General features: G+C 41.1%; 2 protein-coding genes across 8 annotated transcripts; one reads left to right on the top strand and one right to left on the bottom strand.

Annotated features, from left to right (window-relative positions):
• Window positions 1–22611: 22611 nt before the first annotated feature.
• On the bottom strand, window positions 22612–50830 carry poc1b (POC1 centriolar protein B). 5 transcript variants are annotated; one of them, XM_053884906.1, is made up of 14 exons: window positions 50702–50830; window positions 50386–50505; window positions 47631–47715; window positions 47090–47261; window positions 46817–46996; window positions 46145–46252; window positions 44251–44366; window positions 44048–44181; window positions 43054–43122; window positions 42560–42712; window positions 42390–42467; window positions 23665–23922; window positions 23181–23267; window positions 22612–23023 (listed from the first exon to the last, which is right to left on the bottom strand). In XM_053884906.1, exons 4-14 carry the CDS (start codon window positions 47233–47235, stop codon window positions 22961–22963), a joined length of 1392 nt encoding a protein of 463 aa, XP_053740881.1. In that variant the 5' UTR covers window positions 47236–47261; window positions 47631–47715; window positions 50386–50505; window positions 50702–50830; the 3' UTR covers window positions 22612–22960. The 5 variants fall into 5 exon arrangements, with proteins under 5 accessions (XP_053740881.1, XP_053740882.1, XP_053740878.1 ...); XM_053884907.1 differs by lacking the exon at window positions 50386–50505 and having other exon boundaries at window positions 50702–50812; XM_053884903.1 differs by lacking the exons at window positions 50386–50505; window positions 50702–50830 and adding an exon at window positions 48232–50307.
• LOC128770447 (centrosomal protein of 41 kDa-like) lies at window positions 48944–57860 on the top strand. 3 transcript variants are annotated; one of them, XM_053884909.1, is made up of 13 exons: window positions 48944–49018; window positions 49759–49822; window positions 50068–50115; window positions 51501–51564; window positions 51664–51711; window positions 52477–52538; window positions 52617–52668; window positions 52815–52917; window positions 53334–53488; window positions 54610–54677; window positions 54751–54865; window positions 55202–55411; window positions 57310–57860. In XM_053884909.1, the coding sequence occupies exons 1-13, from the start codon at window positions 49011–49013 to the stop codon at window positions 57426–57428; spliced, it is 1116 nt and encodes a 371-aa protein (XP_053740884.1). In that variant the 5' UTR covers window positions 48944–49010; the 3' UTR covers window positions 57429–57860. The 3 variants fall into 3 exon arrangements, with proteins under 3 accessions (XP_053740884.1, XP_053740886.1, XP_053740885.1); XM_053884911.1 differs by lacking the exons at window positions 51501–51564; window positions 51664–51711 and having other exon boundaries at window positions 48986–49018; XM_053884910.1 differs by lacking the exons at window positions 48944–49018; window positions 49759–49822; window positions 50068–50115 and adding an exon at window positions 51053–51372.
• Window positions 57861–62523: the final 4663 nt, after the last annotated feature.

Raw genomic sequence — 62523 nt, 5'->3', positions numbered from 1 at the left:
TCTTGCAAGACTGAACCCGCTGAGTGAAGCGAGCACAAACCGAGTGTGTTGGCGTGATGACTCCACATCTCTCAGCAGGAAGCCCAGTATTTCCACTGACAGTCAGCCATTCTCCTCCTCCTCATCCCCCCCGATTGTTCCCCCTCCTCCTGTTAATGGCCCCCAAATGCGGCGTCAGGGTGAACACAAGAAACATTTCCATGTGTGGTTCTATCACCGTCTACTGCTCACGTTTGTCTGTTAACACAAACACAAAAGCCTCTAATTGATGCCCTGATTCAATATCCCCCCTCCCAACAGCTGTCACTTACCTTAGACTGGAAGAATAAATCTGACTTGGTGTTTCACAATAATACTGTTGACTTACTTTGAGGTAACACAGGGATCCCAAGTGAAGACTGACAATATTTCTAGCAATCAATGTTACTAAATACGTAGTAAGGTGATGTACTGCTGCAAATTTTCTTTATATATATATATGGTCCAGTGAATGGTTGTGATCTTAGAGAAGTCTTACATCTATTTATGTATATGAATATATTTCCTCGCGATTTCCAACAAACGTCTTGGTGCTGATGTCAAAATAAGAAAGAATGGATAGATGGCCATAAATGGTAGTCGGATGTGTAAACGGAAAAGGAGCTTCTGGACCACACACTTCTTACTCGATTTATCATTCGTTGTTTAAGATAAACAGATCATTTCCTCTCACACTGACAGGTAACTTTTTATTCCTAAATATTGCCTTATATGGCATCCTCAACTGCTGGCGTTTGCTCGAGGGCTTTCCGTGCAAGCCATTTCATCTGTCGAGCCAACGTGTGGTCTCAAAGTGTCCTTATCAGATCTCTGTGTGGTGTCGGCCTCACACCTCGGCCATGTGACACCCCAACCAGAAGCAAGACAACGTCCGTGCATTGACGTCTCTGAGCACTTCATAAAAAAAAGAATAGATTTTGGTCCAATTGTATTTTGGTGACGACCCCACTCCTTCTCAACAGGAAGAGAGTCATGTCCCACTCACACCTCTTACAGCCGCAGGAGTCCTTCTGAAATGCTGTTTCTATTCACTGTTTCATCCTAGTGTTTTGTCTTCACCTGTGCTCATGACCCAGTCGTGGACCCCATGAGTGGTAAGTACAACATTAAACTGCAAAAGCACAAGTTTGCAGAGCTGTTTGCTCCGCAAACTAACTTACACTGCACTGAAACAAACCAAACCAAAATGCTGCTGAGTCGGAATCGACCTCCATCACCATCTGACGTGGTGCTGCAACAGTGTGTTTTAAGGAGTGCTCAATCTACCAGCTCAAGGACAGCCAGAACAACACACCTGTCTCTTACAAAGATAGTATCCTTCAGCCAGTGGTGACCAAGGAATAGTCATGCGACAAAGCTTTCAGGACAACAGCTCTGTGAGTGTGAAACATCCTTTGCTACTTTATTGTCAGTTCTTCTACTCTGATTGACAAAGATGATACCACTATTATTGACAGTAGTACATGTGACAACAGAGTGATGATGATAATGATCCTGATAAAGATGATGACGATGAAGATCAAACAATACTAACACTGGACTTGTTGATTCTCAGGCGCAAAAACGCAAGAAAGAGTTGGTGATGATGATGACAACGAAGTCTAAAGTCGAAAGCATTGTCTCGAAGAAAAGAGAAAATTCATTCACTGCCATTGTTCTGCTGAGCTGTGGTGCGCTTGTGTGACTGCAAACAGGAAGTGAATACTGGTCATTCTTCCTCAATAAAACATTGGTGTTCTGGAGCTTTTACCTGCTGCTGACAACCAGGTTTATTCAGGAGACCATAGAGCACTGTGGGTGTGTGATAATCCAAGCCAGAGCCAGCGGGCAAATGTGTGTTCTTGTTTGTGTGTGTCTGCTATAGCTCGACTGGATCCACTAAAGGTAAAATACACCTCAACGCACAGGTGGTTTAATTACTCTCTCTGTTCCTCAGAATAGTTCCAAACTTCTCAGACTTCTACTTGAGTTCCTAACAAGACTTGAATATAATGCTGCACTTTTGGACTATTTGTGAGAGAGACTGTTGTCGCTTCACATTCGACAGCATTTTCAGATAATAAGAGACCATATTCCTGTTATACTGCAGCATGTTCTGATGTTTCTTTGAGAAAAAAATAAAAGCATAGTTTGTGAGCAGAAAATTAATGAGTGCTTGAACGTTTAGTGAGCACCAGTATCATTTCTGTGTTCTTGATCATGAGTTTTTGCTCTCTGTTTTCACAATTATGTTGGACCTGGTGACGTGACACGTTCCTACGTCATTGTATTGTAAGCAACCTTTAAAGCTTATTCTATTCTAATATGTGTTGCTAATATTGTAGCAATAGCAAAATGCCACTATTTGCTTTGCCTCTTATTATAATATGTCTGAAGCTCCTATTGTATCTGTGATATGTCCCTTTAACATCAGTGGTGATCTGGAATTGCATCCTTTATCCATTCCATTTCGATTTCAAACATCAATGCTTTTAAACACCTGCTGGTGTCCACACTCAGGATGAATCTCCAGCACCGCTGGAAGAATGAGCTTCATGGCGCAATGTGAATTGGTCTCCGAAGACCACTTTCATTTGGATTTTGGTGACAGCTGTTCAAATACGTTGCTGCATTATCATTATAGCAACTTTTGGTGGTGAATGATTTTGTATCGCTACATTCTCCAGTGAGGCCTCAGCTGTCGTGCCTCTCGCCCCTCCGCCTCTTCACTGTATCCCGCCCTCCTTTGTCTTCCAGAAGCTAATCTTCATCACCGTCTTGCCCACAGCTGCTCGACTCAGACGGGAGAAACCCTTTGTCCTCAAACAAAAAGCCTCACCGCATGCTCTAATCAGGTATGGAGCAGGACATGTCTGGGTCTGGCTGCTCTCACCACGAAGACGGTGTTAACGCGATTGTTCAACACAGGAAGTGAGTCCAGCTCATCGCCGGATTTATCATATGAGAACGGCAGGCGATGACACAGCGTCTGGGTGTATTTCGAAAGAATAAAGTCTCTGTCTGGTTCTGAAAAAAAGGGAAGTGTGTTCCTTGGTTATTTTTATAGATGACAGCAAAACAAAAAAAAGTGGTGTGACGAACATTAAGTGAGGTCAGCAAACAACCCAAGCTGAACTTGCACTGATACACAAAGTGCCAATATATGCTGTTTTCTGCCCATCTTGGGTGGAGCAACTTGACAGGGCTTATTTCTGGCTGCTGCTAACAATGACTGGAATAGTCATTTTCATATAATCATCAGAAAGAAGAGAAGGAGGGTTCTGCACACTATGTTTCGCAGCAGGGGTCTCAGCTCACTTGTCAGTCAGTTTTGAAGTAGAGACGGCATTCTATTCAATTGGTAAATGATCTACCATCTGTTCATCCCATGTGTATGAGGTCATTCAGTTTCACAAAACAGTGGAAGACGCGGTGTTATTCAGTGTCTGCCATTGTTGCAATTTTATCCCTTGTGCAACTTGGCAGGTGAGTGTTTTGGGTCGGAAAGTGACTAGTGATATGAGGATGAAATAGGTGTGGACATCCATGCTTTAACACTAAGTACATCATGATACAACTATACTGACAAATGCATGTTTGCATGCAGATCTACTCGTGTTGTAATGTTGTCTCTGCGTATTACTCATCTACTATGATGAAACCAAAAAAAAGGGAATGTAGGTCAAAAGAGAAGAAAAAAAACCCTCCTAATAACTACTGTTTTGACTTCAGCCCCGTTGGAAACATTTTAACCGCACAAATGAGTCATGAATGACAGTAATTCTGGGAGGGTTGTGTAACATTGCATTTCCTTCCAACACGTGGGGGAAATGAGAACAAACTGACTTGTCTACTATGCAAATATCATAAAAGTAAAGATTAAAAGAGCAGGGTTATCTATTCAGAGAATATCGACTGGACGTTGGTAACAATGTGCCTCGATTCCCTTCTGCGACTGGATCACTTTTTTATCTTAACAGTCTCACACTGCACACTGCAGAGGCCTGTATTTCTAGGCTGGTGAGCATGATCTGTCAGTACTCGCAGCAGCTTCTACCAAATATATTTTTATCAGGGGTCTCGAACAAACAAGAAAAGTAACCATTATTTGGATCCACACACGGGTGAATCTGGTATAAAATTATTGCGGTTAACAAATGGATGGCAAAGCAAGCGATGCGCTGCTCTTGAACTGCTTCGGCTCTTCTAAAGTTTCATGTGTGTTGGGAATTGTTCCCACAATATTGGCACCTCTAATGTTAACACTGCTTTAGGGATACTGTTAATAGTCTAGGTAGAGTAAGTAAACAACAATTCAAGGTGGACGTCACATGTTTTTGCCTATATATAGAAATGTATGCGTCAAAATGATGCATAGAAATAATGTAGAAAGTGAAGGGGAAAAATGTTTCTACACTTGTCTTGTCTCTGAACAACACTATGTATAGACAGATACATAGTTTTGTTTCACAGAGAAGGTAACTTCGCTGCTGAAGAATTATGACAATTATTTTTGTTACAAGAGGCCGTGCAACTCTGGTGAAATCTCTTCCGATAAAACTCCTAGATGCCAAATAACTCTGGTTCATTGGATCAGTCACAATAACAGCCATCGAAGTTGTCTTTTGAAGGACAATAGTTCAGGGGCAAATCTTGTGTGTATGAGACTGTTGCTTTGGGTTTCACTGAGGATAGCAAGCTGTATGCTTTAGCAATGTTTCATATATTTGTATATATATGAAAAAAAAAAACCTCAGAAGTGAAAAAAGCACTTATATTTTTCAAAATCAGATGTTTCTATTAACAGCTTCTTATTGGTCTATGTATATGGAATGGAAACCCTGCTTCATCTTTCATATCTTACACGTCGCAGCTGCCTCAAAGTTTCCATCATATGGCATCTCAAAGTGTTGAGAGGCCCAGGCATTTCCGCCGGCCCACAGTGACGTCGGGTCTGCTCCATCAGCTGTCGTCTCCACCACCTATTGACAGCCCATTTACATGCTAATAAAAGCATCACCATAAGTTCCACAGATCACCTGGGGGTAGGGGACAAAGTGAGGAAAGTCTTTTGGTGTGGGGGTGTCATTCAGTACATGTGCAGACACAGTCACACATGCATGGACCCCAGACAAGCCGGCACAAATGTTTCCTGTGTCGTGCAAACTATGTCATTCCCCCAGTATTTCCTGTCTTTTTGACTGAGGGCCATGCAAATGTAAATAGGCAGCGTAATTCACAGGTAATTGGAATAAAAAATGGAGGCCTCCTGGTTATTTTGAACTAACTTCAAGCACTCGCCGTCAACAAACCTGATTCTTTGTGATGTTTTTTGTTATGAGGGTTTACTTTCTGTCCGCGAATGAGGGGAAACTGTCAACAATGTTTCTGTGTAAACAGAGTTAAGTCAGCACAACATGTTGGCAGTACACACACACACACACTGTGGAGTAGAACAGTGTTGAGACGATGCAGAGCAGAGACAGAGTGATCGAGCCGCTGATAACACTGGAGCCACCATTGTCTTTTAAGAGCTCAAACCAGCGTGGCTCTGGTGTGTCTGCCTGCTCGAGTGCTGTGTGTTTGTGTGTGTGTGTGTTGATGTGCTTGTGTGTGGATTTGCCTTTTCTCTGGGTGTCCACTTCCTTTGGCCTTTGACCCATTTCTGTGTTCTATTCTACATCCATATGTTCATGCGATACTTTCCATTATGCTGGACAATAGCCGACCGAGAGCTTGATGGTTTCAGTTGGAATTATTTGTATAAAGTCAGATACAAGAGGCTTTGACGAAACATAATGACCACATCATTTTGTGGTCCATTGTTCTACTACATCGCTTGGTAAATCCTAAACCAGTCAAAGTGCACAATGCTTAAAAATACAGCTTAAAAATATTGAGTTTCCTTCAGAACAGACCCAGCACTCTATATTTAGAGTGACACGTGAGTTAAAATTATGAGGTCAAAACTAGTTAAGACAACTTAGCCATTGCAGCACCAAAAACGGTAAATAGCATTGAAATGAATATGGCTTTTGTAACAATCCACTGATGTTTAATTTTTTTTTCCCAAGGCAATGTGATATATAACATATAATAATATAATATTTTTATGTAAAAAAAATATAGAACTAGTTAAGATTGTCTCAACGTCATGGAATCACACAAGCAACAAACTTCATGCTGTTTTGAGATTAAATATTCAAATGCTAATAATGGTAATTCAACTGACTGATCCTCAAACATGTTCAGAGGGAGAAAGAAGTGAAGCGACTTTTCTGCAAACAAACAACAGTCAAAACAGTGAGAAAACAGGAAACAGAAAGGGGTAAAGGAAATTGCTAAAGCAGCTGATGTTTGGCTCTATTTTTTTAGGTTTAGCTTGGTAGGAAGATGTTGAGGTTGGAACTGCCAGGCAGAAAGTGGAGAGGAAGGCCAAAGAGGAGATTGAGGGAGGTGGTGATGGAGGACATGAGGTTTGTAGGTTTGAGAGAAGAGGAAGCAGAGGACAGGGGGAGATGGAGGAGGATGATCCACTGTGGCCACACCTGAAGGGAGAAGCCGAAAGGAGAAGAAGATCCATCAACTTCAAGACTAACTGAGACTGAAAGCAAAGCACATGTCCGTGGAGAGCTGCGCTGAAGAGACAGTGGGGAAAAATAAGCCATTGTATGGAATTTCCCGCTTATGTCCAAATATGGCCGTGTTTCAGGAACCCACTGCTGACATTCCTGTGTGGAGTCTCTAGATAATAGCTCGATCATTTGATGCATAAAATAATTACTATAATTATAAACACACACCTCTATGGAAGATGGATCTAGCAGCAAGTGAAAAGAAATGAAGCGGGCGGATCAAGCAAGTCGAATGAAAATGATTTGTGAAAAACAATCTCAGCTTGTCTTCTGATCTTGTGAAGGCTAGAATGGCTAGAAATGAAATGAAATGGCTAGAAATGACCCAGATGAAGTATTGTTATCATTTATTTTCTTGACACACAACGACGCCCGACAAAACAACCCAAACATTGTATTGAAATTCTTGTTCAGCCCTGCCAACATGAGGGGAGTCACAGTCAACACAGTCACACTGTGGCTCCAGGGTGTGAGTCAATACAGCAAACACCCTGCAGTGATGTAATTGAATTTATCTCCAACTTTTCACTGAAATATGTTGTGGAAACATGCATAAAAACATCCAGGACAGGCGTGTGCGAAGCTTTGCAAAATCAGAGTTTGCCTCTCACAACACATACTCAGTCTTGCTCTCACAAAAATGCATCTCCTTCTATACAATCTTTACCCCTTTCAAAAAAGTGCGGGTAGTTTCAGGAAGAATATCATCATCACATGATATCATCTAAAATTGATGTCCAATTCCTAGGTTTGTATGTGGTGCTGTAATGCTCTTGCAAATGATGGTACGGTACATAAAAGCCTGCATGTTGTATACACCCACAAAAGTAGTACATGATGAGCGAATTGAAAACGACATTCTGTCCAATGGGTTTGAGAGTGGTGGCATAAATGACAGGCAGGAAACAAAGTCAATGTTTTCAAAAAGTTTTTATTGTACAGGAAAGTGGTACTCACTATTGTACCTAATTTTAAAATAATATGGTTTCAAAGACTGGAAACACGGATTTTGTGTAGATCAAAGGCTTTAACCAATAATAAGTCTTTGTGTGGATGACTGGTCTGATGATTCTTTTACCTTCGGGTGTGATAATACAGTACACTCAGAGACATGACACAATACAGGATTCATGTGAAGGAAACGGCATTAAAACAATGAAGGCGCCTTGTCAAATGTGTCATATGTTGCATCCATAGCTGGCTGCTGATTTCCTTTTCACAAAAAAAAACATTCAATATTTCTTTTGTCCCCCAATTTTCCACAGCACAAAACGGCCTCATATAAATCTTAAGGAAAGCTGATGTCACTTGCCGTAGATCCGGTGTTAAATCTCTCAGTGTTGCTTATTCCTTAGCCGCTTTCATCATCAGTGCAGGGGATTTTGAGTCACGTGCCTTGGTGGTTCTGGGTGTGTCTTTGCTATATGCACTGGCATTTTAGGGCACAAGTCAAAGAAAAGGCACCTGTTGCGTAGGTGATTACTAAAATTAATCTTCTTCCACAAACTTTTTGCTCGAACAATTTCTCTATTCATCTCTATGAGTTCAGTCAACATTGCTTTACAGCACTATAGCTGTGGCTAGAGCACATCGACATGTAACTAAGTGCTGCAGGTTCGCGTTCGGAATTACGCTTTGACATTAAAAGCATTTTACCATGAGCTAATTGGAAACACCAAACTTAATACAAAGCCACTTAGTGTCCTTTTAACAACCAAGTGCCTGTTTAACAAGTAAGTGTCTGATGGGGAGTGGGAGGTGCCACTGTGAGGCATGTGAGCACCTGCAGGGTGGGGAACGATTCTCTCAAGAACTAAAGTAAATACCTCTTTAAATACCAAAACACATTTGGGATGAACTAACAAGAGAGCAACATTTTTTTATCCGGAAGGGGCTGGTGCTTGAGCCCCACGACAGCACGTGTCTGTCTGCATGTCCCAGGTCTGTAGAGCCAAAATGTGTTTCCCACCTCCATTCATTCGCACAAGCATATCCCTACTTCTAACTCCACTGCGAACGGCCTCGCGGTAATCCAATCTTCTCCAGTCTCCACTGAAAGAAAGTGCTTCTCCCATTCGATCGGTCAGAACACAACGTTCCCCAAGCACCAAGGCATGTTCTTGGAAATGATTTGGCTCATCCGTTTTCAGTAGTACAGCAGACGGGGCCGAAAGTAGTCGCACCAATACAACCACGAGCGAAAACACACCCAGGAAATGAGTCAAGACGCACAAGTTCAGACAAGAACTCTTGCTACTTGACAGCTGTTGTCGAACACCTAATATATACACACACATGCAGAGCAAACACTTCCCATGTAAGAGAAGACTGAGGTATTAGAAGAATGTGGCAAACACAGGGAAAGGAACGAGGCCCTCAAGCACCCGGGATAATGACCCCCATGTCCCCGACAATGATGATGGGATGGCGGACAGGATGAGGGTCATTATATGGCTGTTTGTTATTTGCTGTTTGTTTTGTGACCCTTAGTGACCTATAAACAGCTGTTCACTGAGACACACATATAAAGGGGTTTGTCTCAAGAAGGCAGGAGTCTGGACTTTGTGCAACAGCAGTTAACCCTTTAATACAGTCTCCAAATTCAGCATCAGTTTGTTTCCATGGTAATGGATAAGACAGTCAAGGTGGTGCCCCCAATGATGCTATTGACGTGTTTGTTATGATATGTTGAGTAGACCTCAGACGCCAAAGTCGAGGCTGAGGACACTGTCAACGTTGAAGCACTTGTTTGTTGTTAAGTTGGAGTACGATAACAATGTTTCTGTCTCTCATATTTTGAGATGTGCTATGAGTGAAGTATGTTTGATGTGGTATTGAAATAAACCGATTGATGATATGGAGCTGCTGTTGTAGTGACTGTCAGTATAGAAATGAATGGTCATGGTCATTTATTTGATCACTTCCGATACATCCCACATAGTGGAGTGTAGTGTCGCTCTAACATTTCACAGAGTTTCAAAAGAACCAGTGCCTGTAATTTCTGAGCCTTATTCCCATTTTCACCAACAGTGGTTATGTTTAACTGCGCAGGTGTGTGTCATGTCCTGTATGTTGAGTCAGTTCCTCCTGATCTTTGAAGTCTCTTCACCAGAGATACATTTTCTTGAACACCCTCATGCTGTTCAGCTTTTTAACATCCTTTACCAGTGAGTTCCACATTAACAACAAAAGAAATTGCTTTCTTTGACCAAATTATCCAATATAACAGATAATAAGACGCACAAAGATTCTTTTTTTAATCTATATTTGAATATAAATTGAGGCGTTAAATGCAAACAGACCAATGATCATTTGGAAAAAAAGCGATTTCCCTTTTTTCAAATGAAATGTTACACTGAGTAACATTATCTGAACATGCTTGCTTCATTCGCTGGCTAGTACTCATACTTGTACTCATAAAATGACCACTGATACTATGTCACAGATCCCACTTTACGGCAGGGTGCAATTTCTGAAAGTCAGTTTATGACAATTCTGTTATCTTTATTTATTTATGATGTACTGCAGCGAAACTTGTGACTGTCACCCATGTACAAGAAGAGCATGCTGAGAAATGTTCTTAAAATAATGGACAACATACAAACCCTCAAAGTAACTTTATGTGTTATGGGGTAAGTACTCTGTATCGGTATCAATGAGTACTCCAATGCAAGTACCTGTTCACTCCTAGAGTTGAAAAGAAGTGGTATCAGTGCAACCATGTGCAAAGTGAAATGTAATCCTGTAGAATTGAAGGTACATGAAGATCACTTCATAAAGCTTTCTCCTAAATAGATCTGAAATTAAGGACATCAACCAGAACTTCTACTACAAAGGGGGTTGTGAAATCCGAACTACAATGGACAATGCTATATGGCAAAACATGAAATATCATTTCATGTTTTCTAATACTATAGATAGTATTAGAATACTATCATCAAACTGCGCCGCTCTTTTGGCTGTGTCTCGTAATCTTGTAATCAATAAGAAGTTTGACTTGGACTTGGTGACTGAAGAGGAATCTCAGGAATGCATGTCCAATGTATATTTGGCCAAAGCAACGGCCCCCTCCTCTAAAACTCCTCGTACTATATCAGGCAGTGATCGACTAACCCTCAATAGAATTCCCTGGTGGGTTTCAGGTCCTCCGCAAATGTTAGCAAAAGGTTCAAGAGGAACTTCTTAACTTGACCCCACCACCTCTATCTGGTGGCGGACCACCCAAGTGTGGCGCGCGCACTCTAAGCTGCTATTGTTCCAAAGTCTGGAATCGACCCATCAGAGCAGGACCTGCTTCTCTCCATCTTTCCTGGAACAAAAGCGTGACCTTTGACCGAGTGTAGCAGCGGGAACAAATACGCTTCTAGAAAAGTGAAACGGCATGATTAAAGACATCTTACACTCTTCTGAAGGTCTTTTAATGCACTTAAGTACAACAAGAAGACCAAGGAGATTGTGAAGTCATTTGTGTCTGCTTTTCAAAGCAGAAAGAAGAGTGAAGTTTTAGAGGGAGGAACAGTGGAGGTGAAAGGAAGATTTAGAAGCCATCCAGTGAAACCTCCATCCACGACTTCTGTTCTCTAAACAAACTTTGTTTCAAGTGACAAACCACCCTCAGTTTATGAGCGATCACTCCATCCACAGTGATACTTTGGCTGAGCTTTCTCCCACACAGCACACATCTTTCACTCAATATTGAAAGTAATCCCACCCTCCTTATCAACAACCAATCTCTTCTCCATCATAAATTTATGTTTGTGGCCAAATAACCCCACCAGTTAAATGATGAAGACCCAGAGACCCTGACACCTCTCGGTGAAAGGGTGATTCTGAAAGAGCAATGTGAATGCCAGTTTTCATCAGATCTTATGTGCGGTAATGTGTCTCAGTTTGGCCCACAATGCCATGCTCCCTCCACACAAACCATTTAATTCTGTATTTATTCATTTTTATCTATGCTACGAACATGCTTGACTATTTGCTGGGAGTATGTGTAATGTTCTATGAGGTATAAAAGTTGAAACCCTCCATTCTAAATCCTCCCATGGCATATTTCCTTCCAGATTCTGAGCAGTCGTGACTCACAAATGCGTCCCACCAAGAGTCAAGAGCCGACCGTCCGGCGACCAAGATGCAGTGATTACCGCTGTTGCTATGGACAACGCAGCACACCAACTGTTGCCAAGCCACTTACTGTCAGCAGACTGGACGGCACGTGAATGCAGACAGACGATTGAACACGACACTATTGAGCAGTGTAGCAGTGTAGCTTTCACACACTGTGAACATGTCCATCCACATGACCCTCTTTTATGTTTTATTACACACAATGCCAATAGATTTCCATTCCATTCCTCATCGACTCGCACACTTATTTCTGGTCCCACTGCAGCACCGCACTGCTAATCCTCCGCGGTGCACTTCTGAGCCCTGGCGACAGTGAAACTGGGGATTTGAGAAAGGTCCCACACCTCCATCTCGGCATATCCCCAACTGAACCAACTCCCCGGGCTCGCTCCTGCGCAGGGCCAGCTGCCCACAGGTCTCGTGTGGGTTTTGCACGTCTTAAAGGATCTCCCTGACCCTAATGCATCTTAAGCACAAAGCGCTTCAGCAGATGAAGGATCAGTGATTACGATGCCTCCCTGAAGATCAAGCGTCACTGTTCCACAGTCGGCTTGCTGGGCTTTTTGCCCACTTGGCATGCACCAGAGAACTGCCCGCTGGGGCAGGAGGGACTGTGGATGCCAGATATATACGACTGCTTGTACCAGCACAGCTTGCCAGTGAGGGAGGGAGGGCAGAGTGAATGTAGGGCTGAAGTGTGATGCAGAAAGTGTCAGCTGTCTCCCTTGAATTTGTAACAGTCTTCTGCTAGTGAAAATATAATGTATGGCTGTCGATGTATATCTGTAGGATCCCTTGGTTGAGGTAGGGACCTTTCAAAATCTAAGTTCAGAGCTGATCTAGCTAGATCTATCCATCTATCATCCATCCATCCACTAGATTGTGTCACAGGGTTGATAAATCGAGCATGCACATGTTCACTGAAAGTTGGCCTCTGCTCAGGTACCATCATGCAATGCAGATACATGTGTATTCATGATGGGTATTGTTGTGTGGCAGTAGAAAAGCAGAGCGCCAGTGGGAGGAGAAAATGAAAAGTGCAACGTGAGTTATCAAAACTGAGAGCTATTTTTCATACGCACACATTTCATCTTTGTTCATTATGTCCTGAATGCACATGTAAGCCGGGTGTTGCCGTTCTTGTGTCGTGATTTTAGAGAGGAGTCATCTGATCAATGGCGGCGGAGTGTTTTTCATCGACATCAACATCATTGCTACGTTGATACGAAAGTAAATAATTGAATTCTCAACCCTCCGACCAATAATAGGCTAGTTGTACTGGCAATGCTAACCATGCAAATGCTAACCTGACTGGGGCAAAATAGCTTGTGCTTTAATGAGAAACCGACCCCAAAAACAAACAAACAAAGCAAAAAATCAATTTGTACTGACCAGGAGGGATTCAGTTCCAATACATTGTCTACTTCTTAAGATGCAGTTTTGACATTCTTGACTCCAACATCTGCTACATCCACACATTTTCCTATCCGATCAAGTTTCCCGCTCTGTATAACCAAGCCGTTTCTGCTGTTGAAAATGAATAGAAGAAGAGGGGATGGCGCGTGCACACATGAAGCTTGCATGCTATCCTTAGCACAGGAGTAAACAAATCAATCGCTAAGATACGCTGGTATTTACAGATGGTTTCATCCAGAGTCCACACTGAACAACAAAAAGTTTCGCTCAATGATAACACTGCATGTCTGTATTGACAACTAATGTGACTGCTATTCAGAAACAAGGTTTTTGAGGACATGATGAAAAAAAAAAGGAAAATGTCATTTTGTAATGGACAGAAAAGTCAAACCAGTGAAACTGCAGCATTGTGTGCCGACATTGGGAATCCCACAGGGATCAATCACTTGACCTGCGAGGGATTCCCTCGCGTTGGTCACGGTATTGACGGCCTTTAAAAAAAAGGTGAAATCCAGTCAGTGCTATCAATCGCTGATGGATTGATGGTCCTCTGGGGCTGCTTTGATGTGCAACACCAAAGAGTTGCTATCGGGTTACACAGGTCAGGATTGATGATGCATAAAATCCAGGGCTGAGAGTGAAAAAGCAGAAGGGGACGGTGCCCTCTTTTTGTCCTCCTTTGCCTTTAGGACAGCCATTTGTCATGGCAGGCCAATCTACAAGCTGAGAAATCAAACAACCTAGGTACATTAGCGAGTCAGGGGCTCATAGACCCCTTATCTGGGATCCTTGGCTTCCCCTTGCTTTCTCTCATCTGTCAACTCCATTCTGTCTTCCATCCCTTTCTCCAGTCAGGGGATATAGATGCTGACAGATGGACACAGAACATCCGGATGCTGGGACGGAGGGGGAAGAAGAGGGAGGACTTAGTGGGAAGGAAGCCAGGGAGAACGAAAACAACAGCAGCATTGCAAAAGTGTTCCTCTTCAGCGGCAAAGAAGATTCCAGGAAGAAAGATTAGAGGAAGGAGGCAGGAGAGGCTGGCGGGAGAGTGGCCTTACACCTGGTGGGGATTAGAGGGAGACAGGAGGGTTTGGAGACTGTGCTGCTCGAGAGGTGAGACAAAGACTTTTGGCTTTCAGGAAGTCACACTTCCTCAAAAACAATCTGTTATTACAGGGAGGCAGTCAATCATAGTTTACTGCAGTATATCAGTGTTTGACTAGAAGGATGGGCACCTTGCACGGTCATTTACCTAACCATAAAAAAACTGGAGTTTGTGTCATAAAACCCGCCTTACTGGAAACCAGAATCTATAAATGTGTCAACCTGGGTCACACCATGTCATGGCCACCTCATTTGAAATAGCATAAACAAGCTAACAGACAACACGCTAACACGAAAGTTATTTCATTTGTAGATATGCCTACCCTCGGTTTAGAACTTACACTCATCATTATTACATCCCATTTTTTTTATTTGGCTTTCTATTTCTCCATGATTATTTATTATTTATCACCTGCTTCTAAAGCATATAATATACTTTCCCACATGAACAAGTTACCTTTGGACAATTTGTTTTCCATGCATACATTTGTACAAGATCCGCATCAGTGTTAAACTTTTTTTTTTTTTCAAACAATACTGTATTTATTGTTTAAACGTACTATATACACATTGCACATAGCTTCACCACCGACAAATCTCTGGTCAAAAATAGTTTTACTTCATATTCACATTAGAAAGTAGTTGAGTATTGCAGTCGTGTTTATGCATGTAAACTAGAGGACAAAGAAGGAATTTTTTTTACACTTTTTAAAGAAGCTAAATGAATCCAGGCCTGTTCTAGGCTTAGACCAGGAAAAGACAAGATACCAGCAAATGAGCCGTTGCACCGAATCCCTGATGACTTGCGTCTTTCATGAAAGCGTTTTGAGTACGGTCACAGAGAAGGTGATCATCTGACCGATCAGACAGGGAATGCATTGTTTGATTTAACTGACCAGATGTAGTAAATGTCTTATCAGCTATTCACACAATTATGTAAGAAATATTCAGGACAGGCAGACTCAGTCACATGACCTCTGACATGGCCTCTCACAAATGCCCCAACAGGGTATTTCTGTTTTCGCTGGAAATGCCCCATGAGCCAAGCAAAAGAAGAACATTCTTGAGGGAAATGTATGAATATTTCTTGTCTGCTAGAAAGGAGGGTTCTTGATGTATAGTGGAGAGAGAGAGTATTTGTTTTGCTTCAAGTGTCAAGTGAAAGCAACCAATGCGCTCAGTTTAGAGGAGTAAAGAGGATGGAGGGATGAGCGGGATCACAGTCGGGTGACAGCAGGTCACCCTTCTGTCACGGACAAGTGGGCTGCACCAAGCAGAGGTGCATTGTGGGACATGACCCACAGACTCAAACAAGAGTGAACTCCTTCGCCCATTCACAAATCTGACTTCATTCACATGGTGGAATTAAAAAAACCCCAAAACATTTTGTTTTCGTAATTGCTGTTGTTCTGATGTGACTACTTGTGAACACCGAGCGTTTGGTACTGTGACCCGTACAATAGAATGAGGTGAGGAATGCGTGGGGATGAAGCAGGAGCTTCAGTGATCCGCTTCAGCAGGTTCAAGAGGAAAACAATTATCGGTGAGAGGATCCTCCAGTCTGGAGCCAAACACATGACCGAGCAGACACATGGAGGAGAGCCGCTCAGAGACTGGGGCCAAGGAACGTCAAGGAGAACCAAGTGACCCACTTCTTCATGTGGAGCAGGAGGGATCTGTCACGCCGTCTGTCGGCTGAGGAGTCCACAGCTCCTCTCCAGTGCAACAGCAAAAAGAACATCAATCCCAATAACAAAGCTTCAACGCTTGCCTACGTCATCAGTCACGCTGCTGAGATCATCAATGACTTGTTGTGAGAGTGTTTAGCAGAGTAAGCTGATTATCACATCTGCTCCTCTCATGGTCACGTTCTTACTGGAAGGAAACTAGCCGAAGACATCAATACAGGAAGCGTCCCAAACAGCACTGACAACACAACCACAACAAAGCGGAAACAAGACTTGATCATATATATATATATATATATATATATATATATATATATATATATATATATATATATATATATATATATATATATATATATATATATCCAGAACACCATTGCAAAGTAAACACAGAGCACATACTCCCAAAAATAAGTCAATAAAAATACAAATACAAAAGTTTAGTAAATGTTATGGCACTTTATCACAAGGACTGCTGACACATCTCGCAGCAGCATCCTGGATGTTCAAGGCTGACTGCAGTGTGAATGCACACAATGAAACTATCGAGTCACACAATGATGCACGGGAACAGTCCACCATATTCCAGTCCAAACTATGATAAGTGACTGTGATATTGGGCAGCAACTGATACTACTGCCGTATCAATTTTGGACAAAGTAACTTGGTCGTTCCGAAAACAGAAGAATATCTGATGTCAACATGACAACCTCTGCTGGAGGCTGAAACAATCTTACTGAGGTTTTGTTCTAGACCAAGACATACAAAGTCTCTAAATAATTGAATGATCATCAAGAGTCCCGCACCTCGCGTTTACAGATGGCAAAATGTCCATCATCGGAATTGGTTTATGCATCATTGTTATTGATAAATGTGGCTATTTACCTTAACTTCAGAATGTGTGGTTGTGGATGTTCACTTCAATCTGGAAACAAGTGTATTCCAGCAGTAGAACGCTCATTTTTTTGACATCCTAAATAAATCCATGCAACATTCAGACTGGCAGGAAGGACGTTGCGATCTTCTCAACCTTTGACCCACATGGCTCTGGACCGTCCAGGATGTCCGCCGCTTCCTTATCTGCGAAATGGAGACGTCCCGTTCCCATGTTTGAGTCCCTTTTGTGCTGAAAACAGATGAAAGTGAGCCATGTTGGACGCCCAGCTGCATTTACTGTAAGAGGCGGGGTCACTTGAGGTCAGTTCTGGTCATGGTTTCCTCTTCTGTGAAGACATCAGACACTTTCTCCACAAGTCTGAAGAGGAGGTACTCGGTTAATAATGCCAGATTATTGAGTGAGCTGAATGTTTCGGATCTTAAGCAGCATGCGACGAAGGCGTACATTTTGCTACAAGATCCAGATGTGAGTTCAGAAATGCTGCCAACACCAGAGATGTGGTGTTCACAAGTGTCAGAGCGCACACATCCTGTGAGAGCAGGAGAAACACAGGAAAGCCAGGAGAGAAAGACAGAGATAGAAAATGAACTTTGGGATCAAGTAACAACAAACAGATCGGCAGCGGCGGTGCTTTTGAACTCAGGCCGTGCGGAAGTCAGCTTTTTTTTTTTCCTCCCCTTCCTGCTCACTCTTTACACTTGTAGTTTTATAAAAGCACCGCTCCCTCCTTTCCACCGGAGATGAGCTTTCAACAGGCTGAGTCTTGTAAAAACACTGTTTGAGCTGAGATCAGTGTGCGATGTCCCCGCGTGCTTTGCTGCTTCAGGCTACGGCTGGTCGAGCAGCGCGTGCGAACAGCGCAAGACATCTCTGGTAGTCTTTATGCAGACCAGCAACAATAGCATTTTCCATGATGGAAGTCATGGCACCATTAAGAGCTGATGAGCTGCCACAAGGAGGAGTGTAGAATCCTGGAGTTGAAAGGGTTTGTACAAACCTGGCAGCCTAACAATAGATTTTCACAGGAAATCCAGAAGGTTACAGAATAAAATATACATATATTAAAATAGAAGTCGAATCAGAATGAGAACATTTTCCCTTTCATTAGGAGTGAAAAATAAAAATGAATCAGATGTACATTTTTGACAAAAGAATGATCAAAACACATTTTCTGCTTCTATTATGAAGTTGTTTTTTTTTTTACTTTTCCACTCAACAGTGCAATGGCATTTTGTGCGACCATTTTTTGTCTGTAATTAATTCATCAAAATGAATGTCTTTAGTTGCAGCCCTACTTTTTATGCAGTTTATATGGTTTGCTTTCAAAAGTGGTTGCATAGTAATATATATATATATATATATACATATATATAGTTTTTTTGTTTTTTTAGTTTAAAAATATAAACTAAAGCAAACTAAAAACACCCCCCACCAAAAAAAACAAACAAACAAAACAACACAGACACCACACTTTAAACAGGCCAAAATCTGCACCACCTTACGCACCTTAAAAAAACCTGCCAAACACTTCAACAGTAATTTCCTGTCATTTATTTGACTAGATCAGCGAAACGTGTTTAACAACTACTCGTGTTACAGTAAAAACCTGCTCTGAGTTTACAGCCTTTCTCATAACCTCTGCAGGTTATTGCAGGTCGAGAAAAGATCAGTTTTCGGTAAAACCTGTGGGACGATTGGACAAGGAAGGGGTGATTCAAGTTCGGTTGAATTCTGGACTTCAGTCTGGATCCAGGAATGTTTTGAAGGACTCTGCGCTGCTCTCGATGAAATCAATAAAACTACTTCCATGAGGCTGTGGTGCCAATATGTGTTGCTGTGCAGATCACATATCAATGTCAGACTGTAAGCGCTAATACACACAGGCGGAATGTCATGATGTTTTTCATCCAGTTAGATCCATGGTGAACCATGTTCATGTTCTACCACCTGCTGTCAACTGACCAACGAATGAAGCAGAGTTCTATTCACCTGTTGCAGTGTTAGAACAGGTGTCCGTGTGTGTGATCAGGTGTTTCCGTCAGGGGCACGGAGCGACGCTGCAGAGACTCACTGTAACTCTAGAGGCGTGGGTGAAGTGATCCCCTCGTCCGAAGGCTCTGTCATCTGTTCCTCCGGCCCTTTGTGGTCCTGGACTATCACCTATCGCTCCGGCTTTGACACTACTAAAGTGGGAATTCCCCGAGAAAAACCCGCCTGTTACTGAGAAATGGACAGGAAGCAGCAGAACACAGAAAAGGAACAGGGACGCAGATATTGTTCCACTCTCTCTTTTGTGGCAACAGTTTCATACACATCTGACAAAAGAGACAAAACCAAGATCATTTCTTTTTGGCGTGCCAGTTGCCCTCCGGGGCTTCAGTAGTTACCACCGCCACTGTCCGGCTTCCTTCATGCAGTGACAGTCCTAACATGGCTAGTTAACCAGACGGAGCCATTGTATTAAAAATTGGACCACAGAAAGAGTGCTGGAGTTTTATAGTCAACCTGATGATCATGATGATGATGAATAGTAGATATCAAATAGTTATTAGTCTGAACGCTTAAATCACTTCTATTAGTTTTGAAGTGAGTGTTTTTGAGTTTAAAATGTTTGGCTGTTGTTATTTCAGATTTTTTTTTTTACTTTATTTCCTATTACTTTGTATAAATGTGTTTCTATTGCAATAAAAAAAACAGTATTTGGTCCTGAAATAAGTGATAAATAATAATCAAGTCAATATACAGTTTTTAAAAAATCTGTAAAAATATTTTTTTAATGAAAAAAAATGTAGACTTTATTTTTAGGCCATATGACCTAGGCCTACAAAATTATGCAAGGTCAAGGTTCATAGAATTGGTGACCAGGGAAACTACAAATATTAAAGCCAGAGATTGCATGAGAGGCTCCAGGTTATATTACACATGTTAAGTAGCAAGAAACTACTGCAGATTTATGACTTCATAAGAATGTAGTGAGCACAAATAATAGCATCTATTAAAAAAAAAAAAAATAAAATAAAATATATATATATATATATATATATATATATATATATATATATATATATATATATATATATATATATATATATATAGATAGATAGATAGATATAGATATATAGATATAAATAGATATCAGGCTCAATCTATTTGCTTCAGGTCAGAAAAACACAAGAAATGTTGGCAACTAAATGAAAATAAAATTCACTCAGTTGCCATTTCTACAACCACAACTCTGACATGTATAGAAACACAGAGTGTAAAATATGGAATAAATGAAAAAAAAGCTGCTGCAGCTGCAAACAGGACTGTAAAAGTCACCGACGTATCAACACACACGGCCCTTCTTCCATTTTAACAAGGACCAGCCCTCCAGGAAGCTATTAACAAGTTACTGGATCATGTTCAACACATGTGCACACATGCACGGTTTTACAGCATACAAGCCAACACTGCGTTTATATGCACGTGTGCTCTGCAAAATGAAGTGAGCAGTTAATTCACTGGAGGTGGAAGTGAAGGTGGAAGCTGCTCTTTACCCTTGTCCTGCTGTTGCACACCTGGGTTTCTTTGTTTGCAGTCTTTCACTATTGAGGGGTTGGTAGGTGTCCTGTATTGGGCAACAGGTTGTCCAACAGTCAGCAGCATCCAGGTGGATGTGGTTAAATTCACCACAGTGCGAGCGCCTCTGGAGAAGGCTACGATATGAGAGACATCTCTTCTGATTTTTTTTTTTTTTTATAAGTCGATATAGGTCGAGCAACAACCTGGGACTGCGCCCCTCTGTGATCGTGCAGGTGCCACGACCAATGACAACTTAGCACATTGCCTTAGTAGCTGGCGATGTGAACGTAGCTTCAGATATGGGAACGATTTTTGGTCAATGTCATGTATAATGAGCAGCATCAAACTACATTTACGTAAGTCATGCTGGTTATAATATACAAAACAAAAAAGAACAAATTAAATTTCTTCATATGTGTGAGTGTGTGTTAGTAATTATGCAAACATTATAAATTAATTATTTTATATATATATATATAAATAATTGTATAATGACTTATACACACTCACATACACATCATCTACCTACCTACCTACCTACCTATCTATCTATCTATCTATCTATCTATCTATCTATCTATCTATCTATCTATCTATCTATCTATCTATCTATCTATATATATATATATATATATATATATATATATATATATATATATATATAAAACAAATATGTTAAATGAAATAAACTTTATCGTTACTACTATTATTATTACTGTTGTTATTACTATCTCAAAAAGTGAAAAGAGTCCTGAAAGTTTGTTAAAGATAGGAAAATAAAAATGTCCAAAGGGAATTCCCATTCACATCAAGATGTTTTGCTGTGCGAACCACAAACTGTTTACCAGCATATGATGCCGGTTGCCATAAAATCTTGCCTCATTCGCTCCCACAGTAGTGGGGCAGCTGGACCTACACTGTAGGTTCACAGAATGCTTTCTTTGAAGCAGCCGATGTTTCTCTGAGCTGATGACTATGACCTCCAACTCCACAAACCAAAATAAAAACAGAACATAAAAAGTGAATTCAGAATTATATCATGACTTCTCACTGAAAAAGACAGACGTGTTATCATGCCTGAGTAGAGTGGAAAGTTATCACAACAACAAAAATAAAAATAAAATACATTTACTGAAACTTTGGTTTTGGTTCAAAGCATAAATTAAAAAAAATTCTACCGACGCAGCCATGCATATAAGGCTTCATGCCCAAGTCACATCGTATTGAATCAAAGAAATGTAACACAAACCGAACTTGAAAATAAGAAGTGAATGTCATGCTACTGTCCTGTTTATTCGTGCCACCCGTCATTTGCGCTGAGCAGATGTGGGGAGCTGTTGCTGGACCGTCTCCTGTGCTCTGTGGTTGAACTTGAATCCTGATTTTTATGTAACTGGGTGACGAAACAAAGACTGCAGAAAAGCAGTAAAGCCAGAGAGGAAGCGAAGGATGTGGTGTGGAGTGCAAACTGCAGACGGCAAAGAGCTCGCCCTTTGTGTGGCTTTCTTATGTTTTTTCTTTTTTTTTTTTTTTATTGCCGCTTCCTCCCCGGCCAGCCGCACAGCTCTCCACACATCCGCCCTTGGAAAAACACACTGATAGGAGGTGAGACAAATTTCAGTCACCGAATCAGGCCGAATCATGAGTCACAGATTTTATCACTTATCTATTGCTATTGCTACAACTCACCCAGTTTTCCCATTTCATTTTTCCTGCATTATGTTCAAGAGTGTTGCCATAACAAATATCTTTCATGTGTCACCCTCATATTTAGAGAGTCACCGGCATGGCTGCATAAATATGCTGTATTGAATGATCATACTGTATATCGCTGACAAAGTTGGTTCGGTTGAATACAAATGCTAAATAAGTGTAAAACTCGATTCAAAATAAATGCAGTGTTGTACTAAGTGACAACCGCAAACTCAATGACGTCACAAGTTTCAGCTCCTGTGGACGCATGGAGGTAAAAAAGGCTTCAGAATCGGAGAAGAAATGCCGAACCACTGCGCGGAAGTGTTCTAATCGAATATAAACATTGGAGCTGGAATGCTTCTGATGTTATCTCAAGCACCTGATGATAACTCATGATCATTCTCAGGATCTTCATTAGAATAAAAGATTCAGACATGTAGCGGAAAAACTATTAGAAGAAAAACAAAAATGATTATTTATTCAAATATATTTGCTCAGGAGAGATCAGTTTCTTGTTCTGTCATACATTTGAAAACAGCACAACGGACATTTAAGGCAAGTCAGGAATGAGAATAACTGCATGTACAGGCAACTATTAAAAGACAAATGAACACAGACGCAACATTCACACACCGGTCAGACAAACACCATCTGTTTCCATGGCTGCAGCTGTTCCACTTCCATGTAAAATCCATACGAACGACTGAGAAACGGAATATCCTCCGCGACTGCACAGCTGGAAGGCCTTCAGAGGTGTGGAGAGACACGGAGGAAATCTCCAGCGCCCACAAACACACACTCCACAGTGTAACTCAAGTCTGAACAAGAGTGAAACTATGTGACACAACAGTCCGTCCAAGATTCCGGTCGGCCCCCTGAGATGGAGCAACAAAGTTGAGGTTTCAGACGTGACTCACAGCCTTCAACTCAACAGTGTGTGACTGTTGAGTTGAAGGGGCGCCAGATCCAGTGTTCTGGTTAATCATCCGGCCCGTCACTGTCGGTCCTCCGCGTCTTTTGTAATGAGTTTACCTTATTGATTATGTGGGTCTGGTGGTCCAGACATTCCTTCAGCTTGTCCTCCGTCAGAGTGAGACGCTCCTCCAGCACAGACACGGTCTGAGAGCAGGACAGAGAGGATTGACAAATGTGTGAATTGAGATTCAGGTGGAGAATCTGTGACCCAGTCCAGAATCCAATAGTTCAGGTGGTGAGATGCGTATGCTAAATCAAATAAAATCTCACTTTAGATATGTAGGAAAGTCAATCACGGAATGAGACTGCTTGAGAAAGCGCAATTGTTAGGAGGAACTTTACAATGCGTTTATCAAAACCAACAGCTAAACCATTATGGTCATTCATCATTGAGCCAAAATGATGTTTTGGTAGTTGTTCATGCCACTCTGGGTGATTCAGGAGAGCAGATGGGAACAAAGGACATCGGCAGCGTTGTGAGGGATAAAACCATTCTCCATACTGTTATCTATGACCGTAACATGAGACCTGCGACACAGACCTGCGTAAGGATATCCAGCTGTCGGACTATGTGCTGCAGAGTGGAGGTCAGACCCGACGAAGGACCAGAGGAGACTTTCTCTGCCGGCCTACTCGTGCCTTGCTCCCTTGCTGCTCTTCCTATTGGAGCGTGTCCGGTTTGATTGACAGAAGAAGAAGCATGTTCATCTGCCGTCCAGTCTGCAACATGCTGCTTCACAAAGGCTTCAGAGAGGCGGCGGTGAGCTTGCTCAGGAGAGGGCGACTGAGTGCCTGAATGCTGGAGACAAAAGCTGAAGTGAATGCCCACCTCAAGCAACAAAAACATTTGAAGATAAAATAAATAAATAAATAAAAATGGTGAGGTAAAAATAAACCACCACAACAGAGTGCAGTGGCTTATACAGCATATGGATTCAGGAAAAAGGTATTTCAGAGTAGTCAAGTTGTTGTACAAGGGAATCCTGAAAACCTCTTATACGAGAATGATGGGGCAGGAAGAAGAGAAAATACTTAGATAGAGATGAATAATTTTGTTTTTGTTCCCCAAGCGTTACTTTCCAGGCTTTATCTGGTGTCTCCTTACCCAAAGTCTGGACACAATTAAAAAAGAAAAATCTTCAATCTCAAATCTAGTGAGGCGTGAGCGCGCTGGAGCACAGATTCTGCGAGATTTCTCTGTTATAAAGAGAGGGATATTAAAAGGTCAATAATGAAGCTTCAGGAGAAACGGCATGTGCACACAGCTGCGACGCCGCACTGAGATCAGTTGATGTCGAAGTCATCTGTTGGTTGAGATGTTCACGTTTCATGAAATTAAAATATTTTAAAAAGACTCCACAAGTTCTGAGCTTTCAGTTTAAAAAAGACCACAAGTTCCCTTGAAGACTCAAACTGTCTTCAAGGGAACTTCTTGGTCTTTTTATAACTAATAATAACACAATAAAAACGTTGCTTCTTGTTTAACATCCTGCACAACACAAGTCACTAACAGCAAGCCAACATCAGTCCCGTCTCTCATTTGAGTCCCTGGCCTCGGCCTCGAGCCCATTACAACTTGGCAGTCGGAATAAAGATGAGTCATACTTGTTTACGGGGTGAACGAGGCTGTATGACCCAGTGACTAACTATCATGAGTTCACAGTGTTATCAGCACTGTCTTCTTTCACGCTTCAGATAGCAAAAAAAAAAAGCAATTTTACACTGATTCACTATTTTAAATTCAAGAACATGAATCTAAATTAGAGACAAAATGAAAATAAAAATGTCATCAGGTGCAGTTTGCTCCACACAGCAACAAGTGAATGAGGATTTAGCTCAATAGGTGGAAAGAGGCATGTGGTAAATGGAAAAGAGGAACTTTAGGGGATTATGAATGAGGGATGTCAGGAGAGTTGAGGAGGAAGAGGAAGAGGAGGAGGAGGAGGAGGAGGGAGTCACCCATTCCTGGCCTAATGCACGGTGCAATTGATTCCGTCTCACTTCCTGCACGCAGTGCTGACTTCAAAGAGGACACAGAGCGAGGCAGGGAATGGAGGAGGTACAGAAGTATGTTTGTGAGGACAAGAGGAGGGACAGGAACGCTTAACTGCTGAGTGGAGGTGAACAAAGCTGTCAGTGTGTGGATGGCCATTCCTGCTATCACTGTGATCTTCCTTTAGTTCCTCATCCACCCACATCCCCTCCCTCGCCACACACACACACACACACACTTACTTCAGGCACATCTGGTAAACATCTGCTTAGCTCATTTACGCTTAACTGATCCAGATCTCAATCCCGAATGCCCCACTATCACCCTTGAGACAGGATGTTTGGCTGCCATCAGATGTTTAACAAGCAAGATAACCCAGCTGGCTGCCGTGTCAATGGATGCTGAAACACACAATGGTGAGCAAAACTCTTGGCTGTCCAAATGGAAAGAAAATAAATACATAAGCTATATGGAGAGCCTTTCGAATTTCTTGTTCAGCAACTATAATCTTTCAGGAGGAGGAATATTTGGGGTCCTCGGGTTCATCTGGCACACAGGCTCCCCTCTGAGGGACGTGTGGGTGTTCAAGCTGGCAGCTTCGATGACAACAGGCATTTTGGTTGAGAAACACTGAATACTGAATCACACATTTTTTTGGATTAAAGCCGACTGAGTTCAGCCATCAAATTATATTATTTACAAAAGCAAAAAATTGACTGGAAAATGTTTCAACCAGCAAAAACCTCAGACGGCACCAGAAAGCAAAACTCGACCTGAACAATATATGGAGAAGATGTAAACAAACATGGCTGACCATGAGCTCCATCTCACTCTACATCCTGACACACACACACCCCACCTTTACCTCTCAGGCTCCTCTCATCCAAGTGTGAGAAGCTCCATAACAAAACAAGTGCTCACTACACTCTATCAGCCTGGAAACTTCTTACAGAACATCATCATAAAAAGTGTACTTATTTTATGTACCATTTTTATATGTAGCATGTGCATTTGTTTATGTTCTTGTGTGTGTTCTTGGCATGCATTGTTTTGAGTGTTGCAGGAGCCGTACGCAGAGGAAATTCACTTATAGTCTTCCTCCTTTCCGACATTTTGAAGTGAACAAAGCCATCGCCTGTGGCACAGCATCAACTCCAAAGCAATCCAACCAAAAGCAATTATCTCATTAGGAATTAACAAGAAAAAAAAACCCACAGCTGGCAGCGCTTTCCTGAAATTTCCGCCTCTTTACCTTGTAGGATGTGGTGACCACTGAGGACCAATTTGGAAGGGTCTGTTCAGAAAGCTCTTTATTTGCTCCACCTGCTCTCCACCCGCGAACTGCCTAATAAGATGACAGAGATCACATGGCAGAGGGAGTCAGGCAGGCCTGACCCGCTCAGGTTCAACCTGAACTTCAGAACCACCTCTGCAGCAAAACAGAAACACACACGCAGAAACAGCCCCTCTCAGCCTCTCATCCTAAACCTAACCATCCAAAACAAATGGCTAACCTTAACTGAACCAAACTTGAACCAAACTTAAACCTAATTATAATGAACTTGTTTTGAATTCTTCATCCTCACATTGAGGCTTCAGCTTGTGGGGTCCGGCAAAAGGGCCTCACAAGGAGCGATTCAGCGATACATCACAAACCGTAGTTTTACAGCATGACTCCACAAAGCAACAGCAAATAATAACCCTCTGTGGTAGGGGTGATGTTTAGATATCTAATGTGCAATTACTTTTCAATGTATTTTTTCAAAGTATTTCCAACTTTTCAAATGTATGTAAATATGTTACAAGATGTGTAAGTGTCAAATTGCTGTTTTATTACTTCATTGTGCTCAAACTTTAGTGGGATTTAAGGTTAAAAAATGAGACATTGGACGGCCTTTTATGAGTCTTACTGGCGATATATATTTTCCAGACTCAAACTCAAATAAAAGAGTAATTGAAAATTAGCAGTTGACTCTGAAATGCAGAGAGCAATGGAGTTACCTAAATTCCACAAAATTTGCTCCTCAAAATGCAGGAAATAGGGGGAGTTTCATTTCAAAATTTCCCAGGGGGATGTGCCCCTGTACTTCTGTGGAGACTTCTGCGCTCTGTGCGTTGCATCCACCGCGCCATAAATAGTCACCAAATACAACATTGGGACACCTAGTCTCAAAAGCTTCCCTAAAAGCCTGTTTGGGTGAGATGCACTTTTTTCAATACCCTCATATTAGTGAGGCTTTACCATGAACAATGCCACAATTTAAGTCCAATAATTGGATACTTTGGTCTCCAATGGACCACAGAAGTTCCCTCTTCTGGTTCAGACTTACAAAACTCAAAACAACTTTCGTCTTCCAGTACCATGACCAGATCCAAAATCTAGGATTTTTAATTGATGTTTGACAAAAACAGGCTTGTAAATGGAAACTGATGTCGATCCTTCTTCCATACTGCCCTGCAGGAAAGACTACCTTATTTGATGGTTAAGGGCTCCACAGAGTTCCACTCCTTCCTTTCTTGGTGTGGAGTCTTCGTCAGTGTGGAAAAGCTCATGAGTTACATACATACACGCAGCCAGTGAATTTAATCGGGCTCAGAGGAAACGGATAGATCCTCTTTAATTCTTAGCAATTTTTCTCTTCCCTGAATCTCTCAGCAGCCACCTACACACATTTGCACAAAAATACCCTGGTGAATCATGCTACACACTTCACATGCGCACATGCGTGCACAGACACACACTTGGAGGAAGAACAAAAACAACACAAAAAAATCCTACTTACGCGCTTATATCCCACTTATACAGAGCCTGTTAACTCCTCCCTGAACTTTGACCAACATTCTTCCTGCATTAAATTCCACCTCAATGGCACCTTTTCTTTGTGACGGACCTCTTCCTGCAGATCAATAGCCTACGCTGCCGACTAATGCTCACTCTAGGCACAACTTTAAAGTAACCCACCTCTATTAGATCTCTTCTACACATGATGGCAACTCATCCTTCTTGTGTTGCATGTCAAGGGTCGCTCTCTCTTTTAGCTAGCACCATCTGTCCCCCAGCATTTCTCCTCGACCCACACAGGCCCAAAACGTCCCAGTCTAACATCTTCCTTTCACATACATGGCCATTAAAGTTCTTTATCACCTCATGTAGTTTGTGGGAGAACCCCCTACTCCTCAAGCTGGAAGTCTGTAGCAGCTACATTCATGATAAATAAATGGATGTAAATGAATCTCTGGAAAGACTCCCTTGCTACACGATCCCAGAGAACCTGGAGAAATCCCACGCAGACACAGGGAGAACATGAAAACTCCACCCAGAAAGGTCCTGAGCTGGATTCAAACCCTGAAACTTCTCGCTGAGAGGCAGCAGCGCTAACCATTGGCCCACAATGCTTCTATGCGAAGCATTCCTCCACATATTTGTCTCAAATTTGGAAGGGCATGGCGGGTTTATTAGAGCTGGGATCAGTGATTCAGTCCAGTATAAATCAAACTATTTAACCAAGGTTTTAGTTTCTTTCAACGTCTATACAGTAATTAAACAAATAGCTACACTCCATGTAAATATGTGAAATTCCAAACAAATCAAATCAGTAACATGAAATATAACCACTTCACAATTACGTTTCAGTTCAAACAAGACAAGTTTTCAATCATTCAAGACTGACACGTTCCTGTGATCTATTTCAAAGCTGTCTTTGGTCACTTGAACTTGAAGCCAAGTGATTTTTTTTTTACATTCAGCTATAAAAGTTACATTTCGATAGTGAGGTTTTCGGTGGAAAGTCTCTCTGAGAAATCCTTTTTTCCTATTTTCTTTCCCAGGAAAGTCTCAAGCGGAGACCAATCCATTTACACAGAGGAAGTGAATGAGCGTCATTGTGGCTTTGAATGGGATTAGCCCATTTTAAAGCTCCTTAGTAAGATTTACCCACATTATTCACATTTTAAGGGACATTCCCACCCACATGTACACATGAAGGCTAAAATCACAATCCATGGCAATGTAATGAGGCAGCAGGAGGCTTACTGGGTTGAAAAAAAGAAAACCCTCAAGGTTCATTGCCCTCATTAAATCAGTTTTGTGTACGTACAATGGGGGCATTGAACATAGACACATATTGACCAGACACCTGGTTTTCTGTGAAGTCAAAAAAAAAACGTTTGTATATAGTTTTGACTAACTGGCTGCCATATTTATTTGCTTTATTAACTATTTCACCACTTTGCTTAGGAGCATTACGTGTCCCATCAACAACTCTGTAATTCAATTTGCAGGCAGCACAGTTCACGTTAGGGCAATTCAGCGTTGAAACTAGTAGAAAGGCCTTGAATGGTGCGATCAAACCAGCCAATATCTGTAACTAACCAGCCAGGAGTCAGTATTTCATCTTCAGACATGGACAATGTGACACCACACACTGGTGGCCACATCTAAGCTGCCCATGAGACAAGTCATTGGTATGGTATGGAAACAGAGACTGGCAATATATAGCACAAATAAAATGTGATGAAAAGACTCAGAAACAAAACAAAAAAAAAACACTCAGGGTGTTGAGGATCATGAGACTGAAAGGCATCATGGGGGGGATGCAACACGATGTGACGGACAGGTGGGGCAGTGGGTGGTGAGAGGTCATGCTGCGTCTCTGCCCTTCATATCACAGGCAGGTGGCAGCTGACAGAGGCGCTCCAAGGTCTCGCAGCTACATGTGGGCTTTGTGGTCTGTCATCAACAGTCAGTAAAACAACAGTGTTTTTGTCCCTTTGTGATGTGCGATAAATGTTCGACACTGGTGCCTTTATACAAATATGAAACCCCACCAACAGGCACTCACATCATTTGAGCAACAATTCAGCATTTTAAACATATAAATATGTAAGCCTGAAAAGTGAGAAATGCAGAGTAGGCTCAGAGAGAATAACCTAAAAAGGAGCTGTCCTCGTGATCCAACTTTCCTGACACATTCATATGATTCAAGTGTCGTCCTATCCATGATGAAGGAAGACCCCTCATCATGATGCTGCTGCGGTTCAAAGTTATTGCTTTATAAAGTTCTCCCCCGTCTGAAATCTTGGCGAAGGAGATGTTACGAGAGCGAATGTGATATTGTCCGGTGAATGACACCAAGTCTGCCTGTCCATTTTTTAGGTGCTGTGCGGTGGAGTATCTTTCACAAGGGGATCAGATGATAAAAGTTAAGTGAATCCAGTGACTTCTCAAAATAAAACTCTTTTTGGAGTTTGAATCACATTCGACTTAAAAAGTGGCAACATGATTTTGGAGACTGATGCAATGCAAAGAATATAATGCTGCCTCCTTGGTCACGATTAGATGGTTGTCATGTGAGTCTCAGCACTACTATACCGCTATGTTGAGCTTTATATGAAATGATTTTAAAACACAAAACACAGTCATTGAGCTTGATCTGCGATTGATCACCATTGGGAAATACGTTCTGAAAAATTTACACTGTAAAAGAAAAAAAAAAAAGTCCTGTCGGTAACTACAAAATCCGAGATTGTGCGGACCTCAGATGATGAATTAATCTAAGGCCACACCGCACAAGCAACACACTGTGGTCACTACCATCCTAGACTACTGAAACATGTATTGATGAAAGACGGGGCGGCATCCGATTCGTAAAGATGAGTGGATTATTGATATCAGAGGTGAGATAAGCAGGAAGTGGGTGTTTGCAGGTGGGAGAAACTGAGCAGGAAGAAGCCGTGGTTTGAAAGTGCGGAGATGTGATGAGAAGAGCAGGCAGAGGAGGTGCTTAGTCGGTAACCTCGCAGTGCTTTCAACCGCCTACTGTGCAGTCACAGTGAGTCTCACACGATGCAGCTCAGTCAATGTGGTTTACAAAGATGGTTACATCAGGTACTGAATCTCATCCTCCGACCAACGATGCACTTCAAGATTTTTTCAGAAAAATATTTTATTTTTATTAAGTGGACATATTTTACTTAGAGGTCAATGAAGAAACTGCATTTACGCAAACATGAAAATATGGCAATTTGTGAAGAATGATGATGATGATGGAAAGGTTCACTACAGAACAAAAACTTGTACACTCATGTTTAATTTGGTCTTGGAGTTGCTGGAAAAGTCAAACATCAATGCTACTTAAACTATCTTGATGTCATTATACGAACGTAAGTGTAAATTGAAAATAGCATTGTGTTTTTTCTAACAACAGTATCAGGCGGGAAATTTCACTTTTCGCTACGCTGTATTACCACCCGACAACCTGGGGGCAGGAATGATTATCAGGGGGTATTCATTTATAGACATTTTTGTTTTATTTGGACGAGACTTTGTCACTTTTCACTACGATTAAGTTCCACGATTCATTTGTCATTCCCTAAACTATATATATGGCATGTGTTTCACCTATTATTATTATAATAAATGGAGCACACATTTCTATCTACGCCACTTGATATTTCGGGGAGGATCACAGTAAAATGTATGAACTTTAAAAATACACACACTGGACGCGAACCAGAAATCTTGTGACACACAAGGATGTGCTTGAACCGCTATAGTGCCGCTAAGTCACGTGACCAGCTGTTCAGGTGAGCCTTACAGCCTGACATATTTGTAGGATGTGGCTCTTTTCAGCAACACAGTAAAACAATGTGGCTCTTAGCCTCTGACTGGTTGGCCACCCCTGGCTTAAACCAAAACGTGGGCTGGTTGGAAAGAAAGCGAAAGTTCTGAGAATCCCAAATGGCTCGGGTTTCAGAACCAGAACCGTGGAAGCGCTCAATGTGTGTAGAGAGGGTGGCCAGGTTTCTGGTGGAATGGGTTGCCAGGTTTTCAACCGCAGCCTTGCAGAGTATGCAATGTACGTTCCATGGCACGGTTCTGTTTTTCCAGCCTTTGCGATTCGAAAATGGCATTCTATTACATCATGATGTCGATTTGAATTAAAAAAAAAAGTTCAGGTTAACAGATAATAAAACTCACAAACATGCGACGTCACTTCAGAAGAAATCAAGATGAATTCCCATCATCTAATCGAATTGTTCCATGCCTTAATCGGGTCACTTGTTGACGTGAGTTGCTAAACCCCGTGTGTCACAAGATGAGTGGCCTGTTCCTCACCAGGGTTATGGCTGTCAGTTAAGAATGAGGCGAAACGGATTCTCCAGAGCTGCAATGGGACTTTCTCAGAATAACAGGCTGCTAAGAGGGAGGAAAAAAACCTGGTCACTTTGAGTCTTTCATTTGACTCACTTAAGTAGTCAAGCATTGGCAGTCACAAGGGGAGTAACAAACGGCATGTGAACATGCATCGGAGACAACACCGAGACATTTTGTCTGAAATTACGTATAAACTCAAGCTACAGCAAATAAAATTTAAGAAAGTGTAGTTACACAGAGAGCGCAGTGTATCAAATTCCCTTTCCAATTTTCCCCTTTTCTATATTTCTTCACTGGGAGAACAATGATAAAAGGGTCTCCAACTTATCTTTCATTTGTCGAAAGCAAATATATAGTAATCCACCCATGGTAATCCAAGCAGTAATGGCGTACGAGTGCCTGCATGCTAGAACATGTGCTCTCATACCACGACTTGACATTTGGATATTAATGACAATGCGAGGGCAGGGATGATCATCAGGGGGTATTCATTGATAGATGCTTACAATGCAGGAGACCTTAGCCACTGACCACCCACCAGTTTGTTCTGTGACAGTTACATAACTGTACAGCTCAACCAAATGGTGTTACATGAACAAGTTCATCCCAAAACAACACATACACTGATAAATGTCCGCTCTAACCCAAATATGAAGCGAGAATGCTACTGGAGTTCAGCAAGAATCTTTTCACTACTACCAAAAAGCTGACTGACACTCAGATGCAGAAAGTGTGACAAAAGTTTGGATGTCGAATGAGGAGGGGGGGTAATCTTTCTCAGCAATCCTGACACATATCCAGCCAAAGCATGACTCACACTGCTTCACCTCTCTGAGAAAACCAGTATAGGGATTACCAAGTAAGTAAACAAACAAAACAAGGGCATGAAAAGCTCAGCAGAATGTGAGCATCTGAACCGTATTTGCTTTTGTGAGAACGTCCAAGGTACAAAAAAGAGAAGCTCAGAGTACACTTAAAAACAAGCACATCATGTATGACACCCAAGCAAGGTGACAATGAAGTAAACCAAAAGTATTGAAGCAAACAGGAAATGGCAAACAACAAGCAGAATGCAAAAAGAAGATTAAACCAGCATTATTGCCACACAAAGTTCTGCTAATCAGCTTTAGCACTTATGCTAATACCATTTGGACCGCAAAGAAACTGTGGGAAACTCATTAGCCATTCACAATAATCTCACTGAAAATTGCTAATTGTCCCACTCCAAAACAATCCATACTTCAGGCCAGCCATGATCCGATACTCAGACTACACAAGTGACCTTACCGTCCTGTTGAGTCCACTTGTATGTAGTCACTGCTTTAAGTGCAATCGAGGAACTTATCGGAACCACGACAACAATTCCGGTGAGAATATAATGAAGAAATGATACTGGAAAAAATAATAAATACAGCTGTCAATTGTATGAATTATTTATGGTCTTTAATAATATTGTAATTATTTTTATAACAGCTATAAAGGTGTTCCATGTTTTACTACTATTTATTACTATTTTGTTGTTAGAGAGTGAGAGAGCAAATACTGATACTGACACAGAAGCAGTGGCTCAATGTGATATTCTGGAATCTGAATTATACTGAGATATATATATATATATATATATATATATATATATATATATATATATATATATATATATATATATATATATATATATATATATATCACCCGGTGCCAATTGGTCATCTAACATTCCAGCTTAAAATGTATTGGATTGTGAAACTTACAGTAATAATAATAATAATAATAATAATAATAATAATAATTATTATTATTATTATTATTATTATTATTAGTTGAGAACAAATTTGAGAAGTGATGGGATTCAGAAATGAAGCCACATTTCTGCACCAAATGCTACAATATTCATCCAGCATTTGTGGTAGCGGTGTTTGCATTTCCTTTTTTTTTGTGGGAAAATTATTAACATTTCAATTCATCTTGACAAATGCTGTAAAATACTAGGAAACAAAGATTGCAGCACAGTACTGGAGAATATAAAAGGTACCACAGGTTCAGCAATTTGAGCTTTAATAATATATCATTATTTAATAATAATATTGGCAAATGCACAACTAATAATGTACAACTAATGAGGACTTCCTCTTCCCCAAATGTTTGTTTGTAACTGCACAATCAAAGCACAGACCAGACATGTTGACTATAAATAACTATTGCCATTCACCCTCAGCTTTCCTTCAGCCTTATTCATCATGCAGCAGCTGCCATTCAGTGGGTCAAAAAGAACATATTACTTTCAAGAAAATCCAGCATTTGCTTCGACTCTTTCAGCTTGGGTGAGCTGTGCAGAAATAAGCACTGCAAGCTGAGAGCCATCAGGCGGCCGATCCGCCTACGTGGTTCAATTGGCCGCATCTTCTCAGCCACAGTTCAGGGAGAAAATAGAATCCAAAACATCTCTGCTCCACAGTTACAAACTGATACCGGGGAAATAAAAGTAGAACTTTTCACTGCTCGGGGGTTATGCTACAGTTAAACCACTATGCAAAACATGATGTACTTATTATTATTATTATTATTATTATTAGTAGTAGTAGTCGTGGTAGAAGCAGTAGTAGCAGTAGCACTCGTGGTAGCATTCTATTTTTTAATTTTAGGAAGTTTGAAAATCAGCAACATCACAGAATGCAGAAGTTGTAGACAAGGCGGGGCTAATAGTTCCACAAAGGTGAAATTTGCATGCACAAGCTGGGCTTGGTGGCGGTGACTGATGATGTCTTGGGAGGACAAGAAGGACTGTATGTTGGTAATGTCACTATAAACCAATGCTGAACGGAACAACAGATGACTAAAATACATATACACTGTGTTACCGTGGGATTTCATCACCACTGGACCACCCTCCCATCGATGAACATACTTCTATAGCAAGCTCTCCTCAGCAGTGTCCTAATCCTTTTCAACTCTACTAGGCTCCTTCAGCATTAAAAAGTCTACTGATACAGTCAATATGAGACTTTCAAATCTCAAATTAGGTACTTTTGTTCATCTCCGGTCTATTTGTGTCTCCTTTGCCAGCCTCCCTGTATCCTCCAGAAGCAGTGTGTAGTCGGGAAGAGATGCAACACATGTGGCTTTTAGGAGTGCCTGGCACCTGTAAGAGACTGCGGCCTTGGCTATTTTTAGTGCTATGTGGACCGACTACCATGAGAGGGATGGTGACATAAGAAGGGATGTGATGTGGTGTGAAGAAGTGGTCCAAAAGAGAGTATACATTCTACATATTCAACTAAGCAAAAAGGTAATAAGGATAATAATAATAATAATAATAAGGATCCTCTCACTATCATATATATAACAATATATAATGTTGTGTAAGTTAAGCATCGATTTTATCCCTGCTAACTGTCTAAATAGGTGAGCTAACCAAAGCCTAAGGAGACTGGAACAACACTTGGTTCGTACTTAAATACCACAATTTGTTTTGCATTAATGTTCCAAAAAGCAATGTCTGATTAGTGAGACTTGCGTAAGCTGGAGATGGAGGAAGTTGAAAGGTGATGGGGAAGTGGAAGAAGGACAAAACTCCAATGAGAAAATCCTACTACATTAATGATAAGGCTCGTCCTTCTCATGCAACTTGAATGGGGAGGATCTTGTTTTAGATCGCTTGGATGCCGACAAGGAGTCTCGGAGCGAAACACTGAAATAGAAAAAAAACTTCAATTTTTTTACTTTAACTAAAATGGCCAGTCACAGATCATGATGTAATCGACCAGTTCAGTTATACAAGACGCACTACATCACTCCCACCAGCTGCTACAAGTGTCCTAATGATAGCTCACTTTAGTTTAAACAAAAACAAATGAAGAGTGGCATTTTAAGATTTTACTACCTTCAGAATGCTCACTGCTTACGAGGGCTGCTTAGTTTACAATGTGTGCTAAGATGATCGGTTGGAAAAGAAAATGCAACATGATTTAAGAAATTGGGTAGAGGTCCAGTAGGGGCGGGAATCTCAAGGAACCTCGGGTTTCGATTCTGAACCGGCAAATCCAAAAGTTTTCACACTACTTGGTATCTCACTGTGTGACCACTCACCACCTGGGGATTTTAAAAACAGTAACAATGAGACATGAATGAATGTAATGAATATCTTTTATGATACTAACTGAGAGGATGAGACCGTGGCATGGCATGGTTTTACTGTATGGCAGCAGTTTTTGTTAAAAGTTATGAGTTATGATGATACTGGTAAGAAAACAGTGAATACAAGTGGAACCAAAAACAAGTGACAACAAAGACATGAACCCTGAATATTCAGAATTGTTCCTTCCCTTGTAGCTCCTCATGAAAAAATGATATGTCAACTTGATCAGATCTGGAGAGAAATATGCGTAAAAATAGATAAATAAAATCAACCATTCATAACATTGTTTGCCACCAAAATGGAACACACAAACCACTTTAGGGTAGTACAGCCCATTCCCTGGTATATTTAGAACCACAGTCCTCGTGTGTTAAAAATAAAAGTCTGTTTCTATTTTGGGATGAGTCAAACAAAATGTGAGCAAACACGGTATGAATGAAGGCGTGCACGCATGTGTGCTCCCATTAGTGGCAGCTATGGTACATCCAGCCGCAGGGAGCCTGTGTCCTCGTGGACAGTGAATCCCACCCCCTTCTCTGCTCAGGGCTCTTTCTATCTTTAGCTCATTTCCGGCGTCTCCTGTCACTTGTGCTCTCCTCTACAGCACTTCAATCTGGTATCTTACCCCTGGGTCATCTATTATCCCTTACCTTCCTTGAACATACAGTTGAGAAAGCATGCAGACAACAAGTTTACACTATGTAAACTCTGAGATTTTGAAACCGCGCTTTGAAATACTCATTGAATTAGAGTCATGACGGACAAATAACCACAGGAAGCAAACACAAAGGTCAGGGAGGAATTTGTTATACAACACCTCGTCTGGTCAAAATGGCGTCACTGTCTGCAGGGACATGAGAGGTGGTAACAAAATCTATGTTTTGGCTAGGTGAGCACATGCCTGCATTGAAAGGGCAATCTGAAAACAAGGACAGACATTTGTTTGAGGAGATTTGGTAGGAAAGCCAGACAACTAACTGAGGCGAATAACCAGATATGTGAGGTAGAATTATATTAATAATATAAATATATAGTATGAGTAATATTCTGCTTTTGTTTCTTCACATACACTTACATCAAAGACTCTCTGGAATTGAATCAGCGACTAAGGTCACTGTTGACTAACACATTGGCCATGGGGAAAAACAATCCACTTGGAAAAAAAAAAGATAGATTTGAATAACCAAATATTATAAATACATTATATATTATTTACTTTTAAAATTTGTGAGTTGTGTTGACCTAGTTGGGCTGTGAAATTGCCAATTCTTTTGAACTGTGGCACATGGGGAAAATACAAATAAATAAATGAATCTAAAAATGTATTCCCGTTCAAACAAGAGCAAACCAGGATGCTAAGAAGTGACTGCAGAGATGAACGTCACAGAGGAGAACGAGGGCATCACCCCGGGCCACGAGCTGCCGTGCAATGACACAGTCTTAACTGTCCATTCAGAAACTCTGAGGTCTGCTTGCTCCTTTCTGTGGCACTTAATGGCTCATGCAGTGAATCAATGGAAGTAAAATGCACAGGGAAGAGATTCAGCCCTGAGCTGTATGGTAGATGATGCCACAATTCGAAACCTGCCTTGTATATAATTCTTAAACTGTGGCGCCAGGTTCATGGTACTATAAGAAGGGGCCTTTCATGGGCTACCTGTCCAAGTAAGAGGTCTAGAAGCAAGTGCTGACCTCATGTCCCAGGTGCTTCTGATTTTCCTTAAGCCAGAACCATGACTCATTTTAGCGGAATAGACACGGACCGAATCACATGTGAATTTCCTGTGATCCCCGCCCATGTAATAAATATTTACCCACTGAGCTGATGGCGAGGTGAGGCCCTTCAGGTATGAGGGAAAAATAGAAACAATATGGGAAAAATAAATAAGTAAATAGAGGATGTTCAAAAATAGAAGGCATGAACTTAATAGGAGGGGAGAGTGCGGGAACTTCCCCATTCAGTCGCCCACGTCTTCACCTCAGGCCATTTGCATCTCCCATCCCAGTCCTCTCTCTCCCTTCCGCCTCTGCTATCAGGCAAGCCCTCCTGACTCCTCTCTCCGGATACACTTGAACCGATTAGGGTGATGGAGGGGAAACGTGGTCACTGAGCGGAAGGGAAAGCACTCGCAGAACATCAACAAACGATGGAAAGACGTAGGAAATGACCAGAGGGAGAAGGGGGAGCTAGTTTGCATGGATGGAAATCGAATGATGAGAGTCGACCGAGGAGTAACACTGGGGGCTCCCTGCTCTGGACGGGAATAACCTTAACCTTGCGAATACACATTCACTGACTAATACCCCGTGACTCATGTACGCACAAAAACACAAGCATAATTTAAGGCAGACATTATTCAATTGCACAGCAATTCAACAGGAAGCGCAAAAACACGTGCCACTGCAGATGATGAAGATGAAAAAATGTCCTGAACTGAATGCTCCTTACATATACAGGTTGGCATTTTAACACTAAATGAAGAAACTCGCCGGCATTCAAGGTAGGTTTGCGGAAAATGTTTTAGTTTTATGTCAGAACATTTCAGAGTGAGTAAAACTGACAAGTAGAGCTCCACAGTCTATTATTAGAGCCCTGCTGCTGCTGCACCCTAGTCAAAGACCCAACAGGCTTGAGCACCGGCACGTGGATTTCCCATGCTCCGCTCTGATCTCCATTTCTTCCCATCTCTCTAATCTCTCATTCTTTGTTCCTGCAGGCGCAGCTTCTGCCATTCAGTCAGTATTTCAATTCATTCAGTCACTCCATCACGACAGAGGAAGAAGAGGAAAACATAGACAGACAGACATTTCAGATGCATCACATGCTTGTATTAGCATTTGAAGCGGAGGAGGCACAAAGCAGGGTTTATAATATTTATAGGAAAGAGGTTTGCCATGTAAACTAGACTATTTTATTGTACTTGTCGCTACATCTGCTCAGTTTTGGTATCCTGAAGATCACAGTTCCTTTCACTGGAACTAAGGGGCCAACCCAACTCCTGAAAAACACACCATAACTCCTTCTCCACCAAATTTCACACGCACAATGCAATCCAAAATCTACCGTTCTCCTGGCATCAGGCAAACACAGACTCGTCCATCAGATTGCCAGAGCGAAAATCGTGATTCATCATTCCAAAGAAGGCGTCTCCACTGCTCTATAGTCTAGTGGCAGCCTGCTCCATGCCAATGCAACTGCATTGCACTTGGTGATGCATGGCTTGGAAGCAGCTGCTCAGCCATGGAAGCCCATTCCATGAAGCTCTCTGCGTACTGTACTTGGGTTAATCTGAAGGCCACATGAAGTTTGGAGCTCTGTACCAATTGACAGTGCAGAAAGTCGGTGACCTCTTTGCACTAAGTGCCTCAGCATCCACTGACCCCTCTGTCAGTTTACATGGCCGACCACTTTGTGGCTGAGTTGCTGTTGTTCCCAAACTCTTCCGTTTTCTTATCATAAAGCTGACAGTTGACTGTGGAATATTTAGGAACGAGGAAATTTCACAAATGGATTTGTTGCACAGGCATCCGATGACAGTTCCACCAGCGTAGTGGGACACCTGAATGTGTAGATGTGAACTAAGGCAGACGACCGCGCCAGGACCTCGTAGGACCACTCCATCTAATAAAACACTGATTCAGAGATTCAGTTGACCAGGGTCATTGTCAAAGCTTCCCTGTATTAAAAATAAGTTCAAAACTATGATCGTGCACCAAAGTCCGACAAATTCTCCACAACTGTCACACGTCGGTGACGGCTGTCAAATGCAGAGATGCTGGAGAGGGTGGTGCATTTTCATGGTGTCGCCATATTTATGTATGCAGGTCCAATGCATAGATAAATATGAGTAATAATTTCCACTCAGCACTCTGATTGAATCGGAACTAATGTCATGCCGTGTCACAACCGGTTAGCTTGGTGGTGATGCTACAAACAGTGAAAGTCACCCAAAAAGAATGCAGATGTTATATTTTGAAACAGCATATCAGGAAAAAAAACCCCAAAAAAACATACCCTCAGGTGAAAAAGGGGTAATTACCTTAAATAAAAATATCTTTGGTTTAAATATTGTTGACATTTTTATTTTATGTACGGTATATTTCTCTTGGAAAGTAACATTTGGGTGACACTGCACTTTTTTTTTTTTTTTAACCATGCATATTTTTTAAGTAAGATACATTTAATGTGTGCTTTGTTTCAATTGAACATCCACGAATGTATGGTTTCACGGTGGTTTGCACGGTTGCAACAGCCTCGCTTGGAATGACTTCCTTTCTGTCTGGTCCATTCATGGCTTTCCACCCACGCCAGCCAAAGGCAGTCAAGTACACGAGAAGTAGGACAACTCATTCAAGTAAGCCGGTTAAAGGAAGCCAGAATGAATACATGCAGAAATGCAGGGTGGACCGACCATTTACTTAACAAAGAGAGGTACCATCATCACTGGAGAGAAAGTTAAAACCTAATTTGGATGCTAATCTGTTCTAACTGAACGACCAGTGGTGGTCTTTGTTGAACCGTAGTAGATGAAGGACAATACTGGCAAAACTAGACCCTAGTTCAGAACTTCTATATCAATATCGTATTATTATTATTATTGTTATTAATAACAAAAATAAACATATAAAAGCAATGATCTGACAGAGAAAAAAAGGGTGTAGTGGGGAGAGTTTCGACATTGAACTGGTGACAATAAAACGCTATTTTTTAATCATGAGTGAAAGTAAATGTCTCTCTTATCTACTGCCATCGACACATGGTCCATCTCTTCATATGCCCTATAGGATGCGTGACTTTAGTTCCGTGAGCAATGGGCTTAAGTTATTATGATGTTTGTTAGGGGACTTTTCCATTTCCATCCAGGATGCATCATGTGTTATTGGCTTGTCATGATGTTTCCACCACATGGGATTTCATCTTCAGAAAAGAGAACATTATCCTCAAGGCATGGTGGCTCTCATTTAAAACCCTAGGAGATATCCTAAATATCCCAAGGTAAGTGCAATGTCCAAACATTTTTTCTCCAGTGGCCATGCCGTGATGCCCTCATAAAATGCAAAGCTCAGTTTTATTTGGTCAATGAAATAAATTTTATTCAGCTTTGCCAGTTTGGTTACCAGTTATATTCTATCGAATCATCAAGTAGTCATGAAACGGCAACAATAATGCACCTCTGTCATTTGACTTTCAAAAATTAGTTAACTTGCACACACTGATGACAAACTGAACTAAAATCGGATAGAATTATTACATTGCTAGTATTCAACTTTGAACAATGCAAACTGAAAAGAGCTTAAGGCAGGATCAGATCGAAAGCTGCTTTCAGGTCATCAGTAAGGTAGGAGGAGCAGTGCGGAATAATCTATGGCAGAATGACAAACCTGCATTATCTATTGACCAAGGTAAATAAATCATATTGCGTTGGACATACTCAGCAACTATGTCTTTCTACAAAGATCTATACTGCCACCTGCTGACCAGAGTAGAAATTGATATCGCGCTTATTGCAAGTGAAATGTAACTTTTTTTTTTGCAAATATTTCTCCTTTGTCCTGAATCTCTAAGACGTTTATCCAGTCTAGTCCACCGTAGATTAAGCTACTTGAACTATGCAACTGTCTGTGGGACTGCGCACATCATAGCTCTGGTTTGCTTTCATGCTTTTTTTCATTTCTTTCTTGCTCTCTTTTATCTCGCTTGCATGTGGATGCTGCATTCAGGAGTGTTGGAATTTTCTGTACTACTGAAAATAACTGCGGTTAAGGTGGCTTACATAACTTGTGTGTAGAGGGAACAAAATAACCATTGGCAAAAATGTAGGAGGACGCATGCCACTGCCTCCTTTAACTAACACCATATAGTTTAAGATTAAATATGGAGTGTAAAAATTGACAATCTCTGTCCTTAAATGTTGGGAGTGAATAATAACTGTTCATGCTAACCAATACAGTTCCTTCTGAGAAAAGTTAACTGTTCAAACGTACCCTCACAGTGTGAGTAGGGTGACCTACTTCTACGACATGCGGCTCAGTGGTCTGGCAGTCTGTAACGGCTGGACTGACCTGTGTGGAGACAAATACGGTCGGTATCTGAAATAACGTGCATCATTTATTCTTCAAAAGAGGAGACGTCTCACAGCCACGTGAATTCTCACCTGAATGGATGATGCCTGAGGGTGATGGAGGTGAGGTACTCTAGGATGGATATCAGTCAGATGAGGCGGGAGGTCGGGTGTGGATCGCCGACTGTGCTGTACCAGGACGTCCTTGTAGGACTTGGTATCAAAGTTTGTCCTCCACATGAGTACCTGGGTATGAGCACTTAATGAATGTGACTGACCTTAACCTCAAGTTATGACGCTCCATATTAAGGACTAGCTCATTACGACTTCATAATGAGAATGTGGTTGTGTTGGAAAAAGGTAAAAGAACCTCAATAAAGAACAAAATACAAGGATCTTGAGAGGATTTCAGATTAAAATATTGGCGTGAATTCACTAGCTACGGCTACAAAGCAATCATGCAACTGTAGAGCTGACCATTAAATATGAACCTTTGGTTAATAAGTCACATTTTTTATTCACAGTACAGTCTCTTGATGAAGGTTTATGAAAGGGAATACATATAAACATGAGTTGGACTCACAAACCTGACCGTCAGCTCCACCAGAAGCAAATAAATCTCCAGCTTTGGAAAAGGCTACTGTCAGTACAGCACCCTGGAAAACAGAAGAGGTCGTTGTCAACATTGAGGGTGTTTTTTCTTTCCTTAAAGAGCAATTTTGGCTAACTTTCTTTATAATTTTTAAATAAAAAAAAATGTATGAAGCTTAATTTCACTTTTTAGTTAGAGTTATTAGGTTGCCATGTTTATTGATTAATGTAAAGCAGGTGAAGATTAAACACAATAGTTTTTCTCAACTCATACTTTGAAAGACTGTCTGAACTCTGAGGGAAAAAAAAGGGTGCATGATGTGACAATACAGAAATGCTTATACAACAGGACTTATACAATATAACGTAATAACAATCCAAAGCTGCAAGGAGCTCTTGACATTGGTAAAGATATATTGAGAGTGATACTGACTGTGGAGTGTAGTTATGTTCGGCATGTGTTGTGCTTTTAAATGCTCATTCTCGCACTTTTCTCAACTTTACAGATGCCCACTCAGTACTTAGTTTCCTCCAGTCAAAACCAACCACTAATATCCATGCAGTCTCCCTGTGTTCTTTTTGTCCCAGAAATTACTCCATGCCATCACAGAATACTGTGTTGATCTATGTTGATGTGTTGCTTATAAAGTTCTGGGAGAACAGTTGTCACTCGCTTTCTTATAAACCATAACACATGCCAAACTGAGAGTGACTTAAGCATGTCAATGTAATTAAGCTCAATATTAAAGTCAAGTGAAATTAGCTTTAATTTGTCCATATGGACAGATGGTTAACAAATACACAATTGCAGTTTGCATTGATTTGAATGTTTCCAACGTTTTAGAATACTTTAATATACCCTTAAATATTGTAATTTACCTATAGTATATATTGCATATTCTAACACTGAAAGTTTGATGGAAAGAATAGTTTGCACAGTACATGGCCTTCAATTGGCTGAGCAGCAGTTGAGCGGCCCTTTAGCACCACCTTGTGTCCATGAAGGGTGTAGATAAGACGGCCTTCTAGCAAATCCAGGATTTTAATAGTGCAGTCACTGGATCCACTAATCAAGAAGTTGTTGGACGGATGGAAAGAAAGACTGTTGATCTGTGCACTGTGGACTGGAGAAAACAAGCTTTGTGAGTTTGTACAGGTACTGAACACATACAGTACATCAAGGCAAACAATACCTTGATAATGCTGAATCAGCTTGTTGGTTCGAAGGTCCCAGATTTTCAATGAGCTGTCAGCTGACGCAGATGCAATGCACGTGCCACTTGAGTTGAAATCCACAAACGTCACTGCTCTGCTCAAATGAAAACACAGCAGTAGTTGTGCTATCACAAAGGTACTCAGGAAACAGACACTTCACTTCAGAAATAGCTTGTGAATTTTCAGCGTCCTCCAGATAATGCCACAAAACAAGGTATTTGGTGTCATATTAAATGTGGCAGTGTAAGTTAAATTCATTTTACTTACTTACTCTAAACTCTAAACAGGTTTGAGTTTATTTCTGAAATGATAATCATCAACTTGGTGATGTCACCGAAATGAGAATTACTGGCAAAAACCGAAACATGAACATACCAACAACTATTACGTGAGTTACTAGTGCTACTGTATCTTTGACCGTGTGCTTCACTCAGGCATCGCATTCACATAGGGTAGTAGCCATGCTTCAAATAATAAAACAATAGTGACACGATGAAAGTATTTATGTAGCCATGACAGTTCAACACTGCACAATATAAAATTCAATAAAAACAAAAGAAAACGTTTTGTTGTGAAACTTTGAATGATGGGCAGGTTTCTGACTGGCCAAAGATTCTAAAGTTAAACATGTTCTCTCATAAAAACACCAAGTGCATTAGGTCACATGCATTTTTACATTTATTTAAAGAAGTGCTGCAACAAAATGAATTTAGAACAGGTGTAACTGCTGGAGGAGAGCTGATTATATCAAGGCTTATAAAAGGGAATACAGGAAAGCAGTGAAAAAGTCGCCACGTACAGTACAATATTTCAAACACCGTAGTTTGATTGGTATGGCACATATATGAACTGTAGACATATCGGACAACAAGGGAGGGCTGAGGAGGATGTCATGCTCCTCCCTGTCACAGATTCTCTGAATCCATGCTCGCTGATTCCTACGTCCAAATAATGATCTTTGAAACGAAGTTCAGGTCCAGTTGCAATGCCATGCAAAAGTCCTGAATAGATCTCAATGAAGTGTCTGATGAGGGACCATGAGAAGTGCGTACTTTTTCATGTTTTCACTCTGTGGTCTGCAGCAATTGAAGGAATAGCATCTGCTACAGATCAGAGGATCATCAGAGGAGCAGTTCTCTGTAGTTAGAAGCTCAAAAGGGGCAAGAAGACAACTGATGGGTCCTCGTAGAGAACTGTCTTAGGGTGCTGAAAGCAGCCAAGACTTGCTTCAGCGCTGAGGCTGTCCAGCATGAAAAAAGTGTGACGTAGAAAAGTGTGGTAGAGAAACACATTTTTCACGCTAGGCATGATTTTGCATGGATCATCACAACAGCCAGTATCATATGTTTAGCGTTGTTCCAGTGGAAAAATGTCGGATTTTTAGTGCACCCCTCTTATAAACCTGGCCATTGTGTCGATCTCAGTAGATCACATAACATACGAGACATCAATTAGTCACCCACCCACACTGTAACATCCACGTCGCAACATGCATTTTGAGGCGTGTCCACAAGTCATTTACATTCATTTACAATTTTGGCACCCAGAAACATACAGAAACAAAAATAAATCAATCAATGAAATTAAACTTTATGTCTATTTTAGCAGGGAAGTAAACTGCAAGTAGCAGCCCTGATTCTATTTTTTTTTCCACTTTCATCTTTCCTGACATAACTACATAGCTATTATGATGGAATTTATATTTTTAGGTTCTAAACTTCTTGTCTTTGTTGTTGTGCCTCGTCATGTCCTTCTGCTCCTACATGTAAATTCCCCACTGTAGGATTAATAGGAGAATCTAATAAAGCCTTAAGAAAAATTAAATATAATATAATAAGCCCAAATTCAAATTCGGCATGCTTGTTGACTCACCCTCCGTAGTCAGAGAAACAGTTGATACAGTGCTTGGATGAAGTATCCCAGAGCCTGACAGAACGATCATCTCCACAGGAAGCTATAAGCCGTCCATCTGGTGAAAACCTGCAGAACAGAAAGCGATGTTAGACAAAGCAATGAGTTATCATTATATTTTTTCAGGTATGGTAATCTACCTGTACGGATGATACATTTCATGGCGGTAGTACTGACTGCAGTCAATTGATGCCCACACCAGCCTGGGTAGCTAATGGAGTGGCTCCACAGGTCACAACATGATGCAACAATTAATTTATTCAGTGATTTCCCAACTGTAGCATCCACTCCTGATTCAGAGGGAGAAGCCTTTCCTGGCTAGAGGAGCCAACGGGCGAACACCAGCCCATTGCAGAGCACATACATACTGTATATGCTAGAGCTGAGCATTGATTTAGAATTCTCAACACGATTCCATTCGCGATCCAATTAGATTTTGATTTGCCTCGAGGTATTTCAGTTAATTGATCAAGTAGAAGACTCTCTAACTTTGCAAATTTCCAAAAGTACTGATGTTTATACTCTTGCTCTAAGTACAGGCTGTTACTACACACTAGTAACAAAATGAACAAAATATAAAATGTGCAGTCACCAGTAAACCTCTGTATGCTTTGCAGATGTAAACAGACGTACCTGGCAGAGCGGACCCAGTTGGTGTGCTGGTTCAGAGAGTAAACGAAGCACTTGCGGTGAACACTCCACACCTTCACAGACTTGTCATCAGATGCTGTCACCAGTTTGTGGCCATTATGAGAGAACGCCACACTGCGCACAGCAGCCGTGTGGGCTTTGAACACAGATGAATCACCTTTACTGCAACCGAGAAGTGTCATTTATTTAATGCACATAACTTCAATATACAACTCTCATGTCATGATACTACAGTTGAAGCAAACTGATGCTCACATGGTTGGTGTCCAGAGTCGAACTGTCTTGTCCTTGGAAGACGTTGCGACAAGGTTACAGGTGGGGGAAAACTGCACTGCTGTGATAGCATCTTGATGGCTTATAAAGCGGAATGCTCTCCCTTTAGGGGCCAGATTCCAGATCATCAGGCTCTTGTCCACTGACCCTGTAGCTGAAATGAAAGCAATTGTTATATGCTAGCAGAATGACATAAGTGGATTAGTGAAAGAGCATTGTCAGTGGGGATTATAGTTTGTTACAGGGTGTGCAACAATGAAAACTTAAATTGGTGCCCTGATCTTAGTTTTCCTTTAAATCTCAGTCAATGGTTCACAAAATTTCATGGTGAATACAGCACGAATGGATTAAAAACCTACAATAAAAATATTTGTTGGGCCAACTTTGCTACTGCATGCATGAATTTAGATGGATTTGAAGACATTGGTCATTGTGACTTAAAATCAACATTTCTAGGTAATCCACTCAGGAAGGTTGGAGGAGCCAATACAGGTCCACAGCCAGAAAAGGATTGTGTATTTACCTAACTGCCTGCAGTTTGAGTTGAAATCTGCACATGTGACATCATCTTTATGCCCGGTGAAGTACCTCTCCAGGGTCGGGTCATCCTGTGGAAACAGTGGATCATGTTGCATAAAATCATATAGTGCAAATCAACAGGCATAAACAAGTGATGTCATCTTCTTTATAGGTACAGTGATGTGGATAGGAATTTAGGAAGCAAATTACTGAACACTGCAGGTAACACGTCACTTTGGGACATTAACAGTTGCGCGAAGGTTGAAAAAACAACTGGTTTCATTCAGTCATCCAAGCAGCTTCATCTGGAAGCAAATGTTTTGCTACTTCCTTTGCACACTGAGCAACTCGAACTTCGGAAAACAACTAATAAAAGGGCAAAAACATCCCCCGTTCAAAAACACGAGTAAATATGGATTTAAAGGCACTCGTTCAACCTTACAGATAAACCAAAAAAAAACAAAAAACGAGCGAGCATTCAGTGGGGTGTGTTGTTGACATCTTCCAATCCTCTTAGCAGAAAGGAAGCTAACAAACTCGCAGACTCAGCGGCATCAAGTGTACATCACTAACACTGCAACGGGATGAAACACACAGCGACTCACCATTACCGACGCCATTTCGGCAAATTACATTCCTTAATAGTGAAAGCTGATGTGAAGTTGGAGTTTACAGCCTTTCACTTCCATGTTGGTCAAACAGTGCGCCTTCGTTTTCAGGCACGATCAATCGAGTCCTGAGCAAAACGGTGTTTAAGTGCTTTTTTTTTTTCATATAACACACTCATTTAAAAAATATATATTGAGCATTCAATTTTCAAGCAAAATCATGTTTTTTTTTAAGTTTACAATTTAATTTTGGCGGTTTCTGTTGGAAACTTAAGCAGACATTAGCAATCGAACACAAATCCAGAATGCTCTCATTTCAAAGCATTATTTGAATTATGATACCACTCAGCGCATTGTTTGCAAATAAACAATGACTTACACATTTAATGTTGTCAAAGTTTTATCTAAGCAGAATTTTAAGATGTGAAAATGTAACCTACGAAATAACGTGCATTCGGAACACATTAAATACATTCTAAAAAAGCAAACGGTGATGCTTTGATAACAGGACATTTCAGAGGCTTAGTAGAAATAGGTCCGAGAGTTGCTTTTTCATGCAACGACACCTGCAGCGTCTACCGTTGCATAGCAACACTAACGCTGTGTGGCGCAAACTCTTCTGGTAGAGCATTAGAGTATTGTCGTCTGTGATTGGCTGCCAGTGTTCCTCCGACCAATCAGATGAGCCCTTCTTTGGGCCGCACAATTTCTGATGTTTGATTTTTTTTTTTTTTTGAACGAGATGAGAAGAATGTCGCTCCGGTCGAGCATCGGCGATGCTGGGGTAACTCTAATATTAAAAATCATTAACCGTATTTGCTGTACTTAGCTGCATGAAATGTTTTTGAATATTACAGAATTTCCGGTTCCAGCAAATTGGGAAAAAATACCGACCTATTGCGTTAGCCTGGTGGCTGCTATAGTTAGCAACATGCTGTTACCATACCAACATAAACGTCACACGTTTGTTTTCCTTTAAGCTACTGAACATAGCAGGTAGCACGTCACTTTAGAACATTAACAGTTGATATTAAACAAAGCAACACGAAGCTTGAAACTACAACCGGTTTCATTTACAGTCAGCAGCAGTGCTGCAGACGAAAGAAAAGCAAACACACAAAAAATGCACATTTCCTTTGAATATATCTGTGTGTATATATCATTGACAAACGGCATGAATCTCGAACATGAAACGAAGCACACACATATTCAATAGTCGTCCAAAGTCCCTGTGTTACCGTGTCTTTATAAATCATGTAAGGTGGATTAGTGCTTAAAACAAAAAATATGTGATACAAAGGGGAAAATGACTCCTTTTAAAGTGTTGCACATGTCTATTCTTATGTCAACAACATTTTCAATTCGGTCACTTAACAAATCAGTGACTATGTTGTGCAAACATAATATAAGCCTCATGTTATCCTGATATTTTACATGTGAGCTATATATTTGAAGGAAAACGAATTTGGTAAAACTTGGTTAGAGTTTGGCAAATTACGAAATCACAAACTGATTTTTTTTCAGTACACAAACAAGAAGATACCAGCAAATCCAAAGTATCAACATATCAAAACAAAACTCGACACAGGTAAGTTGTCTTCCACAGTTCTGTACTTGTTTTTGTACTTTGGCGTTCACTGGATTGTGCATTACTTTATCAAAGCTACTTAATTGTTGTCATATTTCCCCAAATATTTTGCGAAAACAATGCCATTGTTAACTATCAAGATTCTTCATCTCTTTGAATGTGCTATGAGCACATGTACATTTATATGAACACAAAATAACAATTTTTGTAACATACGCATGGTTGTGTGTTTGTTTCTATCGAAGGAAGCAGCATGTCTAAATACATGGAAAGACTGGAGGAAATGCAAAAAAGTGAGTTACTTTGACACTTTGTACATTCACATATTGTTTTGAGTATAAATAACTAAAATGTTTTCAGATGGAGACTGGTTTTTAACCTTAGTTTTCTGCCACATTCCTCCATTGGTGAAATAAAATGTTTTTGTCATTGAATATTCCACATCACGCAGATATTCTGCAAACACTTGTTGATACTTTCCTTTCTCAAGGTGTTGAATGGAATCTCACAATATGCTGTCTCAATCTGTATCTTTTCTTGTACACACATATTTAAGGTCAAACCTTTCCTGGAAGTAGGCACTGCTTGGACTACAGTCACATGGGTTCTTGCCCTTTATTGCTGCTCTTCATATCGTGGAATGAGGCTTTGAAGTTCATGAATATTAGTCTCAATGAAGAAATCTGTGAATATAGTTAAAAAAAAATCAATGCACAAGTAAATAAATATGCGGATAATATAATGGTGATGATAATAGATTTAATTTATAATGCACTTTTATCAGCTTCATAAAACATCATAAAATTAAAGCATGTTGACTTTGACAAAATGGCTTGAAATGGCAAGTGTGTAATAATAATAATTGCACAAAGGTGGTACCCTATGGGTTAGAACCTGATGGTGGATACTTGGAGGAGTGTCTGGCCTGATGATCTTCTAACATTTGCGGGATGGGTGCTTGTCAGTGATTTTCATAAAAGTAGCTGTGAAATGGTCACTCAGTTCTACTGATGAGGCATCCAGGTCGAACAAGAATATTATTTTATTAGAAATATAAAGGACAAAGAAGGCTTCAATAGCTTCCAAGCCAGATGACCAATGATCTTCCTATTTTACACAATACATCTTTAATTTATTCTCCTTTGTTGAAGTAGAAAGATTCCTCAAACTTTGTGATACAACATGCAAACCTTTCGGTGACACATCAGCACACTGTGACTTTATTGCTTCTTAGATGTCAAAGAACTTGAAGTGGATTTAATGTTTGGGTAGTTTGCCTCCATCGTAGTTTGTCATTGGCTTTGACACTGTGTCAAACTATGATAACATGAATGGATATAATGTAACAGATTGCCTTTGAAATGATTTAAAGCAGGCAAAATACTTGGGATACTCTTGGGAGGATAAGACACAGCTGTCTTCCACCACCTTGGCTCTAGTTGTGTCACTGATGCAGCTAGAATGGTGGCGTGGCATCGGCAGGGCAGGGTCAGTTTTATCTAGCTTTAACTGTGACAATGTCAAAGTTTATAACACTTGGCAGTGGAAAGGTAAGGCATGAACAAAACATGGTACTATAGATGTATTTAATTCAAAATCTGTATTTCTTGTCAATTGTTTGACTAGAATAGAATTTCAGAAAATCTTGGCGACTGAACTATATTTTGTTTTTCTCAAGAGCCTTAATACACGAATTCCCAGAAATCCCAAGTATCAGCATGTCAAAACAAAGCTGGACACAGGTATGGTGTCTAGTATAACAATGATGTTAAACATTCTTAAAAGAGCAGGGGTATAAACATATCCATTCACTGTTATTGTTACTGCTATTAATTTGACAGGAGCCAGTATGTCAAAGCATCTTGAGAAAATGGAGGAAACAAACAAATGTGAGTTACTTGGAACATGAAAGGGGATAATACCCTTGAATTATTCTGTCTGCTATTAGTTAAACTGTAGGTGAGCAAATTCAGTGAATTACCGGTTCATGTTGTTTGGTGCATGAAACAACAATTCTGCGGTTCACTAGTTCCATGACCTGCTAGTTTGTGGAAGCACAGTTATCGATCTAAAAATCTTTAGCGGGCTGCTGCAGCCTAACCAAGCTCCTTGGGCGAGAGGTGAGGTTAATCCTGAACAGGTCGCCATCCTACCGGCGCATGAGACACACACAACATTTAGGCATTACACCTACAGACAACTCTTTGAGAGATCTTATAAGACTGTGGGAGGAAACCAGAGTGCCCGAGTATCAATGCTAAAACACCTTTTCAACTGTTGTGATGTACTTGAATATATGTTGTTGTTCTTTCAATTAAGGTGTTTTATTTTGAAAAGCAACTGCATGTTTTTTTTTTGTTTTTTTTTTATGAATCCTGGCTATCATAGAACGTTGTGTGTTTTATTGAGTGTCACTCCACAGCAAAGAATATGTGAAAAGAGTTGCAAAGAAAACAAAACAATCTGACAACTTTACATTGACACATTCCTGTCAATGCAAAAGTGAACTACAGCCAAAATCACGAAGAAACCTAAATCTTCACTAAATCACGAATTACAATCGAATGACTGAAATAACTTTGACCTTGCAGTCCTCCTTTGTAATAATATGGTCATTATTTGTGCATGTTTTGTCTGTTATTCTGTTTATTTAGATTACAAGTACCGCAAAGATGAACTTTTCAAAAGGCTGAAGGTGACAACTTTCGCACAGCTGGTAAGTGTATTCAAGCTGAACACTTTCCCCTTTCCACACGTTTGTGAAAAAGTCATTTCAACTTTTCCTCTTTGCCAGATTCTTAACGTTGCTGCTTTATCAGATCTGAATGAAGACGGTGGTAAAGAAGGTAATAGTTTTGTGTTTTTTGTATTTTGTGTATGTATGGCCTTGTTGCATCAAGTAACTATACAAAAGTTCTCTTTTTAAAGATACATCATCGAACTACGTAAAAATTTTTAAACATTATCAATTCTGTTTCTGACTCCTGTGCAGAAAATCAGCCTGAGCCTCCTATAGCTCCAGAGCAGCCTTTAGAGACAACGAATGACTCGCCGAAACCGACGGGGGAAACCACTACCAGATCAACTATGTTAAGGTAAGACAGACTTTTATCTGCTGTTTTGTGAAGCCAGTCTATGTGTTTATGAGCCAATTTCTTGTTGAAAAGAGGTTGTTTGGAGTGTTAGGTGAGGCACTGCCTTTCAGGAATCAACAACAGTGGAAGTGCCAACTAGTTTTATTGTCTTCATGGGTGTGAGTGAGGCGAACAGCTCTTGAGAGACTGCCTTAAATGATGAGGTTCCCCTGTTAGAACCGGATGAGAGGAATGGAATCAAAAACAAGTGAAATACACTTGTCTTTAGTGACTAGTGTGGAATTTATTTCAAGGTAATCATTTGAATGTGTGTGCAACTCCTTTATATTAAATGTTGTTAAACATACCAGTGATGATCTGTTAATATCCCTGCTTCAAAGTAACGGGACAGCTGACTGCCTTTTCTGCTTTGTCAGTGTTATAACCGGTGTGGGAGAGATGTGTGTTCATCCAAAGCCCAAACCAAGTTTGTCCAGCAGCGATGTAACTGATATACCTCCCCCTGACTGCCCCTACCTTCTTCTGGACGTGCGGGAACGAGATCAGTATGACCTCTGCCATCTCATCGGAGGTATGCTGGGGTCAGACACGTGCACCGGCGGGGGGGTGGGCAATAGTTGTGAAAAAATGTATTCTAAAATTCTCATTAATATTAAGGTTCTAGTTATTGTTTTTGCTGCTGATGTTCTGGGTTCATTTTGTATTTTTTTTTTATTTACTAGGGGTGCATGAAAGTCAGACCGCTGTTAGCAGGCTGTCAGCGCAGCTAACGCTTAGCAAACCCGTTGGTCTGAGCGTGACATTCGAAACGCGCAGCCAATTGCCCAAGAAATAATTTATAAATAAATAATTTCACCAAGCTAGATGAGCAGCCCAGTGTGTAAATATTTCATCTCAAGAGACTCTCAAAACTGCGACATCTCACTTCGAATGAAGTGTTTTTCATTTGTCTTTTTGACAGAATAGTTGCTGCATTCTGCAAGATTTTGCTATTTTTTGTCTCCTTGAAGAGGTGCATAAAAACGTCTCTGAATTAAAATGACTCAATGGTTTGTTTTTCCACATCATGAACACAGAAGGTTCATTGTCTACCCATGCGATCAGTATCGGTGGTGAGCGGTATCTGTGTCGCCACATCCCTGTAATTTACACAATGTGTTGTCCATGTTTACTCACAGTGGGTTGACCTCTTCATGCACCCTTAAAGTGACATATTACACTGGTTTGAGCCGAATGCAAGGTTGCTGGTTCTAATGCTAATGTGGTTAATGTAACTCCTCACAATGTCAGGGGATTGCACAAACATTGTTTTTTTTCTCTCTTTTTGATGCTGTTGGTAGCCATATACTTATGAAGCTTCATGATTTTTTTTTCATTGGATGGCACGCTCTCTGCTTTCAAGTCTTAGCGTTTCACCAGCTATTACAATGAAACCTCACATCTACAGGCCATGGAAGAATTCTCACATTGACTTGAATAACTGCCCCATCATATACCGGGCAGAATGAATGACAAAGAGAGAGTAACTGAAGAATTTAAGTCGAAAACAAAGCAGGGGCCTGCATGATTGTTGCTTTTCTCATGTGGAGAAAAAGAGCTGTTGCTTGAGCACCACTTGGGGTCTATCTGTGCACGTGTCTGGTTGGGATAAGATGATGTGTGTTTAATGAACTGTTACCACTTTTTCAACAGCACACAATCTTCCTGGAACGTGGATGTCGCGGACGTTGATTCCTTACCCCAGGAATGTGCTGGACTATGTATCCTTTACGAGCATTAAATGTTTTACGACATTTTTTCTTCATTTTGTGTAATCCTTAACTTTTTGTGCAGAAAAATGTGAGTGGTAGAATCATTATTGTTTACGACGAAGATGAAACAGCGGCCAACAAGGTGGCCACTTACATGAGCGAAAAAGGCTTTGAAAATTTGTTTTTGTTGTCCGGAGGTGAGAGCTGAAAAATGTATATTCCTATGATAGAAGCAAATTTAATGTCTACTAGGATACAACACATTTGTATTAAACAGTAACACAAAGTAATTGCAACTTTATATTACCATTTTATGTGTCTAAAATGGTAATACAATGCAATATAATATTAATATTAGGGCTTTCAATAGATTGAAAAAAAAGGTAATTTGTCGCCCACTTTGAATAGAGCTATGTGGGTTCAGTGAAATTTGTGAGACAGCCAAGTGATGAATACATTTTTAATTAATGAATTCTGCAAAGAGTTGGACAAGAGTAGGACTTAATGAATTCCTCTTTCTTTCCTTACTCCAGGTCTTAAAGTTGTTGCTCTCAAGTTTCCTGAAGGTATGACGACAGGCACCATCCCAAAATCCTGCTTTTCTCCGCCTACAAGGAGGAAGAGACAGCACCTGTGGCAGGGAGAGACATTGCAGATGGCAGAGGAGCGTTGGTGGTTCACGGAACACGAGTTGAGCCGAATCAAGGAGCAGCTCGAGAAGCTCATTCCCAGCAACCCCAACAGTAAGCCCGCCGGACCAAGAGAAGTGTTGTTTCCATTTTTAAAGTAGCTCATGCCGTGCAGCAAAACAGCTGAAGGGCGTCACCGCAAGACTGCATGTGTGCAGGTTTTCTCCCTCAGTCTTGCTTCCTGTTGCCTGGCTAGGACAGGCCAGTGGAGCTGAAGTCCAGGACAGGACAGTCCAGGCTTGTGACCCAGAGTACATGCTGCTGATGTTACTCTACCTGGAACCGATGAACCCTGTCAGCTATCTAATGACTCTGGAGGGCCGAGGACAGGGAGAGTGATTGAGTTTAAATAAGTATGTCTGATTATACATGAAATATGTAAAAATCTACAGGGATAAGAAAACAGACATTTTCAGGACAATTCTGGGGTGAGAGAAGAGTAGTGATGAGCCAGTGAGGCTTCATGAAACAGTGTCCTTGTTTTTAGAGCTCAGTAGGTGGCACCGTTGTTCTAAAAATGAGGCAAGTTTCATTGAAATGGCTGTTCAAGTCCAAAGATCTTTGAGCACAGAGTGCCATCTAGTGGGCTCTGAAATGAAAATAAAGACGGTGTTTCATGAAGCAGTTCTTGGGGAGTTACCTCGTATCAAAGAATGGGCACGGCAGGTCCCAATCTGCCAGAAGACTAGTTAAGTGCTGGGTATTTCTGATTTATTGAACAGTTTCAGAAATGTCGTGGAACAGTCCAGAGAAGAACTTGTTCTAATCCAGTACATTGGTACTGATGTGTGGGAGTTCAAGCTCAGTGTCAAAATTACATTATATACCATAAATCATGTTTTATTTTCTTGTAAATATTGCAGTATTTTTGATCAATCAAGAATTTCAACATGAGCGGTTGTTTTGCGTCATGGAAAATGAGTGTAATGCATATCTAAAAATGTTTTAAAAAACTGAATACAAATATCAGAATATTAAAAAAAAGTATCAAATAAATCACAATATTATTTAACTATATATATATAGTACTGTATGTATTTTTAAAAGCTGAATATATAAAAAATATACTTCTTTAAAGGTTCAGGTCACTACCTAAATTGTTAAAAAATTAAAAAATAATAAAATTGAAATAGTAATGATAATAATAATATAGCATGAGTTATGTAGCTGTAATGGCTGTAACTACAGTAGTCATGGCCTAGTGAATCTTCATCATTTCAGTGAAATCTCAGATCAGTTTTAAACTGAGAGCACCACCCACTGAGCTCTGAAAATATGGACACTGTTTCATGACGCTGCCCATCACCAGTGATAGGTGTCAATGGCACAGGAGAGTGAAAATATGTTGAAAAATGGTTCCTGGTGATGAGTATATGGAGAACCAGGTGAGAGAAGTGTGATTTCAGTACACACACCGAGAGGCAATTTTAGAGTGTCCAATTGAGCCACTGACTCTTTGAACAGTGTGAGGAAACCGGAGAAAACCCACGTGCAAACGGAGAGCATGCACTCCATGCAGAAGAGCCGAACATTCATACTGTGAGGCGAGAGTGCTAACCAGTAGGCTGCCGTGTGGCCCTTTTTTAGACTGTTATTTGCCCTCTATTTTCTTCCAAGCACTTGAATGTAATGATGTGACTGAGCACTGTTCACTGTTCAGACTTAACCAGTGTTGCCCGCAGTCCTATGGCATAGTTTTTGAGAGTTATGAAGTGCAAGGACAGGGAGAAGATCCATTTATGAAGCGGTCCATTAAGCAGCTAGAGGAGGAGCTAAGGCCTGAGAGGATGAAGAATACTGCAGGTACTGTGTAGGTAGGAGAATGTGCGAGTGAGGGAGATGTTGGAAAGAGAACCTTACTAAAGCAAGAGTGCCACCTACTGAGAAATGTGAAGTCTCTTCAACAAGTGAAAACAGAGTCGCAGCCTTCACATCTTTTCTTTTCCCTTCAGGTCGCATGTCCAGCCGGATGTCAACCGTCAGCAGTCAGTCTGACATCTGCAGTGCCAGCAGTCGTTTGGGCTCCTCTTGTGGGAGCTCCAGGGTCCAAAGCAGCCGACCCTGGAGGTAGACCAGTTCAGCTCCGGGCTGACCGGTGTCTTCGCTTCTGCCTATATTTAACATGCCTCACCTGTGAACCTTGAAATGAAAAAGCCTTTTGCACATGATTGATTGTGACGATTCAAGTCACTTTGGTTGTCTGTTGCCTTTAATCAAATGTGTTTTCTAGACAGAAGTGATTGTCGATTAGTGGAAGTCAGTCGTTACACTTGACTTCATGAGTGACATTGTGTTGTTGTTTCCCCAACAGTAGTGAGTTACAGCCTTTTAATCAGTGTTCTGACCTCGCTGTCATTTTATTCAATGCTGCACACCAGCTTTCACCTGGCATTGATTGTTTGTGACTAGTTTATGTCCTTTTGTGAGGTGGAGTTGCCGTGTTAAGTGACTTCCAGAACACAGTGAATTGTGAATTTCATTTTAATAAAGCCTGAAACTCTCACTGTGATTCATTCATTTTGTGACCACAGCTTCTTTGGATTATATGAATGTCTGATTCAGCACCGGAAGTTCGGAAGAAATATTTGACTTTAGGTTTTCATTTGAAAACGAAAACTCAGGACCGGGAAGATCTTCACTTGAAGGACAATGGAAGAAAGTAATAGCTCTCACGGAGCCCGCCAACTGCTCAAGTGACTCAAGAGACCGTTATTAATTATATAATATATATATATATATATATATATATATATATATATATGGACCTTGGATTCAAGAGGAACAATGCAGGTTCCGTCCTGGCTGTGGAACTACGGACCAACTCTTTACTCTTGCGACTGTTCTTGAGGGTTCCTGGGAGTGTGACCAACCCGTCTACATGTGCTTTGTAGACTTATGACCAGGTGCCCAGGGATCGGTTGTGGGAGGTGCTTCGGGAGTATGGTCTCTACTGAGGGCTGTTCAATCTCTGTATTCCCGGTGTGGGAGTTGTGTTCGTATACTTGGATGCAAGTCTGATGTATTCCCATTGCGGTTTGGTGGCCTGAAGATCCAGTCTCTACTCTTTGCAGAAGATTTGGTTCTGATGGCTTCATCATCGTGTGACCGACAGCTCACGCTGGATCGGTTTGCGTCTGAGTGTGAAGTGGCTGGGATGAGGATCAGCACCTCCAAGTCCGAGACCATGGTTCTCAACCGGAAACGGATGGATTGCTCTCTCCAGGTTGGGACTGAGATCTTGCCTCAAATGGAGAAGTTTAAGTATCTCGGGGTGTTGTTCTCATGTGAGGGGATTAGGGATTTGGAGATTGGTTGGAGAATTGGGGCAGCAGGAGAGACCGAGGGGTCGACCCAAGACCAGGTGGAGAGATTATATTTCTACGCTGGCCTGGGAGCGTCTTGGGATCCCCCAGTCGGAGCTGGTGGATGACACTCGGGAGAAGGCCGTTTGGTGTGACCTCCGGAAGCTGCTGCCCCCGCAATGGATAAGCGGGCGACGATGGATGGATGGATGGGTGAATGGATGGATATATATATATATATATATATATATATATATATATATATATATATATATATATATATATATATATATATATATATATATAAAATATATATATATATAATATATATATTATATTATATATGATTAGTATAAACTTTAAGCAATATAAGAGTAATGAAAGCTTTAAATCCAACTTTCAGTGCCCATGAAGTGTATCGTATTAACATGTATGTTATAATTTCCAAAGGAAACAGTGCCTCTACATCGCTATCTTTCTAATTTGAACGATTTGATCTTCATGATTGTGTACAGTCCAGCATTTTGTTGAGGTTTAAGGTTGACTCCACTAGATGGCAGCATAATCTCGTCTAAGAACTTAGTGAGCACGCTTCATGGCCTTGAACACTGAGGACGTATGGCGTCAATAGAACCTCACATAAACCTGCTCTCAGCCGACCACTGTGCCACAGTTATTACAGTCCGTCGGCCCGCTTGTTTGAAAGAGCTTTTAGTGTTATCTTCAACGGTCAGATAGGTCAATCAGAAAGTGAGTCAGAATGTTCTCCAGTTCTGTTTTAACATCCATGGCAGACTGTTTTGCCCAGAAACTTCGATGGCATTTGCCAAGCTGAAGACAAACCAGTGTCCTAAGTTGAATTATCGCCAAGTAAAGCTTGAACCGCTTGAGTTAACTTTTAGAAATCAAAGAGAAATTTTAGCGTCTGTCATATCTGTGTGTGTTTCTGATCGCCATGTTATGCCTGTTTCAGGCTGCCCCCTCGGCTCTGCATGCTCTGCCTGTTATGTATTGTGCGAGTTTCCTGACTGGGGTAAGCAGATCAACCTAATAATTTCCTGTAGTATGATCGGGTCATCCTGGCGTTGCAGCACGCAGCCCTGCAGTTGTATTTATAGGCATCCGCTTTGCTACCTGTACCATGGCAGCTCATCCCACCTTCACCAGTGAATGTCTGCGAATTTGTATGGACCTGACGTCTTCTGAGTTTGTCGCACTGACAGAATCAGACCGACTGAGTTTGTCTTGTAAGTTAGACTCACGGATCTGTCCTTCAGATCCTGCAGAGGTGTGGGTGTTCCGCAAAAAAAAATAATTCCAGTGTTTTGAGGTCACATATAGAGAGAACATTCACCACGAGATGGCACTGTAGTGGTTGACGATATTGATGATGTCATGGGTTTGTGAGCGTCTGAAGACGTTTGAAGCGGTCCTATCGATGAATTTTAAGACATACGTGAAATACTCGCTCCTTTGTGACGTCATGGGTTAAAAAAAACAAACAAACACAACTCTGTTGTCTAATTCATCCTTTACTAAAATGTCCAGGTGCCTGAACTGTTCATCTGGTCATTCTGCTCAGGAAGGAAAAGTGTCTGAGCGATGAACAGTTTTTGGTGTGAAGTCAACCCAAGGACAAAAGCAAAAGCCTGTGAGAAAATCCTGGCTGAAGCTGAGAGGAGAGCATTCATAATGAAATGAGAAGAAATGGAAGACCAAGAAGAATCAGTCTCTCCAAGAGCAACATGAAAGAGTTGACAAATTGTCACAATTCCTGAGGAAAGAACAGAGTGAAAGACTATGAGTCCAAAGGCTCTATCCTAACTGGGAAGGACTGTGTCTCCCGCTGTGGAGATGTTTTGCTGCAGGGGGGACTGGTGCACTTCACGAAATAGCCATCAGCCAGGAAGCTAAAGCTTGAGCACAAATGGATTCTGCAAATGGACAATGACCCGAAGCGTGGATGGGTATATGACATGCATCCATTATCTAGTGTCCTGCTGTTCGAACCTAAGGTCCACTCATGAACCTTCACCAGCAATATGTGGAACGAAATGATGTGAGGTTTCACTGAAATAGTTCGAAACCAAAGCTAGAGCGAAAAGCGCCACCTAGAGGGCTCTGAAGGACATTGCTTCATGAAGCTTCATATAAGTCCTGAAGCAAAAAAAAAGTTAAAAACGCAGGGAACAATGAGCAATTGTTGTACACCAGCAACTGAATCACCATCCAGACGGTGCAACTCACGGGTCATTTTTGCATCACACCAATTGGTACACTTGTTTGTTGGGGTCGCTTAAACGTACAAAAGCTGTCTGACTCCAGAGGATGATTCTGTTGTGAAAAACAAAGCTCTACCGCTGATTCCCGAGCAGACTCTCATTAAAATCAGACTGCGATCTGGACCAAGAGATTCCAGGAGCAGGAAACGGAGGCAGAGCTTTAAGGAGGATGAGCTCTTGATCCAAATTACGTCAATTTGGGCTTCAGCCAGTCAAGTTGTGAGGGCATCAGTCTGTGACAGAAATGGACCTAACAAGGGGATCCACTCTGAGCTGCAGGTTTCTGGCCCGAATCTGTCAATCTTGTTTTGGAACTTCACATGTACATGGTATTTTAGCACCATTCCCAACTTCCCTGGAGAGTCACGGCTGCTTTATTTGAATTGCTTTCTTTTAACAGTCGACAGTTACCATGACGTAAGGAACCAGTTGGGCAGGTGAAGCTTCGTGAATCTCTGTGGTCATTAGGTCAGCAGGTAGTTCATGACATCAGTTGGTTTATACTGTGTATACTGTAGGACTGGGACTGGACTAACTATTTTTTTCAGTATATCCAGGAAAAAAAGAGTGAACTGAAACAAACACAGATTAAATCTCTTTTTTATACTACATAAATATTGCTCTGATGGCTGTGACCTCATTTTCAGAGCTAAGAATTCACTAGTTGAGGGGAAAAAAACTGGAAATCTGAAACTCAACCCAAGTAGTGTGATTTGCGGTTTCCTTCCACTCAGTAAACAACATAGCTGCTTCAGCGAGGTTAATGATCAAAGTCATTTGTGAGGTCCACCACCAGCCCAAGTGTAAGCTCTGAGGGTTGAGGCAAAAACAAACCAGCGCAGTGATGTAATTCCAGCCCTGTTCAATATACATAGCGCCTTATGTGGCTCTAGGACAGTGCCTTAGAAGCCTTAGAATGCAGCCAACATAGGACACAAGAAGAGGCTGGCGCTGGGCAGACAGACTTGTCCACCCTTGCTGCATGAGCGCATGATTCCATCGTTCCTTCATGCACAGTGACGTTAGGATACACAGTGTTGGACTCTGACTGGACTTTAATTGTTGGGCATTTATTTTATTCTATGTGAAATTTAGTGTACTGTTTTGTTTCTACAGTCTTTTCTTTGTTTGTATGGTTTTGATTGTGTTGTTGCTCTGTCTATGTCTTTAATGTTTCATGTTTGTCTTCAATGCTGCCATAACAACCAATATCTCCTCATGGTGGGGAGAGAAAGATGCACTGTTGTTTCTGCTTTTCTGTGCCTGCGTTCTGAATTCAGCACATACTTCACAGAATACCTCTGCGACATCTCGCACCTGTCAGATCTAGTCAGTGTGTATTTGGAAGGCAGGGCAAGGCGAACTCACGTTGGTGTAGAACGGACAAATGAAACACTTGTTTATACTAAGCAGACTTGGCGACTACTCTGACATCAGTGTGGCCTCCTCCACGGTGAGGAAAGTTGTTACTGGCTGTCCGAAAAGATGCTCAATGGCTCATGCGTTTGCTGGCAGTAAGTGGAGCTGCACCCTTCTGTGACTCTGCAGAGAGTGATCATGGTTAGTCAAAGCCCAGAAAAAA

The sequence above is a fragment of the Synchiropus splendidus genome, chromosome 14 (genome assembly GCF_027744825.2).
Source record: "Synchiropus splendidus isolate RoL2022-P1 chromosome 14, RoL_Sspl_1.0, whole genome shotgun sequence".
Taxonomy (NCBI): Eukaryota; Metazoa; Chordata; class Actinopteri; order Syngnathiformes; family Callionymidae; genus Synchiropus; species Synchiropus splendidus.
This window is presented reverse-complemented; position numbering and strand designations above follow the sequence as displayed.

Coding starts and splice junctions, on each gene's coding strand:
- poc1b (XM_053884903.1), bottom strand. Junction 46,253..46,816: donor AACTGGGTCCGCTCTGCCAG/GTACGTCTGTTT, acceptor TCTGTTCTGCAG/GTTTTCACCAGATGGACGGC. Junction 43,123..44,047: donor ACACCCTTCATGGACACAAG/GTGGTGCTAAAG, acceptor TCTGTTTTCCAG/GGTGCTGTACTGACAGTAGC.
- LOC128770447 (XM_053884909.1), top strand. Junction 51,712..52,476: donor AATGGAGGAAACAAACAAAT/GTGAGTTACTTG, acceptor CTGTTTATTTAG/ATTACAAGTACCGCAAAGAT. Junction 55,412..57,309: donor CATTCCCAGCAACCCCAACA/GTAAGCCCGCCG, acceptor TTTTCCCTTCAG/GTCGCATGTCCAGCCGGATG.